The sequence below is a fragment of the Neoarius graeffei genome, chromosome 4 (genome assembly GCF_027579695.1).
Source record: "Neoarius graeffei isolate fNeoGra1 chromosome 4, fNeoGra1.pri, whole genome shotgun sequence".
Lineage (NCBI taxonomy): Eukaryota > Metazoa > Chordata > Actinopteri > Siluriformes > Ariidae > Neoarius > Neoarius graeffei.
The window spans coordinates 63041192-63113280 of record NC_083572.1 but is presented as its reverse complement, the minus strand read 5'-3'; the positions used below and the strand labels follow the sequence as shown (position 1 = coordinate 63113280).

General features: G+C 44.4%; 1 protein-coding gene across 1 annotated transcript; it reads left to right on the top strand.

Moving 5' to 3' along the window:
• The first annotated feature begins 22682 nt into the window (after nucleotides 1-22682).
• slc5a8l (solute carrier family 5 member 8, like) lies at nucleotides 22683-54918 on the top strand. Its single transcript, XM_060918446.1, has 15 exons — nucleotides 22683-23036; nucleotides 23460-23525; nucleotides 23758-23809; nucleotides 24216-24283; nucleotides 37962-38116; nucleotides 38298-38438; nucleotides 38559-38688; nucleotides 38812-38900; nucleotides 39704-39816; nucleotides 40636-40703; nucleotides 47498-47584; nucleotides 49171-49364; nucleotides 51137-51249; nucleotides 51347-51435; nucleotides 54832-54918. Exons 1-15 carry the CDS (start codon nucleotides 22683-22685, stop codon nucleotides 54916-54918), a joined length of 1806 nt encoding a protein of 601 aa, XP_060774429.1.
• Nucleotides 54919-72089: the final 17171 nt, after the last annotated feature.

Here is a 72089-nt window from a genome sequence, read left to right as displayed (position 1 = left end):
ATGTGGCCGTGTACCTTGACGACATCATTATTTATAGTAATGACTGGCCGCGGCACCTACAACACCCGAGGGTTGTCCTCAGGTCGCTGAGGCAGGCGTGTCTCACAGCCAACCAGAAGAAGTGTGCGATTGGGCGGGTGGAAGTACGGTATCTGGGCTTCCACTTGGGCAATGGGCAGGTGCATCCCCAAATTACCAAGACGGCAGCGATTGCGGCCTGCCCGAGGCCCAAGACCAAAAAGGGGGTGAGACAGTTCCTGGGGCTGGCTGGCTATTATCGTAGATTTATACCTAATTATTCGGATGTCACCAGCCCGCTGACTGATCTCACTAAAAAGGGGGCACCAGATCCGGTCCAGTGGACGGAGCAATGCCAGCAGGCTTTTTCTGAGGTAAAAGCTGCACTGTGTGGGGGGCCACTGTTACACTCCTCTGACTTTTCTCTCCCTTTTATATTGCAGACGGACGCGTCGGACAGAGGGCTGGTGGCTGTTTTGTACCAGGAGGTGGAGGGGGAGGATCGCCCAGTGCTGTACATAAGTTGTAAGCTGTCAGTGCATGAGGGGCGCTACAGCACCATAGAGAAGGAGTGCCTGGCCATCAAGTGGGCGGTTCTCGCCCTCCGTTACTACCTGCTGGGATGCTCTTTCACCCTCTGTTCAGACCACGTGCCCCTCCAGTGGCTCCACCGCATGAAGGATGCTGACGCGCGGATCACCCGTTGGTATCTGGCACTCCAACCCTTTAACTTCAAGGTGGTCCACAGGCCGGGGGCGCAGATGGTCGTGGCGGACTTCCTCTCCCGTCAAGGGGGGGGGGGGAGTCGGCTGCAGGCCGGACGGCTGCCCGGCCTGAGTCGGGCAGTGGGGGTATGTGGCAGTGGGGGCGTGGTCAAGCATCGGTCTGTGACTGGAGGGCGGAGTCAGGGAAGGTACGGTAAGTGGCAGAATCACTGCACCTGAGGTTGATTAATGTGTGTGTGTGTCTTCCCCAGTGACCGTGCCCTATTTAAGGAAGAGAGTGAGAGCAGAGCAGGTTCTCTCCCCAACCAGACAACTGGTGTGTGTGCGTGTGTGTGTGTATATGCATATAGTTAAGGCTGAAAAGCTAAAACAAATGGGTTTTGTGAACTCTGGCCTGCCTTCCTTCTGTGCTCCACCCAGGCCCGCCGACAGGAGGGGACAAATGGGTATGTTGTCCCGGGCCCAGGAATGGGGAGGGCCCAGAACTGGGCTCTCATGAAGTTGTGATTCATCTCATCTCATTATCTCTAGCCGCTTTATCCTTCTACAGGGTCGCAGGCAAGCTGGAGCCTATCCCAGCTGACTACGGGCGAAAGGCGGGGTACACCCTGGACAAGTTGCCAGGTCATCACAGGGCTGACACATAGACACAGACAACCATTCACACTCACATTCACACCTACGGTCAATTTAGAGTCACCAGTTAACCTAACCTGCATGTCTTTGGACTGTGGGGGAAACCGGAGCACCCGGAGGAAACCCACGCGGACACGGGGAGAACATGCAAACTCCACACAGAAAGGCCCTCGCCGGCCCCGGGGCTCGAACCCAGGACCTTCTTGCTGTGAGGCGACAGCGCTAACCACTACACCACCGTGCCGCCCGAAGTTGTGATTAAATTATTTTATTTTATTTCAAAATGTGTTGATTTGGGGGAGAAATGTGCTATATTTGCATTCAATAAATGATTTCTAGATCTTTTGCCTTTATTGTCTTTGAAAAAGGCATCAAGAACCCCCTACCACCCCTAATGCAAAAATGACTCTTTGATTAAGGGAAAAAACGACATCGTTCTATCTTAGCGCTTCGACAATCAGCGTGCGTGCCATTTGCCAACATGCACAAGTCAGGAGCACAGAAAAGAAAAGAAAAGAGAAAAAGAGAGGAAGAAACCAAGAGACTTAGGGGCTCACTGCATAAATATTTTAAAAAAAGATTTGAATGATGCAGCAGGTACTAGCAAAGGCAGTGGGGCAGCTGAGCCAGGTAAGACACAGCCAACTTTTTCCAGCCCCGTAAAGTAACCCCAACCAAGGCACGCGCGGCACGCAATTCATGTTACAAACGAGGGGAGAGCAAGTCACACTGAACACCATATCAAACCCACAGGGCATTGAATCATTTCATAACCACAACCGCTTAATAACATTGTGTTTCATATATCTGATTGAAGCTAAGAATATTCACATTAGCCCGCAATCATATCCTGCCATTTCTCGAGCGGTGTGTTCTTCTCTGCTTTTCACACTGGACAGTACACACGCACAGTATACTATGTTCGCCCCCAGCCCTGCCCGAAATCCCCCGTCCATCGCTGCTCCTTCAAGAGCACCCCAATCGCGTGATTATAGTAGACTATCCACGAGTTTAGGAATATTTTTTTAAATACCTTTTTGAATACCTGTCATTTAAGGGTTGGAGTGACTAGAGACTGGGATAAGAGAGGTGGGTGTGTGTGTGGGTTGGCCCAGGGGGAAGTGTTGTTAGGGGGGGCCTATTCAGAGCATTTTGTCCCGGGCCCAGCCAAAGCTGTCAGTGGTCCTGGCTCCACCCACCCATCCGAACTGCTACAGTAATCAACCAGGTAGATAGCTTCAAATACCTCGGCTGAATGGTAAGGACTGACGGAGATTCAACTCCTGAGAGTTGTGCTAGGTTAGCGATTGGGTCATTCCATGCCAAATCAACAAATATCTGACAAATTTATGCTCAACCATCTCAGATTTCAATGAAATTTGGAGGGCTCAGAGATACTTTTAAAAGAAGTTAATCCCCAAAATTTGAGCTTCCTATCTCCAACGGTTTCAGAGATACAAGCATTTGAATTTTTCGACTTTTTTGCATTTTGCTCAAAACATACATATTTCAAAGTGTAATATAATCTTTATTATGCAAGATAGAAACCTAAAATTTTGCACAGAGAGACTCAATGTATTGTACTACAAGCTTCAACTTAGAATTTCAATGGTCATTGTATATTAGATGGTGATTTTAACAAGGAAATTAAAAAGACAAATTTGCATTTTTTTGCATTTTTAACTCATTCTGGAAGCTTGCCTGTGGCAGTAATGCTTAAACTAAGAATGTTATTCAAATCTACACAGAAATATCTACCAATTTCAGTTTTACCAAGTCTCCACTATTCCTAGTTTGTTTGTAATAGGGTTTTGAAATTCGCCGATTTCTAAAACATGCCATTTTCAGTAGCATGGATTCCAATGTGGGATAGCAGTTAGGAACTTGTAAATTTTTTTCAGTAATTTCCTAGACCCATATTTTATATTTCCAAGTTTTTGTTCTGTGTCTCTCAAGTATTTCTGAGCTACAGGTGTTTAAAAAATCCATTTTTTTCCAAATTCGAATTTTTGATATTATTTCCATTTTATTGATGATTATGGACTGATAAATACAACTAAATGATTTGTATAGATAAGGAAACATTTTACTTGTGTTCATGTCACAGAAATATGGTTTTAAAAATATTATCATTTTGAAAAAAGCTAAATAATATATGAACATTTCACATTTTTCAGTAAATATATATATAACAACTAAAGAAGTCAGTCATTTTTCATATAAATCACTTAACTTACAATTTCTGTTGTATGTTAGTTTATGGCAGTCAGAATCTTTCTTTAGTCCAATTCCTATAGAACAGGGAGGAAGTTCAGCCATTTCTATATGTCTAAGAACAAACTCATTTATACTGATCTCAAATTGAAAGCAACTACAATTAAATTCCCTAGTCAACTATTCAAAATATCCAATCCTTGCAAAGAAACACATTCAGTTAATAACATTGGTAAATTTTCTCAGTGCTCTGTATTACAATGTATTTAATATAATCCAAGCAATATAATGTTATCTGAACAAGTATGCAGTTTACAGACTCTAAAACTATAAGATATGAGCCACCTGTTCTGGTATCAAAGGTCACCTATTGTGCTGTGTTGATAAGGCTGGCTGTTGACTGGTACACAATAGCTGGTCATTGATTGCTAATGTTACACAGTCTTAGATTAAAATCAATTTACAAATAATTAATACTGAGCATCAATTGAAATTTTATTCAAAATTGAGGAAGAAACATGTCTCCTAACCTACTTGAGCCTTATTGAAGCATTTATTAACCCTCAAATATCAGTTATATGAAAATATATCAAAAATTCGAATTTGGTGAAAATGGATTTTTTAAACCACTGTAGTTTAAAAATACTTGAGAGACACAGAACAAAAATTTGGAAATATAAAATATGGGTCTTGGGGATTACTGAAAAAAATTTACAAGTTCCTAACTGCTATCCCACATTGCATTTCTTGCTACTGAAAATGGCATGTTTTAGAAATCGGCGAATTTCAAAACCCTATTACAGACAAACTAGGAATAGTAGAGACTTGATAAAACTGAAGTTGGTAGATATTTCTGTGTAGATTTGAATAACATTCTTAGTTTAAACATTACTGCCACAGGCAAGCTTCCAGAATGAGTTAAAAATGCAAAAAATGCAAATTTGTCTTTTTAATTTCCTTGTTAAAATCACCATCTAATATACAATGACCATTGAAATTCTAAGTTGAACCTTGTAGTACAAGACATTGAGTCTCTCTGTGCAAAATTTTAGGTTTCTATCTTGCATAATAAAGATTATATTGCACTTTGAAATATGTATGTTTTGAGCAAAAAACAAAAAAATCGAAAAATTCAAATGCCTGTATCTCTGAAACAGGCATACAGGTGATAGGAAGCTCAAGTTTTGGGGATTAACATCTTTTAATAGTATCTCTGAGCCCTCCAAATTTCATTGAAATCTGAGATGGTCAAGCATAACCTCTTGTTGATTTGGCATGGAATGACCCAATTGCAAGAGATGCCACCAGCCAGCTAATTGGATTGTGGAAGGCAAAAGAGATCAGCCTGAAACTGAAGAAACAATTGGTGAAATCTCTGGTTTGGAGTATAGCCCTCTATGGTGCAGAAAGTTGGACATTAAAGCAGAGTGATATGAAGAAGAAAGAGTCATTTGAGCTGTGGGTATGGCATAGAATGCTGCAGGTCAGTTGGAAAGATAGAAAGACCAATGCATGGATTCGCCAAAGGGAAGGAGTTTCAGAGGGAGATGGTCTGCTTGCCCAATTGAAGAAGAGGAAGTTGTCTATGTATGGACATTGGAAATGACGTTCAGATAGTCTAGTTCAGGTGACAGTAGAAGGTGAAGTAGAAGGGAAGGCCCAGCCAGGACAAAGGAAAACAGGATGGATTGATAACATCAGGATGTGGACTGATGGTGGAATGGCCGTGGCCAGAGAAAAGGCATGCAAGAGAATGCCGACGGTTCTATGAGGACTATGGCAATGCAGCAGCAGCAGCATGGAATGCGGGTGATTGGCGGCAGTGTTGTAGTAGTGCCGATATGTAGGAAACCTCATTGATTTGATGGAGGACTTTGGACTTTGAAGAGACTAATGTACCTGGCACTGAGCTTCCTGCATATGCTGGGATTACATAAGTCTTTAGTGGATACTGAGATTCTGTCCCATGAAGCATGCATGGGTGTGTCTCCTCTGTGCTTGTCCGCCTATAGCTTATATCTATGGGCTATTTGCTTGAGTCATTGGCGAACTCTCTCCCATACCTGTTTGCTTCTCTTGAACCAGGCGTCTACTGCTAGGATGTGTGTGGGTGAGTCATCCCATGGGAACGATGGGGGTTGGTAACCCAGGAATGCCCTTAAAGGACGTGAGTTGCATGGCCGAGTGTTTGGGTGAGTTCTGTGCATACTCTGCCCATAGAAGAAACTGGAATCAGTCTTTGGTGTTCTCTAAGCAGAAGACCCAAACAGAAATGTAATATATGACATATATGGCCCAATATCAAGAATGATATTGCCATATACGGTATGTTACCTATAGGGTGATATATTATCACATACAGTAGTGCTTGAAAGTTTGTGAGCCCTTTAGAATTTTCTGTATTTCTGCATAAATATGACCTAAAACATCATCAGGTTTTCACACAAGTCCTAAAAGTACATAAAGAGAATCCAGTTAAACAAATGAGACAAAAATATTATACTTGGTCATTTATTTATTGAGGAAAATGATCCAATATTACATATCTGTGAGTGGCAAAAGTATGTGAACCTCTAGTATAAGCAGTTAATTTGAAGGTGAAATTAGAGTCAGGTGTTTTCAGTCAGTGGGATGACAATCAGGTGTGAGTGGGCACCCTGTTTTATTTAAAGAACAGGGCTCTATCAAAGTCTGATCTTCACAACACGTTTGTGGAAGTGTATCATGGCACGAACAAAGCTTTCTGAGGAACTCAGAAAAAGCGTTGTTGATGCTCATCAGACTGGAAAAGGTTACAAAACCATCTCTAAACAGTTTGGACTCCACCAATCCACAGTCAGACAGATTGTGTACAAATGGAGGAAATTCAAGACCATTGTTATCCTCCTCAGGAGTGGTCGACCAACAAAGATCACTCCAAGAGCAAGGCATGTACTAGTCGGCAAGGTTACAAAGGACCCCAGGGTAACTTCTAAGCAACTGAAGGCCTCTCTCACATTAGCTAATGTTAATATTCATGAGTCCACCATCAGGAGAACACTGAACAACAATGGTGTGCATGGCAGGGTTGCAAGGAGAAAGCCACTGCTCTCCAAAAAGAACATTGCTGCTCATCTGCAATTTGCGAAAGATCATGTGGACAAGCCAGAAGGCTATTGAAAAAATGTTTTGTGGACGGATGAGACCAAAATATAACTTTTTGGTTTAAATGAGAAGTGTTATGTTTGGAGAAAGGAAAACACTGCATTCCAGCATAAGAACCTTATCCCATCTGTGAAACATGGTGGTGGTAGTATCGTGGTTTGGGCCGGTTTTGCTGCATGTGGGCCAGGACGGCTTGCCGTCATTGATGGAACAATGAATTGTGAATTATACTAGCGAATTCTAAAGGAAAATGTCAGGACATCTGCCCATGAACTGAATCTCAAGAGAAGGTGGGTCATGCAGCAAGACAACGACCCTGAGCACACAAGTTGTTCTACCAAAGAATGGTTAAAGAAGAATAAAGTTAATGTTTTGGAATGGCCAAGTCAATGTCTTGACCTCAATCCAATGGAAATGTTGTGGAAGGACCTGAAGCGAGCAGTTCATGTGAGGAAACCCACCAACATCCAAGAGTTGAAGCTGTTCTGTATGGAGGAATGGATTAAAACACCACTTGCAGAAGTGTTAAGACTTAAATGGAGGATATATAGAGAAATAGCTTTGTTATTTTCATAAATAAAGATTTTTTTTTCAATTTGTCTTAGAACTTTTTGACTTATCCTCATACGTCACTATATGAAATTGTTCCAATTTCTAATAGGTTTTATATAAGTTTTATATGTATATATACATACAGTGGGGCAAAAAAGTAGTCAGCCACCAATTGTGCAAGTTCTCCCACTTAAAAAGATGAGAGAGGCCTGTAATTTTCATCATAGGTACACTTCAACTATGAGAGACAGAATGGGGGGAAAGAATCCAGGAAATCACATTGTAGGATTTTTAATGAATTAATTGGTAAATTCCTCTGTATAATAAGTATTTGGTCACCTACAAACAAGCAAGATTTCTGGCTCTCACAGACCTGTAACTTCTTCTTTAAGAGGCTCCTCTGTCCTCCACTCGTTACCTGTATTAATGGCACCTGTTTGAACTCGTTATCAGTATAAAAGACGCCTGTCCACAACCTCAAATAGTCACACTCCAAACTCCACTATGGCCAAGACCAAAGAGCTGTCAAAGGACACCAGAAACAAAATTGTAGACCTGCACCAGGCTGGGAAGACTGAATCTGCAATAGGTAAGCAGCTTGGTGTGAAGAAATCAACTGTGGGAGCAATTATTAGAAAATGGAAGACATACAAGACCACTGATAATCTCCCTTGATCTGGGGCTCCACGCAAGATCTCACCCCATGGGGTCAAAATGATCACAAGAACGGTGAGCAAAAATCCCAGAACCACATGGGGGGACCTAGTGAATGACCTGCAGAGAGCTGGGACCAAAGTAACAAAGGCTACCATCAGTAACACACTACGCCGCCAGGGACTCAAATCCTGCAGTGCCAGATGTGTCCCCCTGCTTAAGCCAGTACATGTCCAGGCCCGTCTGAAGTTTGCTAGAGGGCATTTGGATGATCCAGAAGAGGATTGGGAGAATGTCATATGGTCAGATGAAACCAAAATAGAACTTTTTGGTAAAAACTCAACTTGTCGTGTTTGGAGGAGAAAGAATGCTGAGTTGCATCCAAAGAACACCATACCTACTGTGAAGCATGGGGGTGGAAACATCATGCTTTGGGGCTGTTTTTCTGCAAAGGGACCAGGACAACTGATCCGTGTAAAGGAAAGAATGAATGGGGCCATGTATCATGAGATTTTGAATGAAAACCTCCTTCCATCAGCAAGGGCATTGAAGATGAAACATGGCTGGGTCTTTCAGCATGACAATAATCCCAAACACACTGCCCAGGCAACGAAGGAGTGGCTTCGTAAGAAGCATTTCAAGGTCCTGGAGTGGCCTAGCCAGTCTCCAGATCTCAACCCCATAGAAAATCTTTGGAGGGAGTTGAAAGTCCGTGTTGCACAGCGACAGCCCCAAAACATCACTGCTCTAGAGGAGATCTGCATGGAGGAATGGGCCAAAATACCAGCAACAGTGTGTGAAAACCTTGTGAAGACTTATAGAAAACTTTTGACCTCTGCCAATGCCAACAAAGGGTATTGTAGCGCGTATCGAGTGTGGGTGGAGCACAGAGGACGGCAGGACAACGTTTGGAGGCAGACAAGGCGATTTATTTTTACCACTTTTCAGTTTAAGTAATCTCATCCATTCACACACACACACACACACTCGTCTGGTCCCGGGTTGCGCTCCCTCTCCTCTCTCTCTGCCTCCTTAAATAGGGAGCGGTTACTTGGAAAACACACACAAACACCGGTTAATTACAGTCAGGTGAAGCGATTCTGCCACTCACCTTCCCTGGCTCCACCCTCCTGTCACAGACCGGCGCTTGACCACGCCCCCGCTACCACATACCCCCACCGCCCGACTCAGGCCGGGCGCCCGTCCGGCCCACAGCCGACTCCCCCCCTTGATGGGAGAGGAAGTCCGCCACGACCATCTGCGCCCCCGGCCTGTGGACCACCTTGAAGTTGAAGGGTTGGAGTGCCAGATACCAACGGGTGATTCGCGCGTTGGCATCCTTCATGCGGTGGAGCCACTGGAGAGGCGCGTGGTCCGAACAGAGGGTGAAAGAGCGCCCCAGCAGGTAGTAACGGAGGGCGAGGACCGCCCACTTGATCGCCAGGCACTCCTCAATTGTGCTGTAGCGCCCCTCACGCACTGACAGCTTCCTGCTGATGTATAAGACTGGGCGGTCCTCCCCCTCCACCTGCTGGGACAAAACCGCCCCCAGCCCTCTGTCCGACGCATCGGTCTGCAACAAAAAAGGGAGAGAGAAGTCAGGGGAGTGCAAAAGTGGCCCCCCACACAGTGCAGCCTTTACCTCAGAGAAAGCCCACTGGCACTGCTCCGTCCACTGGACCGGATCTGGCGCCCCTTTTTTAGTGAGGTCAGTCAGCGGGCTGGTGACGTCCGAATAATTAGGTATAAACCTATGATAGTAGCCAGCCAGCCCCAGGAACTGTCTCACCCCCTTTTTGGTCTTGGGCCTCGGGCAGGCCGCAATTGCTGCTGTCTTATTAATTTGGGGACGCACCTGCCCGTTGCCCAAGTGGAAGCCCAGATACTGTACTTCCACCCGCCCAATCGCACACTTCTTCGGGTTGGCAGTGAGTCCCGCCCGCCTCAGCGACCTAAGGACGGCCCTCAGGTGTTGTAGGTGCCGCGGCCAATCATTACTATAAATGATGATATCGTCTAGGTAAGCGGCCGCATAGGTGGCGTGGGGCTGGAGGACCCGGTCCATCAGCCGCTGAAACGTAGCAGGCACCCCAAACAGCCCAAACGGAAGTGTGACGAACTGGTGTAAGCCGAACGGTGTGGAAAAGGCCGTTTTTTCCCGGGATAATGGAGTCAAGGGGATCTGCCAATATCCCTTCGTCAAATCCAGTGTTGAGTAAAAGCGAGCCGTGCCTAGTCGATCAAGCAGCTCATCAATATGAGGCATTGGGTACGCGTCTGTAAGCGACCCTACGTGTGGGTGGAGCACAGAGGACGGCAGGACAGAGATCAGGTTTTATAAATTGGCTTTATTGCCACACTTTTCAGTCTAACAATAATGTTCACAGACACACACAACCGGCGTCTGGTTCAGGGTTGAGCTCCTTCTGCTCTCGCTCTCCCTCCTGATATAGTGCGCAGTCACTGGGAAGACACACAAACAGGTTAATTGCTCTCAGGTGACGTGATTCTGCCACTTACCTTCCCTGACTCCGCCCTCCTGTCACAGACCGGCGCTTGACCACGCCCCCGCTGCCACATACCCCCACCGCCCGACTCAGGCCGGGCGGCCGTCCGGCCTGCAGCCGACTCCCCCCCCCTTGACGGGAGAGGAAGTCCGCCACGACCATCTGCGCCCCCGGCCTGTGGACCACCTTGAAATTAAAGGGTTGGAGCGCCAGATACCAACGGGTGATCCGCGCGTTGGCATCTTTCATGCGGTGGAGCCACTGGAGGGGCGCGTGGTCCGAACAGAGGGTGAAAGGGCACCCCAGCAGGTAGTACCGGAGGGCGAGAACTGCCCACTTGATGGCCAGACACTCTTTCTCTATGGTGCTGTAGCGCCCCTCACGCACCGACAGCTTCCTGCTGATATACAGGACAGGGCGGTCCTCCCCCTCCACCTCCTGGGACAAAACCGCCCCCAGCCCTCTGTCCGACGCATCGGTCTGCAACATAAAAGGGAGAGAAAAGTCAGGGGAGTGTAGAAGTGGCCCCCCACACAGTGCAGCCTTTACCGCTGAGAAAGCCCGCTGGCACTGCTCCGTCCACTGGACCGGATCTGGTGCCCCCTTTTTAGTGAGATCAGTCAGCGGGCTGGTGACGTCCGAATAATTAGGTATAAACCTGCGATAATAGCCAGCCAGCCCCAGGAACTGTCTCACCCCCTTTTTGGTCTTGGGCCTCGGGCAGGCCGCAATTGCTGCCGTCTTATTAATTTGGGGACGCACCTGCCCGTTGCCCAAGTGGAAGCCCAGATACCGTACTTCCACCCGCCCAATCGCACACTTCTTTGGGTTGGCTGTGAGCCCCGCTCGCCTCAGCGACCTAAGGACGGCCCTCAGATGTTCGAGGTGCCGCTACCAGTCATTGCTATAGATGATTATGTCATCTAAATATGCTGCCGCATATGTGGCGTGAGGGCGGAGGACTCTGTCCATCAGCCGCTGAAACGTTGCGGGGGCCCCAAACAGCCCAAACGGAAGGGTGACGAATTGGTGTAAACCAAACGGTGTGGAAAAGGCCGTTTTTTCTCGGGATAGTGGAGTCAAGGGGATCTGCCAATATCCCTTCGTCAAATCCAGTGTTGAATAAAAGCGAGCAACTCATCAATACGAGGCATTGGGTACGCGTCGAATTTAGACACCGCGTTGACTTTTCTATAGTCCACGCAGAACCGGACCGACCCGTTGGCCTTGGGTACCAAGACCACCGGGCTGCTCCAGTCACTGTAGGACTCCTCGATGATGCCCATTTCGAGCATGGTCTGAAGTTCTTCCCGAACCACCTTTTTTTTGTGTTCGGGTAGCCTGTAAGGGCGGTTACGCACTACCACCCCCGGGGGCGTCTCTATGTGGTGCTCTATGAGGTTAGTGCGACCGGGCAGGGGCGAGAACACATCCGAAAACTCGGTTTGCAACTGGGCGACCTCCGTGAGTTGGGTCGGGGAGAGGTGGTCTCCACAGGGGACCGGAGAGGTACGTGATGCCAATGTCCCTTTTTGAACCTCCGGCCTCAGCTCCGCCTTCTCTGGAACTACCAACACCAACGCCACGGGGACCTCCTCGTTCCAGAGTTTAAGCAGGTTGAGGTGGTAAATCTGTAGCGCCCCACCCCTGTCCGTTCGCCTCACCTCATAGTCGACGTCCCCGACTCGCCGTGTGACCTCAAAGGGTCCTTGCCACTTGGCGATCAATTTGGAGCTCGACGTGGGCAACAGTACGAGTACCTTATCTCCCGGAGTGAACTCTCTAAGGCGCGTACCCTTGTTGTACAGGCGGGCTTGCCGTTCCTGGGCCTGCCGCAAATTCTCCTGAGTTAGGTGGGTGAGCGTGTGGAGTTTTGCGCGCAGGTCCATAACGTACTGAATTTCGTTCTTACTTTGTGAAGGTCCCTCCTCCCAATTTTCCCGCAGCACGTCCAGGATGCCGCGCGGCTTACGCCCATATAATAATTCAAACGGGGAGAACCCCGTGGAGGCTTGGGGGACCTCTCGCACTGAGAACAGCAAGGGTTCGAGCCACTTATCCCAGTTACGTGCGTCCTCACTTACGAATTTTTTAATAATATTTTTGAGGGTGCGGTTGAATCGTTCCACTAAACCGTCCGTTTGTGGGTGATACACGCTGGTGCGGATCGGCTTAATCCCCAATAACCCATACAGTTCGCGCAGTGTTCGTGACATAAACGTAGTGCCTTGATCAGTCAGAATCTCTTTCGGGATTCCAACTCGGGAGATGACGCGGAAGAGTGCCTCTGCAATACTGCGTGCTGAGATATTGCGCAGAGGCACTGCTTCCGGGTATCGCGTTGCATAGTCCACCAGAACTAATATAAAGCGGTACCCTCGTGCTGACCGATCTAATGGCCCGACGAGATCCATCCCAATTCTCTCAAACGGGGTCTCGATTAACGGTAGAGGGCGCAAAGGCGCTTTTTGAATGGCCGCTGGGTTTACTAACTGGCATTCGTGGCAAACCGTACACCACCTACGGACATCGCCGCGAATCCCCGGCCAATAGAATCGGGCCATTATTCGGGCTAGTGTTTTATCCTGCCCCAAGTGTCCGGCCATGGGATTAAAGTGAGCCGCCTGGAATACCAATTCCCGGCGGCTCTTCGGAATTAAAAGCTGCGTGACGCGCTCTTTAGTTTGAGTGTCCTGCGTCACTCGGTATAATCTATCCTTCATAATTGCGAAGTAGGGGAAGGACGGGGTGGCGTTCGGCTGGAGCGTTTGACCATCGATTACTCTCACTTGGTCAAACGCATGCCGCAGAGTCTCGTCTCGCGACTGCTCTAATGGGAAATCCACGAGGGATTCCCCAATAGAGAGAGGAGGAGCCGGCGGCTCCTCACTCTGACGCGGAGATGACGTAGACGGCTCTGTGACAGCTGCTCCCGCCAAAGCGACACCGGGACCTCCCCCTGTCAAATGGCAGGACCCACTCTCGACTAGGCGTGTCATTAAACCCCGAAATCCCGGCCAATCAGTCCCCAAAATTAGAGAGTGGGTAAGGCGAGGATTAACCGCCGCCTTTACTATAAATTTTTCCCCTCTGAAAATAATGTGGACCGACACCAAAGGGTAGCTGTGAACATCCCCGTGCACACATAACACCTTCACCCCTTGTGCTCCCCCCAATGCCTCGTTTTGAACCAGGCTTTGGTGAATTGAGGTCTGATTACAACCAGAATCCACCAACGCCTGATATGTAGCCCCTTGGATACTCACCGGTATGCGATACGCTCCGGCCCGATCGAGGGCGGCCTCTGGCGCGTCGGGGATCCGAACCACCGCGCCCACTTCCATTGCCGTGCACTGCTGTTGAAGGTGGCCCGGCTCCCCGCAGCGCCAGCAAACCGGCCCGGGCTTTCCCTCTGCACCGGTGATCTGGGGCTCACTCACCTGAGGTGGGGGAGAGACAGACACAGAAGGGAGAAACAGGAGGGCACCGCGGGTGCGGCGGGCCGGCTGGGGGGGTGCCGGCCCCCGCCTCCGTGGAGGGGGAATGGGGCGAGGACAGGACACAGGAGGAGGGGGAGAGAGAGAGAGAGAAGAGGAGAGAAGATGCCATCTGCTGTCCTGCCGCCGGGACAGCCGCCAGATGATCCTCCGCCAGCTCGACTGCCTGATCCAGCGACGCCGGGCGGTGGCACTGGACCCACTCCGCGGTTCCGGCTGGTAAGCGGGCGATGAACTGTTCCAGTACCACCTGGTCGACGATTCCCTCGGCGTCGCGATCGTTGGCCCTCAGCCACCGCCAGCAGGCGTCCCGGAGCTGCTGGCCGAACGCGAACGGCCGGCCGACTTCCTCCAGTCGCAGCGCGCGGAAGCGCTGGCGCTGTTGCTCCGGTGTGCGCCCCACGCGCTGGAGGACGGCCCGGCGGAGGTCCGCGTAGGCCAGCCGGCGGTCGGCGGGGAGCTGTAGCGCGGCCAGCTGTGCCTCTCCCGTGAGCAGGGGGAGGAGGCGCGCCGCGCGCTGCTCCATCGGCCACCCCGAGGCTTCGGCGACCTGTTCAAACAACGTGATGAACGCCTCGGGGTCGTCCTGCGGGCCCATCTTGGTGACAATGAGGGGAGACGGGCCCGCGGCCGGAGCGCTGGTGGACCCCGCCGACGCGAGGAGATGCCGGAACGCCTCGCGATCTTCCTGCTGGGCCAGCACCAGGGCTTCGAAGCGCTGCTCCTGCTCCTTTCGGAGCGTGACGAGTGCCTGGTGCTGGCTTTGCTGAGCCGTGGCGAGGGCGTGGACCAGATCGGCGAACGGGGAGGATTCCATGGGGCTGCTGGTTTGGTGCTCCACTGTCCCGGGTTTTCGGCACCACTGTAAGCGACCCTACGTGTGGGTGGAGCACAGAGGACGGCAGGACAGAGATCAGGTTTTATAAATTGGCTTTATTGCCACACTTTTCAGTCTAACAATAATGTTCACAGACACACACAACCAGCGTCTGGTTCAGGGTTGAGCTCCTTCTGCTCTCGCTCTCCCTCCTGATATAGGGCGCAGTCACTGGGAAGACACACAAACAGGTTAATTGCTCTCAGGTGACGTGATTCTGCCACTTACCTTCCCTGACTCTGCCCTCCTGTCACAGACCGGCGCTTGACCACGCCCCCGCTGCCACAGTGTCGAATTTAGACACCGCGTTGACTTTTCTATAGTCCACACAGAACCGGACCGAGCCGTCGGCCTTGGGAACCAAGACCACCGGGCTGCTCCAGTCACTGTGGGACTCCTCGACAATGCCCATTTCGAGCATGGCCTGAAGTTCTTCCCGAACCACCTTTTTTTTGTGTTCGGGTAGTCTATAAGGGCGGCTACGCTCTACCAACCTCGGGGGCGTCTCTATGTGGTGTTCTATGAGGTTAGTGCGACCGGGCAGGGGCGAGAACACATCCAAAAACTCGGCCTGCAACTGGGCGACCTCCGTGAGTTGGGTCGGGGAGAGGTGGTCTCCACAGGGGACCGGAGAGGTACGTGCATCCTCACTTAAGAATTTTTTGATAATATTCTTGAGGGTGCGATTGAACCATTCAACTAAACCGTCCGTCTGTGGGTGATAAACGCTGGTGCGGATCGGCTTAATACCCAGTAGCCCATACAGTTTGCTCAGTGTTCGTGACATAAACGAGGTGCCTTGGTCAGTCAGAATCTCTTTCGGGATTCCAACCCGGGAGATGACGTGGAAGAGGGCCTCCGCAATACTGCGTGCTGAGATATTGCGAAGAGGCACCGCTTCCGGGTATCGCGTTGCATAGTCCCCCAGAACCAATATAAAGCAGTACCATCGTGTTGACCGATCTAATGGCCCGATGAGATCCATCCCAATTCTTTCGAATGGGGTCTCGATTAATGGTAGGGGGCGCAAGGGCGCTTTTGGAATGGCCGCTGGATTTACTAACTGGCATTCGCGGCACGCCATACACCACTTACGGACGTCGCCGCGAATCCCCGGCCAATAGAATCGGGCCATTATCCGGGCGAGTGTCTTATCCTGCCCGAGGTGTCCAGCCATGGGATTAAAGTGAGCCGCCTGAAATACCAATTCCCGGCGGCTCTTTGGAATTAACAATTGGGTGACTCGCTCTTTCGTCTGAGTGTCCTGCGTCACTCGGTATAACCTATCCTTCAAAATGGAAAAATAGGGGAAGGACGGGGTGGCGCCCGGCTGGAGCGTCTGACCATCGATTACTCTCACTTGGTCAAACGCGTGTCGCAGAGTCTCGTCTCACGATTGTTCCAGTGGGAAATCCGCGAGGGATTCCCGAATAGAAAGAGGAGGGGCCGGTGGCTCCTCACTCTGTCGCGGAGATGACGTAGACGGCTCTACGACCGCAGCTCCAGCCAAAGCAACACCGGGACCTTCCCCTGTTAACCGGCAGGACCCACTCTTTACTAGGCGTGCCATTAAACCCCGAAATCTCGGCCAATCAGTCCCCAAGATCAAAGAGTGGGTAAGGCGAGGATTAACCGCCACCTTCACTATCGATTTTTCCCCTCTGAAATGTATGTGGACCGACACCAACGGGTAGCTGTGAATATCCCCGTGCACACACAACACCTTCACCCCTTGTGCTCCCCCCAATGTCTCGTCTTGCACCAGGCTTTGGCGGATCGAGGTCTTATTGCAACCTGAATCCACCAACGCCTGATATGTAGCCCCTTGTACACTTACCGGTATGCGATATGCTCCGGCCCGATCGAGGGCAGCCTCTGGCGCGTCGGGGATCCGCACCACCGCCCCCACTTCCATCGCTGCACACTGTTGCTGCAGGTGGCCCGGTTCCCCGCAGCGCCAGCAAACCGGCCCGGGCCTTCCCTCTGCAGCTGTGTTCTGGGGCTCACTCACCTGAGGGGGGGGGAGAGACAGACACAGAAGGGAGAAACGGGAGGGCACCACAGGTGCGGCGGGCCGGCTGGGGTGGAGCCGGCCTCCGCCTCCGCGGTGGGGGAATGGGGCGAGGACGGGACACGGGAGGAGGGGGGGAAGAAAGAGAGAGAGAAGAGGAGAAAGAAGATGATGTCGTCCGCTGTCCTGCTGCCGGAACAGCCGCCAGATGATCCTCTGCCAGTCCCATGGCCTGATCCAGCGACGCCAGGCGGTGGCACTGGACCCACTCCGTGGTTCCAGCTGGTAAGCGGGCGATGAACTGTTCCAGCACCACCTGGTCGATGATTCCCTCGGCGTCACGATCTTCGGCCCTCAGCCACCGCCAGCAGGCGTCCCGGAGCTGCTGGCCGAACGCGAACGGGCTGCCGACTTCCTCCATCCGCAGCGCGCGGAAGTGCTGGCGCTGCTGCTCCGGCGTGCGCCCCATGCGCTGGAGGACAGCCCGCCGAAGGTCGGCGTAGGCCAGCCTGCGGTCGGCGGGGAGCTGTAGTGCAGCCAGCTGCGCCTCTCCCATCAGGAGGGGGAGGAGGCGCGCTGCGCGCTGCTCCATCGGCCACCCCGAGGCTTCGGCGACCTGCTCGAACAATGTGATGAAAGCCTCGGGGTCGTCCTGCGGGCCCATCTTGGTCAAGGTGAGGGGAGACGGGCCCGCGGCCGGGGCACTGGTGGACCCCGCCGACGCGAGGAGACGCCGGAACGCCTCTCGATCTTCCTGCGGGGCCAGCACCAGGGCTTCAAAGCGGCGCTCCTGCTCCTTTCAGAGCATGACAAGTGCCTGGTGCTGGCTCTGCTGAGCCGTGGCGAGGGCATGGACCAAGTCCGCGAACGGGGAGGATTCCATGGGGCTGCTGTGTTGGTGCTCCACCTTAATCCCGGGTTTCGGCACCACTGTAGCGCGTATCGAGTATGGGTGGAGCACAGAGGACGGCAGGACAACGTTTGGAGGCAGACAAGGCGATTTATTTTTACCACTTTTCAGTTTAAGTAATCTCATCCATTCACACACACACACACTCGTCTGGTCCTGGGTTGCGTTCCCTCTCCTCTCTCTCTGCCTCCTTAAATAGGGAGCGGTTACTGGGAAAACACACACAAACACAGGTTAATTACAGTCAGGTGAAGCAATTCTGCCACTCACCTTCCCTGGCTCCACCCTCCTGTCACAGACCGGCGCTTGACCACTCCCCCGCTGCCACAGGTATATAACAAAGTATTGAGATGAACTTTTGTTATTGACCAAATACTTATTTTCCACCATAATTTGCAAATAAATTCTGTGATTTTCTGGATTTTTTTTCCTCATTTTGTCTCTCAGGGCGACACGGTGGTATAGTGGTTAGCGCTGTCGCCTCACAGCAAGAAGGTCCTGGGTTCGAGCCCCGGGGCCGGCGAGGGCCTTTCTGTGCGGAGTTTGTATGTTCTCCCCGTGTCCGCGTGGGTTTCCTCCGGGTGCTCCGGTTTCCCCCACAGTCCAAAGACATGCAGGTTAGGTTAACTGGTGACTCTAAATTGACCGTAGGTGTGAATGTGAGTGTGAATGGTTGTCTGTGTCTATGTGTCAGCCCTGTGATGACCTGGCGACTTGTCCAGGGTGTACCCCGCCTTTCGCCCATAGTCAGCTGGGATAGGCTCCAGCTTGCTTGCGACCCTGTAGAAGGATAAAGCGGCTAGAGATAATGAGATGAGATGAGAATGAGATTTTGTCTCTCATAGTTGAAGTGTACCTATGATGAAAATTACAGGCCTCTCTCATCTTTTTAAGTGGGAGAACTTGCACAATTGGTGACTGACTAAATACTTTTTTGCCCCACTGTATATGTTTTTACCTCTTAGGTACATATATTTCATATATGGAAATTCAACATATGTACATATACAACCCCGATTCCAAAAAAGTCGGGACAAAGTACAAATTGTAAATAAAAACGGAATGCAATAATTTACAAATCTCAAAAACTGATATTGTATTCACAATAGAACATAGACAACATATCAAATGTCGAAAGTGAGACATTTTGAAATTTCATGCCAAATATTGGCTCATTTGAAATTTCATGACAGCAACACATCTCAAAAGAGTTGGGACAGAGGCAATAAGAGGCTGGAAAAGTTAAAGGTACAAAAAAGGAACAACTGGAGGACCAAAATGCAACTCATTAGGTCAATTGGCAATAGGTCATTAACGTGACTGGGTATAAAAAGAGCATCTTAGAGTGGCAGCGGTTCTCAGAAGTAAAGATGGGAAGAGGATCACCAATCCCCCTTATTCTGTGTCAACAAATAGTGGAGCAATATCAGAAAGGAGTTCGACAGTGTAAAATTGCAAAGAGTTTGAACATATCATCATCTACAGTGCATAATATCATCAAAAGATTCAGAGAAGGGCGGCACGGTGGTGTAGTGGTTAGCGCTGTCGCCTCACAGCAAGAAGGTCCTGGGTTCGAGCCCCGGGGCCGGCGAGGGCCTTTCTGTGTGGAGTTTGCATGTTCTCCCCGTGTCCGCGTGGGTTTCCTCCGGGTGCTCCGGTTTCCCCCACAGTCCAAAGACATGCAGGTTAGGTTAACTGGTGACTCTAAATTGACCGTAGGTGTGAATGTGAGTGTGAATGGTTGTCTGTGTCTATGTGTCAGCCCTGTGATGACCTGGCGACTTGTCCAGGGTGTACCCCGCCTTTCGCCCGTAGTCAGCTGGGATAGGCTCCAGCTTGCCTGCGACCCTGTAGAAGGATAAAGCAGCTAGAGATAATGAGATGAATGATGATTCAGAGAATCTGGAAGAATCTGTGCGTAAGGGTCAAAGCCGGAAAACCATACTGGGTGCCCGTGATCTTCGGGCCCTTAGATGGCACTGCATCACATACAGGCATGCTTCTGTATTGGAAATCACAAAATGGGCTCAGGAATATTTCCAGAGAACATTATCTGTGAACACAATTCACCGTGCCATCCGCCGTTGCCAGCTAAAACTCTATAGTTCAAAGAAGAAGCCGTATCTAAACATGATCCAGAAGCGTAGATGTTTTCTCTGGGCCAAGGCTCATTTAAAATGGACTGTGGCAAAGTGGAAAACTGTTCTGTGGTCAGATGAATCAAAATTTGAAGTTCTTTATGGAAATCAGGGACGCCGTGTCATTCGGACTAAAGAGAAGAAGGACGACCTAAGTTGTTATCAGCGCTCAGTTCAGAAGCCTGCATCTCTGATGGTATGGGGTTGCATTAGTGCGTGTGGCATGGGCAGCTTACACATCTGGAAAGACACCATCAATGCTGAAAAGTATATCCAGGTTCTAGAGCAACATATGCTCCCATCCAGACGATGTCTCTTTCAGGGAAGACATTTTCTAACATAACAATGCCAAACCACATACTGCATCAATTACAGCATCATGGCTGCGTAGAAGGGTCCGGGTACTGAACTGACCAGCCTCCAGTCCAGATCTTTCACCCATAGAAAACATTTGGCGCATCATAAAACAGAAGATACGACAAAAAAGACCTAAGACAGTTGAGCAACTAGAATCCTACATTAGACAAGAATGGGTTAACATTCCTATCCCTAAACTTGAGCAACTTGTCTTCTCAGTCTCCAGACGTTTACAGACTGTTGTAAAGAGAAAAGGGGATGTCTCACAGTGGTAAACATGGCCTTGTCCCAACTTTTTTGAGATATGTTGTTGTCATGAAATTTAAAATCACCTAATTTTTCTCTTTCAATGATACATTTTCTCAGTTTAAACATTTGATATGTCATCTATGTTCTATTCTGGATAAAATATGGAATTTTAAAACTTCCACATCGTTGCATTCCATTTTTATTTACAATTTGTACTTTGTCCCAACTTTTTTGGAATCGGGGTTGTATTACATTTGCATATGGGCACCCTCAGGAAACACCCAATCTCCTGATTGGCGCATTCTGCTTGGCCACTTGACTGCGGATAGTGCCCAGAAGTCAGACTTACAGATACTCCAAGTTTGTCCATGAATCTAGCCCAATAACCTAGATGAGAACTGGGGTCCCTGATCACACAGTATGTCCTCGGGGATCTCGTAGTACCTGAAGACATGGTTGAATATGAGTTCCACTGTTTTGAGGGCTGTGGGTAGGCCAGGCAAGGGGATAGTTTCAGTGCTTTGGAAAACCGATCTATAACTACCATGATTACTGTGTTATCTTGTGATTTGGGTAGATCTGTGATGAAGTTGATAGCCAGGTGTGACCATGATCTCTGGGGTGGGGGTAGTGGCAGGAGTTTACTAGTGGGTGGAGCTTGGGGCACCTTGGTTTGTGCACAAACAGAACAGTAAGATATGAACTGGTTGATGTCAGATCTCATGTTCTCCCACCAATACTTTGTCCTGATAAGTTGATAAGTGCGTTGGCTATTTGGGTGTCCCATGGCAGGAGGCAAATATGCCCACATGATCAGATGACCTCTGTACTGTGATGGAACGAATGTGAGACCTGGAGGACAGGTTTCAGGCGGGTTGTGTGGTTGGTTCTGGGCCAGTTCCTTGTCAATGTCCTCGGAAAGAGCATTCACAAAGCACTTGGGGAGCAGGATGGATGTGGACTCTGGCTTGATTGTTGTAGAGGCATGAATTCAGGACAGAGTGTTGGCTTTAGTATTCTGGGAACCAGGATGGTATGCGATGGTGAATTGGAATCTGGTTAAAAAAACAAAACAGAACAAAAAAAAAAACCTGCCCAACATGCCTGTCGTGGGTTCAGACGCTTAGCTGCCTTGAGATATTCAAGACTCTTGTGGTCAGTGAAAATGACAAATGGATGTTCAGTCCCTCAAGTCAATGTTTCCATTCCTCCAAGGCCAACTTAATCCCCAACAGTTCTCTGTTCCCAATGTCATAGTTCTGTTCATTTGGTGTAAGTTTCCTTGAGAAGAACGCCACAGGGCGCAGCTTGAATTTCTCCCTGAAGTGCTGGGACAGGACTCTTCTGACTCCAGTTTCAGAAGCATATACTTCAACTGTAATATTGTATTGTATAATCTTGTATATAATGTATATTATACATATCTAATTCTGATCATTAGTGGTAATTAATGGCTGATGTTGACCTGCCTATTAATCCTTGTCTTAACATATGCATAAAACATAAAAAAAGGTGAAATTCAGCAGACTTTTTATGGTTTATGAGTCACAGAAAGAGCAGTCTGTACAGTTGGGTATCAAGCAAGTTCTCTCTCTCTCTCTCTCTCTCTCTCTCTCTCTCTCTCTCTCTCTCTCTTTCTCTCTCACTTACACACACACACATACACACACACACACAAAAAGTTATCTTTTGAACATTGTGCTGAGCTTGTTAAATACCATCCTCTGTGTTAGCCAAACCCATTTTATAAACCTGGCTATAAAAGCTTCATTTAATAATTGAACAGAGCAGTGTGTGACAAGGAAATCTGTTGCTTCAAGTGATCATTAACTTGCATTTATCTCTGTTTTATTTCTGAAGGACAGTATGTTACAGTACTTCTTATCAGTTTTTGCCAGTGGGGCAGCTCCCTGATCATTTCGTCAACATGAACATGAGGAGTCGCTTCAGATAAATTTGCCCACAAAGAGAATCTAGCCAAGCCAGAGAGGAAAACCACTTGCATTCACTGAACAAGTATTACTTTGCTGATCTTTATTGCATAGACTTTGTGGAAACTGAAGATGTCTGTTAAAATCTAACTTTACCGAAGACCAACAAAAGCGCCAGGATTGTGTATAGAAGGCTAAAAAGAGCTGTTTGATTTTTTTGACAGTTGCATGAACACGTGACTTTGTTGTGTCATTAGAAACCATGGCTGGCGGTGGAGGTCCAACAGCTACATTCTCAGTCTGGGACTATGTGGTGTTTGCCAGTATGGTCTTGGGAACTGCTGGCATTGGGCTCTTTCAATCCTTCCGAAGCCGTAAGGATAACAGCAGTGCTGAGTTCTTGCTGGGAGGCCGTCAGATGACAGCAGTGCCAGTCGCCATGTCCCTCACGGCCAGCTTCATGTCTGGGATCACAGTAATTGGCACTCCTGCAGAGGCCTACAGATATGGCACAGCTTTCTGGCTCTTTGCCTTTTCCTACACCATCATGTCCATCATCACTGCAGAGATATTTGTGCCTCTCTTCTATCGACTCAGCATCACAAGTATATATGAGGTAAGAGAACTAGCCAAATAGGGAAAATGTATGTAGAAGTGAACACACAGCTAAAGACAGGGAAGCCCAAAATCTTTTGGGGTAGTTAAGTCACAAGTAACATTAATTTTGTTTTCAGATCCCTTTTGGGTCAAAAAGAAATGTAGGGGAATAAAATTACCATAATAGTAAAATTCTACAATATTATGTTAAAATTGTGCTTTTCTAAATCAAGTTGTTTCATAGTCTCCTGTATTTTTTAAAATAGACTGTTAAATGCCCTAGGTTTTCATAGCATATATAAAAATAATATCTTACATTATTCCATTTTACCTTAGATTATTCTATTTATGACATAAATATACAAATTGTTGACAGTGTAGGAACCAAATTAAAAAAAAAAGGTTGTCTTTATAAATTATTTTAAAACCATTTTCTTTTCAGTACTTGGAGCTACGCTTCAATAAGGCTATTCGAGTGATTGGAACAGCTTTATACATAATCCAGACAGTGAGTTTAGTTTTCATTTATTTATGGCTAACACTTTCATGCATTTTAATAACCTAAATTGTGTTTGTATTGCAGTGGAAAAGCCATGTGCGCACATTGTTTTTCCATAATGTAATTACTTGATGCACTGCTATCCAAAGTAATGGATACCGTCATAAATGAAAAATGGTCTTAAATGAAAACCCAGCAGGTCAGTGGCTAATTACCTAATGTCTGTTTCTCTGTCTACAAGGTTTTGTACACAGGCATGGTGATCTATGCCCCAGCGCTTGCCCTCAATCAGAGTAAGTCTTGTTTCAAATGACAATGTCCAAGAATATTTTACATTTAATAAGATTTGTATAATTTTCAAATTGCGAAAAGGAATTTTATTAGTTTATATAACGACTACACTCTCACAGAGCTATCAGGAATGATACCTGTGCAAAAAAGATAAATATGTACTTGCTGATAAGAACAAAGGTGTTTATCTCCACAGACATACAACATCCAAATGTCAGAAATATACCAAGTATTTGATCATTACTCAAGTTTTGAATCACATAGTTACATATAAAAATTACTTGTTATGTAAAAATAAAAATATTAAGTCAATGTAAAAAATATTAAGGCTAAAGCATCCATTCTAAATAGGTCTTGAGGTTCTGATATAGAGTATGTTTTCTAAAGTGCTCTTTGCTTGTATTGTAGTTACTGGCCTGAACCTTTGGGGAGTGGTGGTGGCCACAGGTGTCGTCTGCATCATCTATTGCACTCTGGTCAGTTACAACATGCTACTCAGTGTCAGAACTCGATGCATCAATGCTGATAATTGTATCGAGCATCAGTCCTATGGCATTTATTCATCTCATCTCATTATCTCTAGCCGCTTTATCCTTCTACAGGGTCGCAGGCAAGCTGGAGCCTATCCCAGCTGACTACGGGCGAAAGGCGGGGTACACCCTGGACAAGTTGCCAGGTCATCACAGGGCTGACACATAGACACAGACAACCATTCACACTCACATTCACACCTACGGTCAATTTAGAGTCACCAGTTAACCTAACCTGCATGTCTTTGGACTGTGGGGGAAACCGGAGCACCCGGAGGAAACCCATGCGGACACGGGGAGAACATGCAAACTCCACATAGAAAGGCCCTTGCCGGCCCCGGGGCTCGAACCCAGGACCTTCTTGCTGTGAGGCAACAGCGCTAACCACTACACCACCGTGCCGCCCCCATTTATTCATTTACTCATTTATTCATATTTGTATAAAAAATGTTCAGATATCAACACCTGATACCATGTGATACTATGTCACGTAAGCCTGTGTCTGGATGTAGTTCACAATTAATTATGGCAATCAAAGCAAAACATACTTTTTAGCAAAACAAACTGCTCTGTGAAGAAATCAAAAAGGCATGTTTGATAGCACTTCAGTTTGACAAGCACAGAGCACACGCTTGAGTCATGCTCAATGCCCTTTCCCTTAACTCATGGTTCTGTCGGTGAAATAGGCTTAACAAATCAGTTTCATATAAAAAGAGATCAGTCTCATACAGTGGAGGAAATAATTATTTGATCCCTTGCTGATTTTGTAAGTTTGTCCAATGACAAAGAAATGAACATTCTGTAGGTACAACACACAGTCCCTTTAAGAACTACATTTTCCATCAGCCAACTTCCGCATTGACCTATGTCACGCCTGGGCGGGATCACCTACGTCACTTCCTCCCTGAGCCCATAAGTGACCCGGAAATCCACCATACTTCCTCTTTTGGCACCGTGGATTCAACATGGACACAAGGAGGACCACTCGCTCCGAGCCCCCAAAATAAAGACGTCTTTCTACCAAGAAGAGATATTCAACGCGGTTTTTCTTTTGTTTACCCTTGGCCACGGTAGAACTACTTAAATCGTGCTATCTCTCTCTCTCGGTTGAGCTACAGCCGGTTTTTGTTTGTCTATTATCAGTAACGTTACAAAACTGCCGCCCAAAGCAGTTAATTAAAGTTAGAAGCGACCGGATTTCCTTCTAACTAAAAGCGCTGTGCACATTGTTTGATCAGAGACTTAATTTCATCACGAACGACCACGCATCGGACGAAGAAATTCTCTGTGCTTCACGGAGGCCTCCACAACTGTGAAACTCCAAAAGTCTCGGAACATCTTCTCATAATCTTGCGTAGAGGCAAGATACTACTGGCAATTTTTGGGCATAAAACTAGTCTCAGGAATTAGTTTTATTAAGTAGTGTGAATTTAAACTCAGGAACGGTTTAATTGTTTACACTGTAGACACGCAGCATGTTGAATTGATGATTGTTCTATTTTGTTTTGATCTCTCAATTGTTTAATAGATAGGTTTTGCATGCTTCTCTATTCCTTTCTAACGCTTTGATTTCCTTATTACACATATTTTGACCTCATCAAGGTTTCAGTGGCTTTAGGAATGTTGTAAGCTAGTGAATTAGCAAATCGGCTAATTCTTTGTTCTACCTAGGAACACATGGTCACACTCACCTAGAGTTAATTATTTTTGTTTAGGCCACAGGCCTCACAACACACCTTAGCTAGCAAACCAGAGCTAATTCTTTTGTTCCCACCACGTGGTCACACTCATCCAGAGTTAATTGTTTTGTTAGGCCACAGGCCTCACAACACACCTTAGCTAGCAACACAAGGCTAATCTTTATCTCCACACATGGCCACACACACACACACACAAACACATCTTAGCTAGCAACCAAAGCTAACTCTTTTGTACTACTTAGAAACACATGGTCACCTCCCTCACACACAAACACACGCTCATCAAGTATATGACCATATCATATTTGAATGTATTTCAATTGCTAATATTTAATTTTTTATCTCTCACACACACACACACACACACACACACACATGTACGCACACACGCACGCACACACACGCTCATCAAGTATATGACCGGCATTTGAATGTATTCAACTGCTATTACTCATCTTTATCTTTGTTATAATAAATTCAATTATTATTGAAACTGTGTGTTTATTTGTTGTACCGATATTTTTGAAGCCATCCAATCTCAAAAGAATTCCAAGGTGCATATGAGTTATGTAATACGGTAAGTGATCATAACAATTTGGAATATACCATAATTTAGCTGTTTGGTAATTTATTATTAAGCACCAAAATTAATGGTATTAATTAATGAGACTGATTCAATGAGACTGATTTAATGAGATTAATTAATGAGACTGATTTAATATTTAATGAGACTGATTTAATGAGATTGATCACTCAATTACCAATTGCACCTACAATTCTATGATTTTAATGGTAGGTTTATTTTAACTGTGAGAGACAAAACATCAAAAAGAAAATCCAGAAAATAACTTCATATAAAAGATATAAACTGATTTGCATTTCTTTGTGTGAAATAAGTATTTGAACCCTCTAGAAAACAAGACTTAGTATTTGGTGGCAAAACCCTTGTTGGCAAGCACAGCAGTCAGACGTTTCTTGCAGTTGATGACCATGTTTGCGCACATGTCAGGAGGAATTTTGGTCCACTCCTCTTTGCAGATCATCTCTAGATCATTAAGGTTTTGAGGCTGTTGCTTCGCAACTTGGAGCTTCAGCTCCCTCCATAGGTTTTCTATGGGATTAAGGTCCGGAGACTGGCAAGGCCACTCCATGACCTTAATGTGCTTCTTCTTGAGCCACTCCTTTGTTGCCTTGGCTGTATGTTTTAGGTCATTGTCGTGCTGGAAGACCCATCCACGACCCATTTTCAGTGTCCTGGCAGAGGGAAGGAGGTTGTCACTCAGGATTTTACGGTACATGGCCGCGTCCATTCTTCCGTTGATGCGGTGAAGTAGTCCTGTGCCCTTAGCAGAGAAACATCCCCAAAGCATAATGTTTCCACCTCCATGCTTGACAGTGGGGATAGTGTTCTTTGGGTCATAGTCAGCATTTTTCTCCCTCCAAACACGGTGAGCTGAGTTAATGCCAAAGAGCTCGATTTTGATCTCATCTGACCACAGCACCTTCTCCCAGTCACTCTCAGAATCATTCAGGTGTAGGTGCATTTGGTAATTATTAAGTGATCTCATTAAATCAGTCTCATTAAATTTGAAGGTTAATAATTAAATTGAATCAATCCCATTGAATCATTTAATTTGACTTATTTGAATTGAATCATACCATGGAATCAGTCTCATTGAATTGTTTGAAGTGAATCATTCAGGTGAATCATTCAAGTGAATCATTCAGTGAATCATTTAATGAATCATTTAGTGAATCGTTTAGTGAATCGAATCAGTGAATCATACCATTAATCCTGGTGCTTAATAACAAATTACCAAACAGCTAGATTATGGTATATTCCAAATTATTATTGATCACTTACCATATTACATAACTTATATGCACCTTTTTGAATTCTTTGAGAGATTGGGGACTTCGGAAATATTGGAACACCAACAAGATGAATACACACAGCTTTGATAATAAATGAATTTATTATAACAAAGATAAAATTGGATAATCAATATATACAAATATGATATGGTGTGTGTGTGTGTGTGTGTGTGTGTGGCCTAGCTTGTTGCTAGCTAAAACAAAGGAATGTTATCTAAATAGAACAAAGGATTAGCTCTGTTGCTAATGTGTGCTTGTGTGTGTGTGTGTGGGAAGGACTTGACCATGTGTTTAGCCTCGTGTAGCTAACTACACGTGGTGGAGGCCTAGATTAGCCTTGTGTTGCTAGTGTGTGTTTGTGAAAGGCCTTATGGCCTAGCTAAAGTGTGTTTGTTAGGTCTGGTGAGGCCTACTGAGCATGTGTTGCTAAAGACAAAGGAATTAGCCGTAGCTAACTAGGGTGTGTTTGTGAGTGGCCACTTGGCCTGAACAAAAAGCTAGCCTGTGGATTTCTAGCTGAGGTGTGGTTTATCAGGCCTGATGGCCTGCTGAGCATGTGGTAGGCCTAGATTAGCTTTGTGTTGCTAAGCAGACAAAGGGAAGCTGTAGCTAACCCACTAGCTCATAACATTACCAAATTCATTGAAACCTTGATAAGGTCAAAATGTATGATAAGGAAATTAAAGTGTTAGTCAGAGAGGAGCACACACAGCCTATCTATTAAACAATTGAGAGAACATAGAACCAAAATAAATCAACACGCTGCGTGTTTAACAGTGTAACAGATAAACCTGGGTTTAAATTCACACTATTTCAGTAAAAGCTAAATTCCTAAGACTAGCTTAATTATGCCCAAATGCCAAAATCTTACTTACTTACTTACTTACAAAAGCTTAATTATGCCCAAATGCCAAAATCCCCACTCCAAAACCGTGCGAGTTTTGGGGGCTGAGCAGGGCTGAAGCGAGCTGAGTCGTGCTGTTCTTAGATAGTCGAAACGCGAGCCGTGTCGGGCTGAAGTGAGCTGAAGTGAGCTGAAGTGAGCTGAAAAAGGGTAGTGGAAAAGGGCCATAACTCAGGAGAATTTGCGGCAGGCCCAGGAACGGCAAGCCCGCCTGTACAACAAGGGTACGCACCTTAGAGAGTTCACACTGGGAGATAAGGTACTCGTACTGTTGCCCACATCGAGCTCCAAATTGATCGCCAAGTGGCAAGGACCCTTTGAGGTCACATGGCGAGTCGGGGACGTCGACTATGAGGTGAGGCGAACGGACAGGGGTGGGGCGCTACAGATTTACCACCTCAATCTGCTTAAACTCTGGAACGAGGAGGTCCCCATGGCGTTGGTGTCGGTGGCTCCGGAGAAGGCGGAGCTGGGGCCGGAGTTTCAAAAAGGGACATTGGCATCACGTACCTCTCCGGTCCCCTGTGGAGACCACCTCTCCCCGACCCAACTCACGGAGGTCGCCCAGTTGGAGACCGAGTTTTCGGATGTGTTCTCGCCCCTGCCCGGTCGCACTAACCTCATAGAGCACCACATAGAGATGCCCCCGGGGGTGGCAGTGCGTAGCCGCCCTTACAGGCTACCTGAACACAAAAAAAAGGTGGTTCGGGAAGAACTTCAGACCATGCTCGAAATGGGCATCGTCGAGGAGTCCCACAGTGACTGGAGCAGCCCGGTGGTCTTGGTACCCAAGGCCGACGGGTCGGTCCCGTTCTGTGTGGACTATAGAAAAGTCAACGTGGTGTCTAAATTCGATGCGTACCCAATGCCTCGTATTGATGAGTTGCTCGATCGACTCGGCACTGCTCGCTTTTATTCGACGCTGGATTTGACGAAGGGATATTGGCAGATCCCCTTGACTCCACTATCCCGAGAAAAAACGGCCTTTTCCACACCGTTTGGTTTACACCAATTCATCACCCTTCCGTTTGGGCTGTTTGGGGCGCCCGCTACGTTTCAGTGGCTGATGGACAGAGTCCTCCGCCCTCACGCCACTTATGCGGCCGCGTATTTAGATGACATCATCATCTATAGTAATGACTGGCAGCGGCACCTTGAACATCTGAGGGCCGTCCTTAGGTCGCTGAGGCGAGCGGAGCTCACAGCCAACCCAAAGAAGTGTGCGATTGGGCGGGTGGAAGTACAGTATCTGGGCTTCCACTTGGGCAACGGGCAGGTGCGTCCCCAAATTAATAAGACGGCAGCAATTGCGGCCTGCCTGAGGCCCAAGACCAAAAAGGGGGTGAGACAGTTCCTGGGGCTGGCTGGCTATTATCGTAGGTTTATACCTAATTATTCGGACGTCACCAGCCCGCTGACTGATCTCACTAAAAAGGGGGCACCAGATCCGGTCCAGTGGACGGAGCAGTGTCAGCAGGCTTTCTCAGAGGTAAAGGCTGCACTGTGTGGGGGGCCACTTTTACACTCCCCTGACTTTTCTCTCCCCTTTATGTTGCAGACCGATGTGTCAGACAGAGGGCTGGGGGCGGTTTTGTCCCAGGAGGTGGAGGGGGAGGACCGCCCTGTCCTGTATATCAGCAGGAAGCTGTCGGTGCGTGAGGGGCGCTACAGCACCATAGAGAAAGAGTGTTTGGCCATCAAGTGGGCGGTTCTCGCCCTCCGGTACTACCTGCTGGGGCGCCCTTTCACCCTCTGTTCGGACCACGCGCCCCTCCAGTGGCTCCACTGCATGAAAGATGCCAACGTGTGGATCACCCGTTGGTATCTGGTGCTCCAACCCTTTAATTTCAAGGTGGTCCACAGGCCGGGGGCGCAGATGGTCGTGGCAGACTTCCTCTCCCGTCAAGGGAGGGGAGGAGTCGGCTGCAGGCCAGACGGCCGCCCGGCCTGAGTCGGGCGGTGGGGGTATGTGGCAGCGGGGGCGTGGTCAAGCGCCGGTCTGTGACAGGAGGGCGGAGTCAGGGAAGGTAAGTGGCAGAATCACTACACCTGAGAGCAATTAACCTGTGTTTGTGTGTCTTCCCAGTGACCGCGCCCTATATCAGGAGGGAGAGCAAGAGCGGAAGGAGCTCAGCCCTGAACAAGACGCCAGTTGTGTGTGTCTGTTTGGATGAGTGAAGTTGTTAAACTGAAAATTCTAGCAATAAACGCTATTTTGAACCTGATCTCTGTCCTGCCGTCCTCTGTGCTCCACCCACCAATACTGAACCGCTACAGTGCGCTACTGCGGCTAAAGCTGTCAGGGACGCAGACCATCTTATCCAGCTTGGCGTGTAGTGTTATGTATGGGTTGCCTGGGCAGACCCAGTGGATGTCTTTAGTGGAGGTGCACATCTCTAAGTCTTGTGGATTCACAAAAATGAGGATAGCACTGCCAAGACTATATGCCAGGCGTATTTGCGATGAATACACACTAGTAATAAGAGCGGATTTTAGTTTTTTATCTACCATGTTAAACCGAAGGGTTATTACTTCATTGGGTTGGTAAGTCTGACCGGGAATGTGAGTGTACGCTTATGGATGAGTGATGCGTACAAGCTAGGTGGACAGGATGGGCCTAGCTATCGTCCACCCCCTTTTGGAGTGAGGACTGTTCAAAAGGTTTGCTTCGATTATTATGGACCCATCGATATGAGAGCGTTTGATTAGGCCTGGATGTCCTAATGTGATACGCGACGGAGAACGGTTTTCCCACGATCGAAAGGTCTCGACCAGGGTGGTCGAAACTTCTCTGAGATTCAGGCGTGGTAGGCTTTGTGTCCTTCTACTCTTGAATCAAGATTCTTTTGGGCACCTGTAAGGGTTGACTGTAGGTGGCGTCGTAGGTCGGCGACATGTTGATGTGCGGTGTATGCAATTGCGATGCTCATGGCCTCTGGTTTGTATAGGAGATGCAGGGGAAGAACCGTCTCTTGCCCAGTCATCATCCCAAAGGGTGTGACTTCAGTGGCGCAATGAGGGGTGGACCGAATGGCCCTTAGCACCAAGGGAAGTTTCACATCCCAAATTTTTACCATGGTTTGTGACATACTTTCACAGCATGCCCACAATGGTTTGAATGGCTCGTTCAGCCTGACCAGAGACTTGAGGGTGGTACGCGATATGGAATTTCGCCTCGACGCCTAACATGTTCCACAGCGCAGCCATTACACCAGCAGTGAAATGGGTGCCTGTGTCTGAGTTGATGGATAGAGGGAGGTTTTTCAAAGAATTGTGGCCACAAAGGGGAATCGCGATGTCGGGTGTTTCAACACCGGACTCGGTGTTCAAAGACATGAACTGAAGTTCATCGGAAATTTGATCTCGCGTGGCGCTTGGTTGATCGGTGTTCGCACTAATCTCATCGCAACAAGTTTGTGCATGTTTTGTGGGATCCAACGACGGTGGAGTTTTGTTTTGTGTGAAGCTGACTAAGTTTAGGTTGCAGGGCTTGGTTGGGATTGGGTCGCCTTGTGAGAGCCATGTCTGAGAAATGGTGGTGAAGACTTTAGCGCACGTGAGAGGCGCGTTTTGTGGGTTTGCCTTAGCCACCGGGGGGGCCCCTACATCCTGACCCTTGCCTGCTGTTTCAGAGGGATCTCTTTCCCCCTTTTACGAGATATACCCGTGGTTCCTGGCCTAGTCATGCCAGCGAATAGCTTGTCATTTTTCTTGGGCTCTTTTATCTTATCTGTTGAGGGATTTGACTGTTTTTGTAACAGTTCTTCAATCTCAGCCAACTGGGCTTTTAAAGAATCCAGCTCTGAGCGGATCTTACCAGGTTGGTCTGAGTCACTGTGTTGTTCATCTCTACCCTTATGTTTAGAGCTACGGTCGGTACGCTCCTGCCATTTCTGGCCAGAGCGGGGATGACGGTCTTGCTGCCAACCGCCTTGTTCCCTACGACCCTTTTCATGTGATGGGCAGTTGCCATAGTCACTGTGGACTTGCCTTCGGTCCCTCCTGGCCTTACCTTGCCGATTTCTCCACTCACCCTTGTGATGGCTCGGCAAGGGGTGGTTTGGACCGGGATTTCTCCAGGGGGGTTGCATACAGCGTTTGGATCAACGTGCCCGTTCTCTTGTTCTTGTCGTTTTTCTTTTGTTTTTTTCCCATAGAGAATGAATAGGGCTCATGAATCGAATCGTCCTACTCGGACACGCTCCATCGCAGATGCACCAAACCTCATGTGATACTTCAGGCCAACTCCCCCGACACATACATGCAATTGGTTCTGACCCGCACTTATATTTTTCCTTTCTTTTTGCTCATCCTTTTTCCTCCATAGGCTTGCATTGATTTTTGGCCTCATTGAAAATGAATGGTGTTTCAGGAGAAAAACTTTCACTCTCCATCAGTTTTTTTAACCAAGTGACCAAACTTCAAGAAACTTTACTTGATGCCTCAGGCCAAGTCCCCGCACAGATCCATCCCCTCATCTGAGACCTGCACTCGTCTTTTCCTTGGTTTTCACGCATCTCTTTTTACCTCCATAGGCTTCCATTGATTTTTGGCCCCATTCAAATGAATGGAGTTTTGCTCAGTAACACTTCACCACACATCCACCAAACTTCATATGGCACCTCAGGCCAAATCACCCATCACACACATAATATCGGTTCTGACCCGCTTTCATCTTTGTCTTGCTTTCATCCATCCATTTTTTCTCCATTTTGCCGCTAATCAATGGCAGCTTGACTGAGTCATTCCTCCCTTCCCCCATAGGTGATGATGCATTTGGCAAGGATCTGCTCATTTGAGACTTTGACAGCAAATCAACTTCAACTCAATGGCCACTTTATTAGGAATACTTACACGCACACATGATAGCAATTAGCATATAAGCATTCACGTGTTACCATGCTAGCTGTTAGCATGTTACCCATTATGATATCATGCCTGCTGTTAGCTCGCGAGTTGTTAGCATGTTCACCATTAGCATGTTATCATGAGAGCTGTTAACATGTTAGGATTAGCATGGTAGCATGTAGAGTTCACATGTTTGCTGTTAGCGAGTTCACCTGAGCATGTTAGCATGCTAACTGTTAGCATGTTAGCTGTTAGCATGTCACCCTCAGCATGTTAGCATGCTAAAAGTTAACATACTAGCCATTAGCATGCTAGCCTGTTAGCTGTTAGCATGATAGCTGTCAGTATATTAGCCTTAAAGTGTTAGAATTTTAACAAATAGCATGTTAATCATTAGCATGTTAGAATGCTAGCTGTTAGCATGTTATCTATTAGCATGTTAGAATTAACATGTTAACATGCTAGCTTTTAGCATGTTAGTATGCTGTTAGCATGTTAGTATGCTAACTGTTAGCATGCTAGTTGTTAGCATGTTGGCATTAGCATGTTGGCATACTAGCTTTTAGCATGCTAGCTGTTCTGCTACAGCTCAGCAAGCACACTTTGCATTTTCTCTGCAGAAATGCAGTCTAGTTGAGTATTGTAGCTCTAATGTAATATGTTTACTCTAGATCTATAACATCCATATAACAACCAAATGGGTGAAGGCAATTAGAATACTTGTTTGGCAGAGGTTGGCATTCAGTGGATATTGTAGCAATAAACAGGACACAGTTTATTCCAAAGATACCATTTATTGAAATAGCTGACATGAATTAGCAAACTAATACTGATCAGATATAGCAACAATAGCAGCCAAGGAATACTTCAGTATAAATGGTGATACAATGTATACAAATAAGAATCAGTAGTGTATATGATAATTAAGGCACTAATGGTGATCAGAAGTAATAAGCTATATGCCAGTGTTACAGTGTAGGGGCGAGTGGATGTTAAAATGTGATAGGGAAATCATGTGTGTGTGTGTGTGTGTGTGTGTGTGTGTAAGAGTGTGTGTGTGTCTAGGCATGTGCATGTGTGTGCACAGCTGCGCACTAACGAGATGAGGAGGAGCTAGGGAGAGAGGGCGTGCGCATGCACACGACAAGGAGGACGGGAGTGAGGCTGTGAATGGAATGCGAATGGAATGCGTGAGCCTTGTGCTAGGCCTCAAAGCCAAACTTCTACTCAACCTTAGCTACTCCTGAAATCCCAATGTTGATGGGTGTAGTGCGACGGAAGGAGTTAAAAAGAGAGAGAGAGAGAGAGAGAACGCATGCACGAGCAACTAAATACAGATGGTAAACAGTAAATCAAACAACACGTGGTCTAAGACCAACTTCCATGTGAATCAAAATGTGTACATTTAAACCATAAATAAATTCAAATAAACAACACTCTTCACATTAACTAGCCACAACTAAGACTAACAATTGCCCAGACGCCAGCTTTACTTGAGATTGCGCTTGCTTGAAAGTGCGCCGTCTGTTATCCGAAGACAGCGCTGAGCGCAGGTCCAGGGAGAAAACAGTTCTGTTCCTTTCACTTTTACAGCTCATCAGCTGAAGATCTTCAGTGTCCCATCGGTTGTCTGGTGATCTGGAAGGAATCTTGTTTATAGTTCGTCGACATTGAGAAAGGGAAAAGGGATCCGGTCGCCTTTTCTCTTTGAAATACTGTGTGGGCTGCAGTAACTAACCGGTTCAGTTATTGTTGCAACTATAATACGATGTATTTGTATAGATCAAATACATTGACCTTTGGCGAAAGGTCCGGTACCAATAGCTTGTTCTTTGTTCTCTGTTCTGTAGCACAGATGCATGATGTCTCTCTTTCACGCGTGGAAATCCCCCGCCAGAGAGACAGAATTTTGATTCCGCTGCGGGTTTAAAGCACAGTTGTGACGTCACTGTATTTGGTATCCGGTATCATCTCTGTATCCAATACCATTACAGGGAGTCAGAAGAATGGGCGGAGATAGAACATGGCATCGAGTGCAGGGATTGGTGTGTTCAGTGCTGTACAGTGAAAGGGAGGAGATGGTTCATAATGGTTACTATGGCTACTATGGCTACAGCATGGCAGTCCATCCTTACAATTCATTGTACAATTCAGCTATAAAAATACAATTTTTAACTGTAATTTTTATATTCAGGATGAAGGGTTTATTGCTGGCAGCCCAAATAGTCAGCAACCTACATAGACAGAGCAAATAAAATATTCCATGAAGCCCTTTCTTAAAGGAGATACACAGAATCTTTATTTTAAAATAAATTTCTGAGTGGATAGTATCTCCATCCTTGACTCTTGTATGCTGCATAAATGGGAATTAAAAAATATATATATTTTTGAGAGTTAAAATCGACTGCAAAGTTGGCATTTGAGCTGCCCCACTGAGCCAGCCAGCCCTGAGTGCATGACATCACAGCAGGAACCGGTTTTAAGGCTGAGGCCTTTGACAGCTATAGATCAAAGTCATATAAATAAAAATTTATGGTGAAAGTAAGAAATACTGTTACAGACTTGCTCAACTAAGACTGATTTGACTTCACTGATTGTGGGTTGACTCTCATTAAAACAGGATAGGTGTTATAACTTATGCAACATACATGTATAGTACATGCATGCATTTTCACTGATAAAACGTAAAAGGCTAATTAAATAATCAGATGAACTGAGACAATCACATTCTGAAGCAAATTAAATAATATTATACTGATAAATACACAATAGAAGTTACATGAATCTAAATTCAGATAAATAAATGAGAATCGCAGCTTACCCGTCTGTGTTCTTGCTTCTTGAAGGCCGATCTTGTGGCCAGTTGTTTTGAAACAATCTGATTTTCAGTTCGTTCAGTTCTCCGTTTATTCTTCCACGTAAGGGCGAGATATTGCTGCTGATGCAAGTATATCCAGCAGAGAAATTAGACGGCTGATCCACTCATTCTCCATTTTCTCCATACTGAGTACTCCGCTATTACTGCTCAGCTGAGGCAATTACTAAAACCTGGGATGGGATGGGATGTCACCGGTTTTAGCAGCAACTGCGGGGAGGGCACTGCCCAAACGATAATATGTCCCGTTCCATCCCGGGTTTTAGCAACAACCCTTGGCTCACACTCCGGGAGATCTAGTGCAACTGAACTTACTTTCCTTTAAAAACAAATGACAAGAAAAGTATTTATTTTATTCTCATTTTCTTTAATTGTTGGTACTGCACCCTCTTTCATCTCATCTCATTATCTCAAGCCGCTTTATCCTTCTACAGGGTCGCAGGCAAGCTGGAGCCTATCCCAGCTGACTACGGGCGAAAGGCGGGGTACACCCTGGACAAGTCGCCAGGTCATCACAGGGCTGACACAGACAACCATTCACACCTACAGTCAATTTAGAGTCACCAGTTAACCTAACCTGCATGTCTTTGGACTGTGGGGGAAACCGGCGCACCCAGGGGAAACCCACACGGACACGGGGAGAACATGCAAACTCTACACAGAAAGGCCCTCGCCGGCCCCGGGGCTCGAACCCAGGACCTTCTTGCTGTGAGGCGACAGCGCTAACCACTACACCACCGTGCTGCCCACCCTCTTTCAATATAGGCTAATAGCCAATGCTCCTCAACAGATCAGAGGTCTCATACGAGTCTTCAGTAAAATGTGCAGAGCAGAGGAGAGACCACTTCGTAGGCGCCCGATGTGCCCGTGAACTTCTCGCAAAATGTGTCCACATCTTTGCAGTTTGAACATTCTTGGGCCATGAATGTAATGTAAATCCACCTTCTGTCGTGTTGCTGCACCCACCAGCAGCACATTTATGTGGCATGGCGATAAATTAGCTCAAAATGGAGGATCGGAGTTGCAGTCACCTTTGTGTTTTAGTATAACGGAAATGGCGATGAGACCGATAGACTTCCTGCTGTGACGTCAAGGTCATTCACTCAGACCGCTACCTATATAAATCACTTTAATCATAAAAATTACTATATTAGATTTTTTGTTAACACTTAAAACTATTCCTGTGCCATTTTTGAGGTCTCAAGGCATTTATAAACAAAAGGTGAGGCCATGGTTCTGCGTATATGCTTTAAGCTCTTGTCTAATGCAAAGTACTCCATTCATATTCCTGCTAAATGCCTGTAATGTAATGTAATTTCAGTATGATCTCTGTGAAAGTGCAGTGTTTGGTGAGTGAATTGGGTGCTGTTTGTTATGTGTAACCTGGCTCAGTAACATGCAGCACTCTGCTCTTCCTAACAGGGAGGCCTGAAGGCAGTGATATGGACAGATGTGTTCCAGATGTTTGTTATGCTGTCTGGGTTTATAGCAGTCATCGCTCGTGGAGCTGTACTTCAGGGAGGCTTGGGAAAAATCTGGGACGATAACTACAATGGTGGACGCTTAGACACGTTTAGGTAACTCATTGGATTGAGAAGTGTTATAAATTAACTGAAGAAATGGTTTTCATGTCACACAATGAGGGCTGTTTCATTATATAAATGCTTGGGTGCAAATCTTACTCTGCTACTGACATCTCACAATTCAGCTGTTACTTTTGTGGATCTCCAAAAATTAACTATTTATTTGTCTCTCTAGTTTTGATCCAGATCCTCTGAAAAGGCACAGTTTTTGGACCATAGTTGTTGGGGGTAGCTTGATGTGGGTGTCAATATATGCCATTAATCAGTCACAGGTGCAGCGCTATATCTCCTGTAAAACTATAACCCATGCTAAAATGTAAGTATGCATTCATCCAATTTTACTTCACAAATACCAGTAGTAAAAACAATAAAAGAGTGTAATTCTCAGATCTCGTATCAGCTCTTTCATTTGTTCTGTTCCTGTTGCTATATTTAGGTCTCTGTATGTAAATATGGTGGGGTTGTGGATTACTGTGAGTCTGGCAATGCTTTCTGGCCTCACCATGTACTCTATCTATAAAGACTGTGATCCTTTTACTAACACAGATGTTAGTTCTTCAGATCAGGTGAAGCTCGTTAAACTATAGTGATGGAATTATTGATTCCCAATAAAGTGACCCTGTTAATATATATTTGTGTGTGTGTGTGTGTGTGTGTGTGTGTGTGTGTGTGTGTGTGTGTGTGTGTAGCTCCTTCCATATTTAGTGATGGACATTCTAGCAGAGTTTCCAGGCCTTCCTGGCTTTTTTGTAGCAGCTGCATACAGTGGAACTTTAAGGTAAGGGGGAAACATCTCCATTCAGGCTCCATTCAAACAATAAGACATTTGATATGTGCTAGGGTGCATCAGTTGCCCTCACTTTCATAAAATCTGATGCATTTTTGTTTGGGTGTTCCTTTTCACCAATAAAGACATCCTGTAAAATTTTTTGACCATATTCAAAAGTCTAATGGTGGCACCATGAGGTTCATTTTTTGCCAAAAAACGCTTATTTTGTTTTCGCATAAGGTTTGAATCATAATGTTGGACTCCATTTATTGATTTCTTGTGACCCAGAGATCATGTTAAGAACCTTTGCAAGGGATTGAGAAGCATTAATGTGATTCATAATACATTTGTATTGTTTAAAAGTAGTTGAACAATGATTCAATGAACAGCTAAAACTCAAACTGTGCTTGATAATATATTTAGAATATGTACTAAAAATGTGTATCCAAGATATTTGGTATACTCTATAAGGTGCCATAATGTTTCATGAAAAGTGATTGAAATTTTGTCATAAAATAGCAGCTTTTTCCATAACTTTGAGCTCCTGGTGCCACCATTAAACTTTTGACGTTAAACATTAAACGTTTCAAGAATCTTCAAGCAAGTCCAGTTGCCCATTTCTACCACCCACAGTTTTGAATTTTGTCAAAATATTTCACCCAGTGTGTTTTCTTACCAAAAGGAACATAAAAACAAAAATGCATCATGATCAGAGGAACTTTCATTTTTAGGGGGCAACTGATGCACCCTAATATGTGCATAAAAAGCTCAAATTGTTCTCACTAGCTAAATAGTTTGTTTTTATATTTCAGTACGGTATCATCCAGTGTTAACGCTCTAGTGGCCGTCACAGTTGAAGACTTTCTAAAACCTTTGTGGCCCAATCTAACTGAAAAGCAATTGCTGTGGATTAACATGAGCATGAGTAAGTTTTAAAAGTATCACAATTTTAATGGGTATTTGCACCAAATATGGAATCAACAACTGTTTGTTTTTAAACAGAATTGTGCAATAAATGATGCAAAATGTAATGCAAAGTATTAGGTTATTCCTACTGCCATAGAAAATGTGATTACTATCTGAAAAAAAGAAAAACACTCTTTGATTAAAGAAAAATAAGTAGGGCTACTGTTAACAAAGTAAAAAAAAATCTCTTGACAAAGTGTACAAAGATAACTGCATCAGAAAGGAAGAGTACATACCGTAGTAAAGAGGACATCATAACTTTTTATGATGTTAACAGTAAATAATTAGTAGTTAGCAGACAGGCTTTTTTAAATTAACTCTCACCTTAACATAACAGAGAACACAGAAATGCTAAACAAACATTAGTTAGTTATTAATTAGGGCCAGGTTCTTGCCCAAACTAATAATCACATCATCAGTTTTTCTCTGGCAAATCAGACACAAGGTACGCCACCACTCTTGCTGGAGTAGTTGGGAGTTAGGCACCTTGCTCAAGGGCACTTGAGCCAGTTCTGCTGGTTCAGGGAATCAAACCAGTGACCATTTGGTCCCAAAGCTGTTTCTCTAACCATTTGGCTATGGCTTCCCCCATGACCTAAAAAAAAGACCTCAGAATATTTGTACCCAAACCCATTTCTATTAAACCAACTTCTTGTTTTTCAGTTTTATGTGTAACACTTGTGAATGAGGGCAGTCTAGGTGGATTTTCTTTGAGGTCATATGAATGAAGCCCTAAACAAGGTATGAATCCCTTACCTTTTTTCCTTTAAATTTTTAGGTGTTTTCTTTGGGGCTTTGTGCATCGCTATGGCGGGACTTTCCTCTTTGTTGGGAAGTATATTGCAGGTAAAACATACTGTAAACTATTTTGCATTTTAACACATTATCAAGTATGCGTAATACAAGGTTTTTATTTTTACTATAGCTATAGTCTCAGTCCACAGGTTTTCAACTCCAACCCTAGATCCCCACTGACCTGCATTTTTTCTGTTCCTGACACACCTGATAAGACTTGTGTTGAGAAGCCTGAAACTCTGCAGAACAGTGGGCTAGAGGACTGGAGCTAAGAACTCAAGCCATAGTCCCTGTTTTGAGTAAACAGTACCCCTTGCTGTATGATATTTGTCATGAAATGTCAAGTCAATTCAAGTCAAGTTTGTATACCACTTTTAACAATAGACATTGTCCCAAAGCAGCTTTACAGAATCTGAATGACCCAAGACATGAGCCAATTTTATCCCTAATCTATCCCCAATGAGCAAGCATTAAATTTCTTATCTTAGCAGTATTTCTGAGATGAAAGAAAGCTATCCGGGTGATGTTATCAATGTGAGTTTCGAATGAAAGACTGGGGTCAAGAATCACTCCGAGGTCTTTTATTGCTGCATGTGAAGAAACAGAAAGGCCATCCAGAGTTACTCTTGCCTCTTTTCCACCAAATCAGTTTCAGGGCTGGTTCGGGGCCAGTGCTTAGTTTGGAACCGGGTTTTCTGTTTCCACTGACAAAGAACTGGCTCAGGGGCCAGAAAAACCGGTTCCAGGCTAGCACCAGCTCTTTGCTGGGCCAGAGGAAAGAACCGCTTACATCGGCAGGGGTGCGGAGTTGTTAAGACCAACAACAATAGCAAGACAGCCAAAGCCGACATAACACCGGCTAACATTAGCTCATAACAAAGGCTAACATAACCATCTCACATTCAGTGTAAGTAAGAGTCAAAACGTTATTAGGTCATTACCTGTCTCCTAGAACGTAATCACCATCCACTCAAATCAACACAAACATATTGGATCTGATCCCAGTGAAGCACCGTAAAGCCAGAAGCAGCAGCTGTACAAATGCGAAGTCATCCATTATTGTTGTTGTTATTGTTGCTGCTTCTTCTCTGTGTTGTTGTTGCTTCGATGTTTGCGCCAAGGTTTATGCAAACGCAGCGACGTAACTGACGTATTCAGTGACGTAATGACGTGGCTCCCCTTAGCACCCCGAGCTATGGAAAAGCAAACTGGTTCTCAGCTGGCTCGCAAGTTGAATGAGTTGTGAACCAGCACCAGCACTGGCCCCGAACCAGCCCTGGAACTGATTTGGTGGAAAAGGGGTATGTGTAATCAGAAAACTTACTTCTAGCTGCATGGGGTCCTAGTACAAGTACTTCGGTCTTGTCAGAGTTAAGCAGAAGGAAGTTAATAAGCATCCAGTGTCTAATGTCCTTTACGCATTCCTCAGTTCTATTAAGCTGGTGTCTCTCATCAGGTTTTACAGAAACATACAACTGTGTGTCATCAGCATAATAGTGGAAACTAATACAATGTTTATGAATAATATCACCCAGAGGTAACATACTGTATATAAAGAAAAAGCAGTGGACCCAAGACAGAACCTTGTGGAACACCAAACTTTACCTCAGTATGTCTAGAAAAATCACCATTTACATCAACATACTGATAGCGATCAGTTAAATAAGACCTGAGCCAGGAGAGGGCCGTTTCCTTAACTCCCACAACATTTTCTAGTCTATCCAAAAGGATGGAATGATCAATGGCATTAAATGCTGCACTAAGGTCAAGCAACACAAGCAGCAAGACACAGCCCTGATTAGACGCCAACAGCAGAGGCTCCAACTCTCCTGATTTAGGGAACATTTAGAAAATCCTCCCGACCTCCTGCTGACAACATAAAAATCTCCCACCCGCCCTTACTACACAATTAGTTAAAAAATATATATAACTTGATACGTTTATGTTGACGAAAATTAATAGTTGACTTTCCGCTTTTCGTATGTCTGACATTGTATGGGTGGACTCAAGTGTGTACCCCGCAGTATATGCCAATTCCACAGTCGGTACACCAATTGGCGTAACGGGGGGATTGGAGTGAATGCCGGAGGCATGCGCGCGCAGGTCAAGCGCGCATATGAATCGAGCGAAATTCAGTACGCCGCGGGGTACACACTTAAGCCACCCAATGTCTTAGCAGTTACCAATAAAGCATGCAGATGGCGCTATTAATGATATGCGTGAGAGAACGAGAAAACCCGTGACACTCAACCATTTTGTTTGTTTTTTTGCATCTGCATTTCTCCCCTGCTCGTCTTTAACTTTATGTTCTCTTGAATGAGATAATGAAACAAAGTTCCGTTGGTGGAAATGGCGAAAGCCAAACTACGAAGAAAAAATATCAGAAAATCACCAAGATAAAGTTCGGATCGCCCGTCACGATGGTTGCCAGGGACAAATAGCGGACTATTTTAGACGGCAGCAAGACGACCCTATATCTGACAAGGTTAGATCACCAGACCAGACGTTAGATTCTAACGAACTTGTCTGACTTTTTTTGTCTGACTTTTACTAACTTAGAAGTAGAATTTTATTAGAAGAACATTATCATCACAGGGTCTACCACTGGCAATTTATAATAGTCATTATTGACATTAACATTGACTTTAGGCATATTAAAGTTTGGTCTATAGTCACTGGATTTATCTAGATCTGTTACTATTAATAAGATTTAATTGACACGAAATGTGGTGAATCATTCATACACACACACACACACTGTGTGTGTGTATATATATATATATATATATATATATATATATATATATATATATAACCCCGATTCCAAAAAAGTTGGGACAAAGTACAAATTGCAAATAAAAACGGAATGCAATGATGTGGAAGTTTAAAAATTCCATATTTTATTCAGGATAGAACATAGATGACATATCAAATGTTTAAAGTGAGAAAATGTGTCATTTAAAGAGAAAAATTAGGTGATTTTAAATTTCATGACAACACATCTCAAAAAAGTTGGGACAAGGCCATGTTTACCACTGTGAGACATCCCCTTTTCTCTTTACAACAGTCTGTAAACGTCTGGGGACTGAGGAGACAAGTTGCTCAAGTTTAGGGATAGGAATGTTAACCCATTCTTGTCTAATGTAGGATTCTAGTTGCTCAACTGTCTTAGGTCTTCTTTGTCGTATCTTCCGTTTTATGATGTGCCAAATGTTTTCTGTGGGTGAAAGGTCTGGACTGCAGGCTGGCCAGTTCAGTACCCGGACCCTTCTTCTACGCAGCCATGATGCTGTAATTGATGCAGTATGTGGTTTGGCATTGTCATGTTGGAAAATGCAAGGTCTTCCCTGAAAGAGACGTCGTCTGGATGGGAGCATATGTTGCTCTGGAACCTGGATATACCTTTCAGCATTGATGGTGTCTTTCCAGATGTGTAAGCTGCCCATGCCACACGCACTAATGCAACCCCATACCATCAGAGATGCAGGCTTCTGAACTGAGCGCTGATAACAACTCGGGTCGTCCTTCTCCTCTTTAGTCCGAATGACACGGCGTCCCTGATTTCCATAAAGAACTTCAAATTTTGATTCGTCTGACCACAGAACAGTTTTCCACTTTGCCACAGTCCATTTTAAATGAGCCTTGGCCCAGAGAAGACGTCTGCGCTTCTGGATCATGTTTAGATACAGCTTCTTCTTTGAACTATAGAGTTTTAGCTGGCAACGGCGGATGACACGGTGAATTTTGTTCACAGATAATGTTCTCTGGAAATATTCCTGAGCCCATTTTGTGATTTCCAATACAGCAGCATGCCTGTATGTGATGCAGTGCCGTCTAAGGGCCTGAAGATCATGGGCACCCAGTATGGTTTTCCGGCCTTGACCCTTACGCACAGAGATTCTTCCAGATTCTCTGAATCTTTTGATGATATTATGCACTGTAGATGATGATATGTTCAAACTCTTTGCAATTTTACACTGTCAAACTCCTTTCTGATATTGCTCCACTATTTGTCGGCGCAGAATCAGGGGGATTGGTGATCCTCTTCCCATCTTTACTTCTGAGAGCCGCTGCCACTCCAAGATGCTGCCACTCCAAGATGCTCTTTTTATACCCAGTCATGTTAATGACCTATTGCCAATTGACCTAATGAGTTGCAATTTGGTCCTCCAGCTGTTCCTTTTTTGTACCTTTAATTTTTCCAGCCTCTTATTGGCCCTGTCCCAACTTTTTTGAGATGTGTTGCTGTCATGAAATTTCAAATGAGCCAATATTTGGCATGCAATTTCAAAATGTCTCACTTTCGAAATTTGATATGTTGTCTATGTTCTATTGTGAATATATTATCAGTTTTTGAGATTTGTAAATTATTGTATTCCGTTTTTATTTACAATTTGTACTTTGTCCCAACTTTTTTGTAATCGGTGTTGTATTCAGTATACACATGTGATGTACAGGAGGGGTTTATGTGTAGTATTCATGAATGTATGGGCACTTTTCATTAAGCAAGTTCCTAAAAACATCAATTACTACTGTATTAATTTTATTTATCCTGTAGAGATACATACCACAGACAAATTCAGCTATTAATTATGCTGCAGGAAAAAAAAAATACAATTAGGGTTGAGAAGGCTCAAATTTCTGTTGCTGTCATGAAATTTTAAATGAGCCAATATTTGGCATGAAATTTCAAAATGTCTCACTTTCGACATTTGATATGTTGTCTATGTTCTATTGTGAATGCAATATCAGTTTTTGAGATTTGTAAATTATTGCATTCCGTTTTTATTTACAATTTGTACTTTGTCCCAACTTTTTTGGAATTGGGGTTGTATATATATATATATATATATATATATATATATATATATATATATATATATATATACACACACACACACAGTGCTCAGCGTAAATGAGTACACCCCCTTTGAAAAGTAACATTTTAAACAATATCTCAATGAACACAAACAATTTCCAAAATGTTGAAAAGACAAAGTTTAATATAACATCTGTTTAACTTACCGTATAACTTGAAAGTAAGGTTAATAATATAAACTTAGGATTACACATTTTTCAGTTTTACTCAAATTAGGGTGGTGCAAAAATGAGTACACCTCACAACAAAAACTACTACATCTAGTACTTTGTATGGCCTCCATGATTTTTAATGACAGCACCAAGTCTTCTAGGCATGGAATGAACAAGTTGGTGACATTTTGCAACATCAGTCTTTTTCCATTCTTCAACAATGACCTCTTTTAGTGACTGGATGCTGGATGGAAAGTGATGCTCAGCTTGTCTCTTCAGAATTCTCCATAGGTGTTCGATTGGGTTCAGATCAGGAGACATATTTGGCCACTGAATCACTTTCACCCTGTTCTTCTTCAGAAATCCAACAGTGGCCTTAGGTATGTGTTTAGTCATGTTGGAAAAGTGCACGACGACCAAGGGCACGGAGTGATGGTAGCATCTTCTCTTTCAGTATAGAGCAATACATCTGTGAATTCATGATGCCATCACTGAAATGCAGCTCCCCAACACCAGCAGCACTCATGCAGCCCCACATAAGGACACTGCCATCACCATGTTTCACTGTAGGCACCATGCATTTTTCTTTGTATTCCTCACCTTTGCGACGCCATACAGTTTTGAAGCCATCAGTTCCAAAAACATTTATCTTGGTCTTATCACTCCAGAGTATAGAGTCCCAGTAGTCTTCATCTTTGTCAGCATGGGCCCTGGCAAACTCTAGGCAGGCTTTTTTGTGCCTGGGTTTTAGGAGAGGCTTCTTTCGTGGATGGCATCCATGCATGCCATTCCTCTGCAGCGTACGCCGTATTGTGTCACGGGAAATAGTCACCCCAGTTTGGCTTTCTATTTCTTTAGATAACTGCAGTGAACTTGCATGCCAATTTTCTTCAACCCCTCTCATCAGAAGACGCTCCTGTCGAGGTGTTAACTTCCATGGACGACCTGGATGTCTCTGTGAGATGGTTGCAGTTCCATCTTTCTTAAATTTTTGTACCACTTTTGCTACAGTATTCTGACTGATAAGTAAAGCTTTGCTGATCTTCTTGTAGCCTTCACCTTTGTGGTGTAAAGAAATTATTTTATTTGGGGAATTCTGAAGAGACAAGTTGAGCATCACTCTCCATCCAGCATCCAGTCACTAAAAGAGGTCATTGTTGGAGAACAGAAAAAGATTAATGTTGCAAAATGTTGCCAACTTGTTCATTCCATGCCTAGAAGACTTGGTGCTGTCATTAAAAATCATGGAGGCCATACAAAGTACTAGATGTAGTAGTTTTTGTTGTGGGGTGTACTCATTTTTGCACCACCCTAATTTGAGTAAAACTGAAAAATGTGTAATCTAAGTTTATATTATTAACCCAACTTTCACGTTATAAGTTAAGTTAAACAGATGTTATATTAAACTTTGTCTTTTCAACATTTTGGAAATTGTTTGTGTTCACTGAGATATTGTTTAAAATGTTACTTTTCAAAGGGGGTGTACTCATTTACACTGAGCATACTGTATATATATATATATATATATATATATATATATATATATATATAAAAACTCGCCTTCGTGCCTACGGCGCTCAAACTTGTCTCCCTCTGAGCTACTCGCAGAAAGGGAGAATCTCCCTCTTTGCAATTTCCCAAGTTGGAGCCTCTGCAACAGTAGATCATTTACTACTTTAACCAGAGCTGTGTCTGTGCTATGATGAGGTCTAAATCCTGACTGATACATTTCATGTATGTTATTCCTATGTAAATATGAACCTATGCAATTACTATGTAAAATGCTGTTTGATTTGGCTGAATTCCTCTCACAGGCCGCCTTGTCTGTATTTGGTATGATCAGTGGACCTCTGTTGGGCCTTTTCATCCTGGGCATGTTCTTCCGTTGTGCTAACGCCACTGTAAGTCACATTGTGTACTACTCTGTAGTATGACTTACACAACATATTTATGATATATTTATATTTTTTATTTCAGTTATATATTTTATTAAGTTTGGCGGGGGATATAGAAACGGGTTCCGTCCATCTGTCTGGTCACGTTTTCGTTTCTGGACCATATCTTTAAAACTACTGAAGATATCTTTATGAAATTTTGTATACATATTAAGCAACATGTGAACTGGTGCCTTTTCCTATTTTGGATTTTTGAAAAAAAAGTATTTTTCAAATTTTTACATAAAAAATAAATTTTAACTTAGTTTCTAAGAGCAATGTTTATTTCTGAAGCATATATCCAGAACTATTCATGATACGGATTTGAAACTTGGTATACGTGTTAACAAGGTGATGTAGATGTGCCTTTTCATACTAAGAAATTTGAGAAATTTTTATTTTTCATGTTTCCATGGAAACAGTTTCAGACTTATGCCGCTTTTCCACTACAAACGCGGCTGAGTCGGGCTGAGCCGTGCCATGCTGAGTTGGGCTGAGTTGAGCTGAGCAGGGCTGTTGGAGTTGCATTTCGACTACAACCGCACTGAACCGTGCTGGCTAGAAGTGGGTGGACACATTGGGTGGAGTTAGCGAAAGTGGGTGGACCTCACGTGATGTCGTTAAGCAGCGCAAACAGTGACATCAGTGAGCTTTTAAGCGGTAGTCTCACGACCCGAATAGTAAACAATAAACATGGAGTCGTTAGTGTTGCTGGTCTTGGTGCTGTGGCTTGTTGTCACTGACAACGCCAACAGATACTGGCAAGAGCGTATAGATGAGGCGAGGCGCATAAGGCTTCAGAAATTTTCGTAATTCGTAATTCTTCTTCTTCCGGGTTTACGGTGTTTACAGATCCCAGCGTGCTCGCGGGGCGTGTGTGGGCATGTGAGGACACTCCTCCTCACCAATCAGTGCACAGGGGAGTGTCTGCTCACGCCCCCAGCCTCACTCGGCTCGCTTTGGCTCGCTTCAGCCCCACTCCAAAACGGTGCGAGTTTTAGGGGCTAAGCAGGGCTGAAGCGAGCTGAGTCGTGCTGTTCTTTGGTAGTCGAAACGCGAGCCGTGTCGGGCTGAAGTGAGCTGAAAAAGGGTAGTGGAAAAAGGCCATTAGTCTCCCAGGTTAGTCTTAGGGGTAGGTTTTGTTTCCGGAGCAGAACCTGAAATCTATGAGTGGTATGGTCTTGAAAGTTGGTATATGTGTTGATTAAGTAATGTATATGTGCCTTTTGATACAAAGAAATGTGAGAAATTTAAATTTTTAACTCACCTGGACCAAAGGTCCGGTGGCTTTATGCCATGGGCTGCTGAGATCAGTGTAAAGAGGTACGGTTGGTTTCCTGCAGCAGAACTTGAAAAATGTGACAAATTATATCTTAAAACTTGGTATATAGGTGGTATATAGGGTGGGGGATATAGATGACTGTCTTCTTGTTTCAAACTGTTATCTCATGTTAGCTTTGTTGTTTTTTTTTTTAATCATAAATCATGTTCATGAATTTTTAATCCTTTTGAACTGGAAGAGTGTAATGTTTATTATATCTCTCTGTATTCAGGGTAGCCTGACTGGGTTAATAATTGGCCTGATTATAACCCTGTGGGTGGGCATTGGCGCTCAGTTGTACCCTCCTTTACCAAGTAAGACCAAACCACTTGCTCTCAGTGTGGCACAATGTGATGCTGGAGACAAAAATATAACCAGTACAGTGGCATCATGGTTAACTACGACACAACCGACCACAGAGTCAAGGCAAGAAATCTTTTTCTCCAGGTTTTATGTTGTCCAGAAAGCACCACTGGGAAAATCATGACCTACTTTCTGCCTGATACAGATTAATTTTTATATTTTTATGTAATAAATTTGGAACAGCAGCATCCTTATATTACAACCCCTAATCAGGAAAAGTTGGAACAGTATGGAAAATGTAAATTCAAAAAAAAGCAAAAAAAAAAAAAAGGCAGTGATATCTAAATTTACTTTGGCCTGTATTTCATGGCAGACAATATGAACCCAAGATATTTCATGTTTTGTCTGGTCAACTTCATTTCAGTTGTTTGTATACATCCATTCCTGCATTTCAGGCCTGCAACACATTCCATAAAAAGTTGGGACAAGGGCAATTTAGGGCGAGTAATGAGGTAAAACAATTAAATAATTCTGTGATTTGAAACAGATGATGTCAGCAGGTGATTATAATCATGATTTTGGTACATAATCAGTATCCAGGAAAGGCCTAGTCTTTGAGGAGCAAAGATGGGCTGAGGATTTTAAGTTTGCCAACAAATGTATGAGAATATTATTGTAATGTTGAACAACAATTTTCTTCAATGAAAGATACAAAGGGATTTGAATATTTCATGCTCTACGGTGCATAATATCAGTCAATGTTTCAATCTGGAGGAATTTCAGTGTGTAAAGGGCAAGGGCTGTGATCTCTGACCCTTCAGACAGCACTGCATCAAGAACTGTCATTCATCCATAGCTGATATAGCTACATGGACTCAGGATTACTTTAGCAAACCTTTGTCAAGCACTACAATACAGAGTTCCATCCACAAATGCCAGTTAAATCTTTCCTGTGCAAAAAGGAAGCCTTATGTTAACTGTGTCCATAAACGCTGTTGACTTCTGAGGGCTTGGAGACATCTGGGATGAACCATCACACAGTGGAAATGTGTATTGTTGTCAAATGAAACCGTATTCTAGGTCTTTTTTGGAAGAAATGAACACTGTGTGCTCTGGACCAAAACCAAAAAGGACCATCCAGTCTGTTACCAGCAACAAGTCCAAAAGCCAGGGTCTGTCATGGTATGGGCTTGTGTCAGTGCCCTTGGTAAAAGTAACTTACACTTCTGTGATGGCAGCATTAATTCAGAAAAGTACATTGGGATTTTAGAGCAACATATGCTTCCTTTAAGACAACACCTTTTCCAGGGATATTTCAACAAGACAATGCAAAACCATATTTTGCACATATCACAAAGGCATGACTGCGGAAGAAGAGGGTGCCTGTCCCCTCTGTTACCAATAGTGAATGTGTGGCGAATTTTGAAACGAAAAATATGACAACAATTCCAACATGTTGAACACCTTAAGACCTGTTTACAGGAAGAATGGGACAAAATAACACCTGAAATGCTTCATCACTTGGTGTCTTCAGTCCCTAAGCATCTTTTTAAGTGTTGTGAGAAGGAACAGCAACATTACAGAATGGTAAATGCTTTACTGGCCCAACTTTTTATGAAATGTGTTGCAAGAATCAAAATTGAAATTGGTTTATTTTGAAAATAAATAAATAAATAAATAAATAAAAAGAAAATTCAACATCAAATAATGTGCTGCTCTGGTGTTTTGAAAGCAATGCAGATCAAAGATTATTTCCAAATCATTGTTTTTATTTCAGTTCCAATTTCAACATACTGTCCTGACTTTTTCTGATCTGGGGTTGTACATCTTTTGCAGTAACATTCACTGTATGGTGTAAAGTTCATCACAAAATGTACCTCTAATTTGTCTTTAAGCTTTGCGAGACCAGCTCTTGCAGATTCCTGGTACTCTTTGTCCTACCTGTACTTCTGCCCCCTGGCCATATTGGTGACGATAAGCACTGGGCTAATTGTCAGTGCCATCTCAGGTGAGTGGCTCCTGCTACTAACATTAATAGTGAGATGGAATCTGAACAGTCAGTGATGAGGCAGATTGTAAATGCTGTAGGTTTTGTCTTATTTTAGGTGGTTGTAAACAAGAGAAGATAAACTCAGAGATGTTTATTAGGAAGACAGACCTCATCTGCTTTGACTGCGGTAGAACACGCACTGAGGTAAAACTTCTAACTTTGTTTGTCTAATGCAGTGTCTGAAATAGAAACTACAGGGTTAGTCAAAATTATGTTAACACTTAAATGGTAGAAACCATTTATTCACAAAACATACATCATATGTGTAAGATGATTTACAGGATGGTCTCAACCTGTTCGAGCAAGAGTACCATTTAAGGCCCAGACAGACATTTCACAGTCACGGCACACCACACATTCAGGAGAAAAATAATCCATTAGTGTTAACATAATTTTGACTAACCCTGTATATTATAAATTACAATTACAGTATATGAATCACAATATATTATAGTATAATTACAGTCAAGCTGTACAATGCCACTGTGTAACTGTGGTACACTGTCTTTACCATGTATATTGTATCCTTAACTCAGGTGCAATATACAGTTAGGTCCATATATATTTGGACACTGACACAATTTTTTTTTTTACCTGTTTACTGAAACATATTCAAGTTATAGTTATATAATGGACATAAAGTCCAGACTTTCAGCTTTCATTTGAGGGTATCCACATTAAAATTGGATGAAGGGTTTAGGAGTTTCAGCTCCTTAACATGTGCCACCCGTTTTTAAAGGGACCAAAAGTAATTGGACAATTGACTCAAAGGCTATTTCATGGGCAGGTGTGGGCAATTCCTTCGTTATGTCATTCTCAATTAAGCAGATAAAAGGCCTGGAGTTGATTTGAGGTGTGGTGCTTGCATTTGGAAGATTTTGCTGTGAAGAAAACATGCGGTCAAAGGAGCTCTTCATGCAGGTGAAACAAGCCATCCTTAAGCTGCAAAACAGAAAAAAAACCATCCAAGAAATTGCTACAATATTAGGAGTGGCAAAATCTACAGTTTGGTACATCCTGAGAAAGAAAGAAAGCACTGGTGAACTCATCAATGCAAAAAGACCTGGATGCCCACAGAAGACAACAGTGGTGGATGATTGCAGAATAATTTCCATGGTGAACAGAAACCCCTTCACAACAGCCAACCAAGTGAACAACACTCTCCAGGAGGTAGGCGTATCAATATCCAAATCTACCATAAAGAGAAGACTGCATGAAAGTAAATACAGAGGGTTCACTGCACAGTGCAAGCCATTCATAAGTCTCAAGAATAAAAAGGCTAGATTGGACTTTGCTAAAAAACATCTAAAAAAGCCAGCACAGTTCTGGAAGAACATTCTTTGGACAGATGAAACCAAGATCAACCTCTACCAGAATGATGGAAAGAAAAAAGTATGGTGAAGGCGTGGTACAGCTCATGATCCAAAGCATACCACATCATCTGTAAAACACAGCAGAGGCAGTGTGATGGCTTGGGCATGCATGGCTGCCAGTGGCACTGGGTCACTAGTGTTTATTGATGATGTGACACAGGACAGAAGCAGCCGGATGAATTCTGAGGCATTCAGAGACATACTGTGTGCTCAAATCCAGCCAAATGCAACCAAACTGATTGGTCGGCGTTTCATAATACAGATGGACAATGACCCAAAACATAAAGCCAAAGCAACCCGGGAGTTTATTAAAGCAAAGAAGTGGCCATTCAAGAATATTCCAAGTCAGTCACCTGATCTCAACCCAATTGAGCATGCATTTCACTTGTTAAAGACTAAACTTCAGACAGAAAGGCCCACAAACAAACAGCAACTGAAAACCGCTGCAGTAAAGGCCTGGCAGAGCATTAAAAAGGAGGAAACACAGAGTCTGGTGATGTCCATGAGTTCAAGACTTCAGGCAGTCATTGCCAAGAAAGGGTTTTCAACCAAGTATTAGAAATGAACATTTTATTTACAATTATTTAATTTGTCCAATTATTTTTGAGCCCCTGAAATGAAGGGATTGTGTTTAAAAAATGATTTAGTTTCTCACATTTTTATGCAATCATTTTGTTCAACCCACTGAAGTAAAGCTGAAACTCTGAACTTCAACTGCATCTGAATTGTTTTGTTCAAAATTCATTGTGGTAATGTACAGAACCAAAATTAGAAAAATGTTGTCTCTGTCCAAATATTTATGGACCTAACTGTATGTATATAGGAATCATTGTATATAGTATCACTTCATTTTGCTTTTACTTGAAGTTATTGAACTTATTTAAATTTATTTTATTTTATTATTCTTTTTTTCAGACGATTTTATCTTCTATTTTTAGACATGTTTACTTCTTCTCTGATTCAGGAGCTTGGTAGCAAATTTGAATTTCCCTCCGGGGATTAATAAAGTAATTCTGATATCGCATCATATTCATATGTTTATTTCAGGTTAAACTATTGGAATGTATTTATAGCTAAAGCTTGTCAGGGATTTCTTCAGCATAGTTTGTAAATGGAATCAGTGTGCTTGTACAATAAGGGCAGATCCAAAACATTTTGATTGGGGTAGCAAAGGTGGAACCCAGATCTAGCTTGGGTGGCCAGAGCAAAGAAAGACTTAAAGGAATAATCCGGAGTGATATGCTTTGTAGGTCTATTTTCGCATTATTGGGAGTGCATACGTTGAGTTGCCACCACAATCACGTCAATCAGATGTGTTTTGAGACAGTTCGTTTTTTGCGATTTCAACCGCCATCTTCAGGGGAAAGTCCGTAAAAGTCGAGTGCCAAGTGCATTTCCAGCAGGATGGGCTCTGCACTCAGCACTCGACTTTTACGGATGTTCCCCTGAATATGGCGTCTGGAGAAGAACAACTTCAGGTAAGGTACTGGCTTTGTATTTACTCTTCTACACACTCTGTCAGTGCACTTCCAGAGCTAGGGACACTTCATTTTGTTTGTAGGAACCCTCTACTCACTTCCACAGAACTGTCATGTTGTTTTGAGCTTTGCAATGGTCTTTAAACTAGCGTTTTGTATCAGCAAAAAGACATGCCCCTTGCACTGCCGTGTTAGCGCTTTCCGGTTGAAATTGCAAAAAATGAACTGTCTCAAAACACATCCAATTGACGTGATTGTGGTGGCAACTCAACGTATGCACTCCCAATAATGCGAAAATAGACCTAGAAAGCATATCACTCCGGATTATTCCTTTAATGCCAAGTGATCAAAACATGCAAACTGCATGTTTAAAAATTGGCTGTCATTTTTACTCTTCATGTTACACAGGGTAACATCATAAAACAGTTTTTACCATGAAGTATACAACAAAGAGATTTTATGCGAAACTAAATAGTAAATTGTTTGTGCATTAAAATTGCCATTTAAAAGCCACCTCATGCCAACTTCCAGCCTGCTTTAAGATCTCTTTTATTATTATTATTATTATTATTATTATTATTATTATTATTATTATATGCACCTTTAATGTATATCTTTTGGGTATTTGAATATATATTTGGCCTTACAAAGGAGACTTATACAGTAATTTTGTTTGAATTTCTTAACAGAACCTTTCATCAGACTGTCCAAGCCACAATCCTCAGTTCAACAACAACCTGAAACTGAAGGACAGTGAAAAGTTCACCAAGCTGTAAAAATTATAGTACTGGCTACAGGTTGGTTGGCTGGCTACAGGTTGGAAGATTTTGCCTTGAGACACCGACCCACTGTAACTGGGAAAGTGGTTATTTTTAAAGATAATTACAACTGTAAACACCTTTCTTTGTAATGGAATGAATATCCTTTGGCAACTTTTCATAGCTTCCTATTTATAATTATTGTTTTTATCTTGAATTAATTATTATTTGTACTGCATTATTCAAAGACTGATTGAAGGCAGAATGGTGGGGCAATGGTTAGAATTGCCTCTTACGTATGAGTGTGAGTGAGTGGTGTTTTCCTGCCTCATGCTCAGTAATCCTGTGATAGTAATAGATGGGACCCTCTATTGAGGATCCTCAACACAAAACACAAGTATAGTACAAACACACAATGGTTAAACACACTACAGCTGACTACATCTGCTTCCAATACAACTTAACCATACAGGAAAGAGTATGTATTATATCATACATCCATGTAAGAGGGCTACACCCTCTTACATGGGAGGTCAGATCTAGCCCAAGAATCTGACAGATGCACATTTGCAGAAATCCATCCATCCATCCATTATATATACTTTATACCATATATACACTTCATAAATATCTATATCAATATATAATTACAAAAATAAATATCTACTACATACCTATCCCTGTAAATATGAAGATATCTATCCCCATAAATAAATATATACCATATACTAAGTTAGTTCTAATATAACAATCAACCCTATTCTATTTATCCCTCATCATCCTCCATTAACATACTTCCTCTTCAATATACTTGTTTAAAAATATTTTTTGTACCTTTTTTTAAACAGATTTATATTTGCACTTTGTTTCATTTCTGTCTCCAGTCTGTTCCATAAAGTCACCCCACAGCTCGATACGCACATGCTTTTCATATTTGTTCGAACCTTTGGTTTTTTAAAATTTAGGTCTCCCCTTAGATTATATCCCCCCTCTCTCTCACTAAACATTCCTTGTATATTTTTCGGCAATAGATTATTTCTTGCTTTGTACATTATTTGTGCTGTTGTGAATTTGACCAGATCCATAAATTTCAACATGTGTGATTTTATGAATAGTGAGTTTGTGTGATCTCTGTATCCTGTTTTGTTTATTGTCCTTATTGCTCTTTTCTGTATTGTACATATCGGCTGCAGAGTGGTTTTGTAGGTGTTTCCCCAGACTTCGACACAATAAGTCAGATATGGCAAAAATAATGAGTAATATAGAGTATGCAAAGATTTACAATCAAGAATATATTTTGTTTTCCACAGAATTGCCGAGCACTTTGCCAGTTTTGCTCGTACATATCCTACATGAGGTTTCCAGCAGACTTTAGGATCCAAAATCACACCAAGAAATTTAATTTCCTGTACCATTTCTATCTTAGTATTGTCTATTATCAATTCTACATTACAATCTATTTTGTGTCTCCCAAACAACATAATCTTTGTTTTGCTTAGATTTAATGATAATTTATTTTTGTCAAACCATAGTTTTAGTTTATTTATTTCAGTTGCGATTATCTCTAAAGTCTGCTGCAAATTCTCACCGGAACAAAAAATATTGGTGTCATCTACAAACAAAACAAATTTCAGTACTTGCGAAATTGTACATATGTCATTGATATATATTATGAATAATTTCGGACCTAATATTGACCCCTGTGGTACCCCGCATGTAATGTTCATGAATTCAGATTTATGGTCGCCTATCTGCACAAACTGTTGCCTGTTTCTTAGATAGCTCGACAGCCAACTCCACCCAACTTCCCTAACACCACACTTTTCTAGTTTACTTAATAATATACTATGATCAATAGTATCGAATGCTTTTTTTAGGTCCACAAATACTCCAATTGCTATTTTTTTATTGTCTATACATTTTGTGATTTCCTCTATTAGTTCCATTAGCAGTGCTGGGAATAACGGCGTTAGAGTATAACGGCGTTACTAACGGAGCCACATTTTGGGTAACGGAATAATTACTTAGTTACTTAATCCATATTTGTATCGCCGTTACCGTTACTTGGGAAGTAACGTGATGCGTTACAATTTGATATGGGCGCCTTGACAACATGAGCATTGGCAACACGGTACCGCAATATATAATAATAATTATGTACCAATATGGCTTTTACATTCTCCCACTCACCCTTTGAATGCAAGAGAACAAATCGTGATTTGCTAAGATGTTCTAGGTGGGTGGAGTCGATTGTGTTTTCCCGCTACGCACACACACGCGCACACAGAGATGGGGAAGAGACAATGGCAGCACCAAGCCGCAAAGTCGCATTTTCGAACTGGAAACACCGGCATAATTTCACGCTGGTTGAAGTCAAAGGCAATAATGTTTATGTCCAATGCAAACTGTGCCCTGGAAACAAAGTTCTGTCCACAGGGATATCAAGCAACTCCAACCTGCTGAAGCACCTCACAGCATCGCATCATCATGGGACACCCCTGAGTACTGCTATTGCTAACCCACCCCCTAGCCCTGGTGCAGCTAGTTTGAGCTCTAGCGAAGAGGGAGACGGAAGCGCTGCTCTTAAGCAAGCCAAACTTGACTTCGCAGGACAGACGCTAGTGTCTAAGGCTGAGCTCAACAGAATAATAGCCAGGTATGTTGTCGAAAACATGTTGCCCTTATCCACGGTGGAGTCGGAGTCGTTCAGGGCTCTTGTTGCCAAAATTCCTTCTCGTGGAAGAGAAAAGAGTACACCCCTCTGCCGAAAAACTTTTGCTGCATACATAGACAACGAGTATGGAAAAATGAACGTGGAACTGAAAAAGTCTTTCGAGGAATTGCAGTACATATCCACTACAGCAGATATTTGGACTGCCCACAATAAAAGTTATATAGGTGTAACGGCACACTGGATAGATCCCAACAGTATGGAAAGAAATAAAACAGCCCTTGCCTGCAGACTATAGGCGGTTTTAAACGGGGGCCAGAGGGGGCCAGTGCCCCTGTAAAATTGCTCCTGGCCCCTGTTGTGGCCCCTGTGCTGAACAGATAATAAGATGTATTAATTTCGACGTGCGCTGGCTCGAAGATCGGAACTGACATGACGGAGTGTTCTACACGGACTCCTTAAAGCGCTACACGCACACTGTTACCTGCAGCAGAAAGACCAGCAGCAGCGCGAATTGTAAACTTCGGACGTGAGTGATAACAGCTGTCACGTCCGAAGTTTTTTGACTGAAAAGCCATCAGATACAGTAGCGTTGACACGTTTCACTGAGCCATATAAAGAAGTATTTTTTGAGCTCTTTAGACTATGCAAAATAGCTGTGGCACTCCCAGTGAGATCTGCCTCTTGTGAGCGGAGTTTCTCCACTTTGAAACTGGTGAAGACCTACGGTACCTCCGATCCACCATTAGTGAGGAGCGTCTAAGCAATCTTGGTGTGCTCAGCATTGAATCCAGAAGGTCCAAGGCTTTGAACCTTGATGCATTTGTAGACCGTTTCTCAAGGAGTCACAATCGCAGAATCTTCTTGTTGTAGTGTTTCAGCCTGCTGTGAATGCTATAGGGTGATTCTGAGACCACTGTATGTGAATTTATTTTTTCTTTCTATTTTTCCCCCCTGCTGTACATAAAGAAAGAGTGAGATGATGACAGTGTGATTTAGATAAAGATAGTGATTGTACATTCAAGTCTCATGCTGTGAAAAAGAAAATTCATTCATGCTGTGAATTTAAAAAGTGTCATTGGACAGATAAAAGGTTCATTGTATGCAAACATAGAAATCTTATTTTACAAAAAAGAGAAACATGGTTTTAAGATTTATTGAGCACAATTTACTTTATGTTTAGGCGATTGAGACAGAATGTTTATCTCATTGTATTTATGCTCAATGTATTTTGTTTTGGTTTTAAATAAACTAAACAAAACATTTTGAACGCTTAAATATTGCCATGTTTTTTCCTTATATGTGCCCCCCTGAAAAAACACTGGCCCCACCTCGGCCCCCCTAGTAATTTTGGTCTAGAACCGCCACTGCTGCAGACGATTTAAGGGGCGGCATACTTACGATACAATTGCAGTCGAGCTTGATGACATACACTCAATGTATGGCATTACAGACAAAATCACGGCAACAGTCACAGATAATGGGTCTAATTTTGTCAAAGCATTTAAAATGTATCAGCCAGTTGAGAGTGATTCTGAGGATGGTGAAGATGAGGTCCCATTTACTGATGTGAATGATGTTCTGCATTCAAACGAGAGTCAAGATGGTGATGGTGTGGTGATCGCTCTACCCCCCCATCATAGATGTGCATCCCACACCCTCAATCTAATATCATGCACAGATGTTGAGAAGTGGCTCTTGTCAAAGCCTGACACAAAAGCGGCATACAGAAGTGCTGTCGCAAAATGCACCACTCTTTGGAATAAGGCCAGTCGCTCAACTTTGGCTGCTGAAGCACTTGATGAGGTGATCTCAAAAAAGCTGCTTGTACCCTGCTCAACACGGTGGAACTCTTTTTACGATGCCCTGGCTCACATCTCAGAAATATCCATGGCAGATCTCAGTACCATCTCCCTAAAATTAGGACTGGCTGCTATTACAGAACGGGAGCATCAGTTCATAAAGGAGTACTGTACTGTGATGCAGCCCCTTACCATTGCCTTAGACATACTTCAAGGAGAAGGAAATTGCTTCCATGGTACTCTATTACCAACGTTGGAGATGCTGATGGTGAAAACACAAGCCCTTAAAGATGGCCTGCAAAAGTTGAAGGATCTTCCTGATGCTATAGTGACAGTAAGAGTCTTATAATAATAGCATAATAATAATAATAATAATAATAATAATAATAATAATAATAATAATTTGTATGTATGCAAAGCTTGAATGTGTCTATGTATAATTTCAGTCAATCAAAACAAGATTTGCTGATGTGCTGGGCAGTGAAGAGGCTGTCATTGCTGCCGTGGCACTTCCAAAATTCAAACTTCGCTGGCTGCGGTCACAGGAATTAAAGGAAAAGGCCAAAGCAAGTTTGCTGGCAGAGTGTTGAAAAATTGCCCTTGAAGAACCACAGCCAGAACTACAACCAGGTACTACAAGCACATCTACACAGCACATCGATTTGGCTAAAGAGGACTCCTTCTTTTCCTTTGAGGAAGACGAGGAGGATACATTCTCTTCAACAGAAAGGCAGGTGGAAGATTATTTAAGATCTCCATCGCAACAATTCAACACTTTGAATGGATTTCCTCTCATCAAGAAAATATCACTACGTTACAATGCTGCTCCGCCATCTAGTGCACCTGTTGAGAGACTTTTCAGTCTGGGAAAGCTTGTCTTCTCCCCAAAGCGAAACGGACTGTCTGACAAAAGATTTGAAAAGCTTCTCCTTCTACGCTACAACTTGTGGTTCAGCCGCTAGATAAGTGGGCTATGTTGTAGTGATGCGTACATTGTTATTACTGTTAGTACATTGAATGATTACAATAAGCTCCGTTCAGCTCCGTTTGTTAAAAATAGCAATTTATTAATTTAATTTATTATTTTTCCCTTTGTTGATTTCTGTGCCTTAATATGAAGGGTGTATAGGCCTACTTCAAATGATTGTAAGTCATGTTGTTGATGATAACTCAGAAAATGTATAAGTCTAATAAGAATTTAAGCTACAGTCAGATATTTTATTGTTTTTTTTTTCCCCAATAATACTAATAGAATAAGAATTTACAGACATCATCAGGGCCTATTATTTTGTTACCAATTGTTTACCTGTACTTAAATGCAAAATCAAAGAATATTTACATTTTCAACCAATTCAAGTAGGCTAACTTCCAAAAATATTGCATTTTCAGTATTTCAATTTTATTTTCTGTTGTGGGTTGCAATCTAGTATTCATTTTGAATAAATAAATGTTTGGCAAGTCGGCATCAGTGCTTTAGTTTGTGGAGATGTGAAATGGATAAACATAATGTACTAAACCCATCACTACCCTCAAGCAGTTCAAGCAGCGTTACTGCTATTATAACCTTGTAAGGGTCTACACACTTTGAGTAGCCGTCAGAGTCAGTGAGTAATTAAGTCCTCTTTAGTACTCAGGAAGATCTTTGATAGTGTTTTTAAGGAAGCATCCTAAACAAAAATCACAGGCAAAATAACATAACAGATAAACAGGGTATTCATCCTTGATCTGTTATGTTATTTTGCCTGTGATTTTTGTTTAGGATGCTTCCTTAAAAACACTATCAAAGATCTTCCTGACCTATTGTAAATGGTGAAAGCTAAGCTAACTGTAATAAACCAGGTTATCATAATGCTGTAAACTGTGAGGACTTAATTGCTCACTGACTCTGTACTCTGTACTCCAAAAAAGTAATTGCGTTAGTAACTGCGTTACTTCACTAGAAAAGAACAGTTATCCTCGTTTATCTGTAAGCAAAAAAAAAAAAAAGTAACGCAATAAATACTTTTCCTGGTAACTAGTTACTTTTCTAGTGAAGTAACGCAGTTACTAACGCAATTACTTTTTTGGAGAAGTAACTAGTACTTGTAACTAATTACTTTTTCAAAGTAATGTGCCCAGCACTGTCCATTAGTGCCATCGATGTTGATCTGTCCGTTCTGAATCCATATTGACTGTCTGTAAGGAGGTTATGTTTTTCAATGAATTTGTCCAGTCTATCTGAAAAAAGTTTTTCGAGTATTTTGGAGAATTGGGGGAGTAAAGAAACAGGCCTGTAGTTTGTGAAATGGTGTCTATCTCCAGTTTTAAACAATGGTATCACTTTTGCAATTTTCATTTTGTCTGGAAATGTACCTGATTGAAAAGATAAATTGCAGATGTGGGTGAGTGGTTTCACAATTCCCTCAATAACTGTCTTTACTGTTAACATGTCTATATCATTCCAGTCTGCAGAAGTTTTATTTTTACATTTTCTTACAATTTGGATAATTTCTTCCTCATCAGTTGCAGTTAGAAAAATTGGACTTGGATTTCTGTCCCCCATATCTTCTATGTCCCCACATTGTGTTGTCTCGGGTTCCTTTATTTTTGCCGCTAAATCTGGTCCCACATTTACAAAGAATTGATTAAAACCATTCACCACATCCTCCATATTATTTATGGTCTTGTCATTTTCAGTGTAGTACTCCGGGTAATTTGTAGTTTTGGATCCATTTCTCACAATACCATTTAGTACAGTCCATATACCTTTAATATTGTTTTTATTTTTCTCCACTAATTTATTATAATAGTCTTTCTTACATATCCTCATAATATTAGTTAATTTATTTTTATATTTTTTATATTTTTCCTCTGCCTCTATAGTTCGATGCTTTAAGAATTGTCTGTATAATATATTTTTCTTTTTGCAGGCATTTTGTAGCCCCTTGGTGACCCACGGACTATTTGTATATTTATGTATATTACTGTATTTCTTTATAGGACAATTTTTATTATATAGTTCATTGAATATTATTAAAAATTCCTCATATGCTTTATCAACATCTTTTTCTTTATAAACTACATTCCAGTCCTGTATTATTAAGTCATTTTTTAGTGCAATCATGGTTTCTTCAGTTTTCACTCTTATATATTTATAATTTTTAGTATCCTTTTTCTTGCTATAATTACAGTAATATACATTAAAAATAGGTAGGTGGTCACTGATGTCTGTTAATAGTAGTCCACTCTCTATATTATTTTCCAGGATATTAGTAAATATATTTGTAGCGAAGATCGCATGTGGCTGGAGCACAGAGGACGGCAGGACAGAGATCAGGTTTAGCTATCGGCTTTATTGCCACACTTTTCAGGTTTACAATAATGCTCAAAATAGCGAGAGAGACACACACACACACAGCGTCTCGTCCGGGGATGATCTCCTCTGCTCTCGCTCTCCCTCCTTAAATAGGGCGGTTTACTGGGGAGAACACACAAAACACAGGTTAATGACACTCAGGTGAAGCGATTCTGCCACTTACCTTCCCCAACTCCGCCCTCCTGTCGCAGACCGGTGCTTGACCACGCCCCCGCTGCCACATACCCCCACCGCCCGACTCAGGCCGGGCGCCCGTCCGGCCCGCAGCCGACTCCCCCCCCCCCTTGACGGGAGAGGAAGTCCGCCACGACCATCTGCGCCCCCAGCCTGTGGACCACCTTGAAGTTGAAAGGTTGGAGCGCCAGATACCAACGGGTGATCCGCGCGTTGGCATCCTTCATGCGGTGGAGCCACTGGAGGGGCGCGTGGTCCGAACAGAGGGTGAAAGAGCGCCCCAGCAGGTAGTAACGGAGGGCGAGGACCGCCCACTTGATGGCCAGGCACTCCTTCTCGATAGTGCTGTAGCGCCCCTCACGCACTGACAGCTTCCGGCTGATGTACAACACTGGGCGGTCCTCTCCCCCCACCTGCTGGGACAAAACGGCCCCCAGCCCTCTGTCCGACGCATCCGTCTGCAACAAAAAGGGGAGAGAGAAGTCAGGGGAGTGCAAAAGTGGCCCCCCACACAGTGCAGCCTTTACCTCAGAGAAAGCCCGCTGGCACTGCTCCGTCCACTGGACCGGATCTGGCGCCCCCTTTTTAGTGAGGTCAGTCAGCGGGCTGGTGACGTCCGAATAATTAGGTATAAACCTACGATAATAGCCAGCCAGCCCCAGGAACTGTCTCACCCCCTTTTTGGTCTTGGGTCTCGGGCAGGCCGCAATCGCTGCTGTCTTATTAATTTGGGGACGCACCTGCCCGTTACCCAAGTGGAAGCCCAGATACCGTACTTCCACCCGCCCAATCGCACATTTCTTCGGGTTGGCAGTGAGCCCCGCCCGCCTCAGCGACCTAAGGACGGCCCTCAGGTGTTGCAGGTGCCGCTGCCAGTCATTACTATAAATGATGATGTTGTCTAAGTAAGCGGCCGCATAGGTGGCGTGGGGCCGGAGGATCCGGTCCATCAGCCGCTGAAACGTAGCGGGCGCCCCAAACAGCCCAAACGGAAGTGTGACGAACTGGTGTAAGCCGAACGGTGTGGAAAAGGCCGTTTTTTCCCGGGATAATGGAGTCAAGGGGATCTGCCAATATCCCTTTGTCAAATCCAGTGTCGAGTAAAAGCGAGCCGTGCCTAGTCGATCGAGCAGCTCATCAATACGAGGCATTGGGTACGCGTCGAATTTAAACACCGCATTGACTTTTCTATAGTCCACACAGAACCGGACCGAGCCGTCGGCCTTGGGAACCAAGACCACCGGGCTGCTCCAGTCACTGTGGGACTCCTCGACGATGCCCATTTCAAGCATGGCGTGAAGTTCTTCCCGAACCACCTTTTTTTTGTGTTCGGGTAATCTATAAGGACGGCTACGCACTACCACCCCCGGGGGCGTCTCTATGTGGTGTTCTATGAGGTTGGTGCGTCCGGGCCGGGGCGAGAACACATCCGAAAACTCGGCCTGCAACTGGGCGACCTCCGTGAGTTGGGTCGGGGAGAGGTGGTCTCCACAGGGGACCGGAGAGGTGCGAGATGCCAATGACCCTTTTTGGATCTCCGGCCCCAGCTCCACCTTCTCCGGAACTACCGACACCAATGCCACGGGGACCTCCTCATTCCAGAGCTTCAGCAGATTGAGGTGGTAGATCTGTAGCGCCCCCTCCCTGTCCGTTCGCCTAACCTCATAGTCGACGTCCCCGACTCGCCGTGTGACCTCGAAGGGCCCTTGCCACTTGGCGATTAATTTGGAGCTCGACGTGGGCAACAGGACGAGTACCTTATCTCCCGGAGTGAACTCCCTAAGGCGCGTGCCCTTGTTGTACAGGCGGGTTTGCCGTTCCTGGGCCTGCCGCAAATTCTCCTGAGTTAAGTGGGTGAGCGTGTGGAGTTTTGCGCGCAGATCCATAACTTATTGAATTTCATTTTTGCTCTGCGAAGGTCCCTCCTCCCAATTTTCCCGCAGTACATCTAAGATGCCGCGCGGCTTACGCCCATACAGTAATTCAAATGGGGAGAACCCCGTGGAGGCTTGGGGGACCTCTCGCACTGCAAACAACAAGGGTTCAAGCCACTTATCCCAGTTACGTGCGTCCTCACTTACGAATTTTTTGATAATATTCTTGAGGGTGCGGTTGAACCGTTCGACTAAACCGTCCGTTTGTGGGTGATACACGCTGGTGCGGATCGGCTTAATACCCAGTAGCCCATATAGTTCGGCCAGTGTTCATGACATAAACGAGGTGCCTTGATCAGTCAGAATCTCTTTCGGGATTCCGACCCGGGAGATGACGTGGAAGAGGGCCTCTGCAATACTACGTGCGGAGATATTGCGAAGAGGCACCGCTTCCGGGTATCGCGTTGCATAGTCCACCAGAACCAATATAAAGCGGTACCCTCGTGTTGACCGATCTAATGGCCCGACGAGATCCATCCCAATTCGTTCAAACGGGGTCTCGATTAATGGTAGGGGGTGCAAGGGCGCTTTTGGAATGGCCGCTGGATTTACTAACTGGCATTCGCGGCACGCCGTACACCACTTACGGACGTCGCCGCGAATCCCCGGCCAATAGAATCGGGCCATTATCCGGGCGAGTGTTTTATCCTGCCCGAGGTGTCCCGCCATGGGATTAAAGTGAGCCGCCTGGAATACCAATTCCCGGCGGCTCTTGGGAATTAACAACTGGGTGACATGCTCCTTCGTCTGAGTGTCCTGCGTCACTCGGTATAACCTATCCTTTAAAATGGAAAAATAGGGGAAGGTCGGGGTGGCGTTCGGCTGGAGCGTTTGACCATCGATTACTCTCACTTGGTCAAACGCGTGTCGCAGAGTTTCGTCTCGCAATTGTTCCAGTGGGAAATCCGCGAGGGATTCCCCAATAGAAAGAGGAGGGGCCGGGGGCTCCTCACTCTGTCGCGGAGATGACGTAGACGGCTCTGCGACCGCAGCTCCAGCCAAAACGACACCGGGACCCCCCCCGGCTAACCGTCAGGACCCACTCTTTACTAGGTGTGCCATCAACCCCCGGAATCCCGGCCAATCAGTCCCCAAGATTAAAGAGTGGGTAAGGCGAGGATTAACCGCCGCCTTTACTATAGATTTGTCCCCTCTGAAATGTATGTGGACCGACACCAACGGGTAGCAGTGAACATCCCCGTGCACACACACAACACCTTCACCCCTTGTGCTCCCCCCAATGCCCCGTCTTGCACCAGGCTTTGGCGGATCGAGGTCTGGTTGCAACCCGAATCCACCAACGCCTGATAGGTCGCCCCTTGTACACTTACCGGTATGCGATATGCTCCAGCCTGATCGAGGGCAGCCTCTGGCGCGTCGGGGATCCGCACCACCGCCCCCACCTCCATCGCGGCACACTGTTGCTGCAGGTGGCCCGGTTCCCCGCAGCGCCAGCAAACCGGCCCGGGCCTCCCCTCTGCAGCTGTGGATTGAGGGTCACTCACCTGAGGGGGGGGAGAGACAGACACAGAAGGGAGAAACGGGAGGGCACCACGGGTGCGGCGGGCCGGCTGGGGTGGGGCCGGCCCCCGCCTCCGTGGTGGGGGAATGGGGCGAGGACGGGACATGGGAGGAGGGGGAAGAGAGAGAGAGAGAGAGAGAAGAGGAGAGAGAAGATGACATCCGTTGTCCTGCCGCCGGGACAGCCGCCAGATGATCCTCCGCCAGTCCTACGGCCTGATCCAGCGACGCCGGGCGGTGGCACTGGACCCACTCCGCGGTTCCGGCGGGTAGGCGGGCGATGAACTGCTCCAGCGCCACCTGGTCGATGATCCCCTCGGCGTCGCGATCTTCGGCCCTCAGCCACCGCCAGCAGGCGTCCCGGAGCTGCTGGCCGAACGCGAACGGGCTGCCGACTTCCTCCATTCGCAGCGCGCGGAAGCGCTGGCGCTGCTGCTCCGGCGTGCGCCCCATGCGCTGGAGGACAGCCCGGCGAAGGTCGGCGTAGGCCAGCCGGTGGTCGGCGGGGAGCTGTAGTGCGGCTAACTGCGCCTCTCCCGTCAGGAGGGGGAGGAGGCGTGCCGCGCGCTGTTCCATCGGCCACCCCGAGGCTTCGGCGACCTGTTCGAACAACGCGATGAACGCCTCGGGGTCGTCCTGCGGGCCCATCTTAGTCAAGGTGATGGGAGATGGGCCCGCGGCCGGGGCGCTGGTGGACCCCGCCGACGCGAGGAGGCGCCGGAACGCCTCACGGTCTTCCTGTTGAGCCTGCACCAGGGCTTCGAAGCGGCGCTCCTGCTCCTTCCGGAGCGTGACGAGCGCCTGGTGCTGGCTCTGCTGAGCCGTGGCGAGGGCGTGGACCAAGTCTGCGAACGGGGAGGATTCCCTGGGGCTGCAGGACAGGTGCTCCACGATCCCGGGTTTCGGCACCACTGTAGCGAAGATCGCGTGTGGGTGGAGCACAGAGGACGGCAGGACAGAGATCAGGTTTAGCTATCGGCTTTATTGCCACACTTTTCAGGTTTACAATAATGCTCAAAATAGCGAGAGAGACACACAGCGTCTCGTCCGGGGATGATCTCCTCTGCTCTCGCTCTCCCTCCTTAAATAGGGCGGTTTACTGGGGAGAACACACGAAACACAGGTTAATGACACTCAGGTGAAGCGATTCTGCCACTTACCTTCCCCAACTCCGCCCTCCTGTCGCAGACCGGTGCTTGACCACGCCCCCGCTGCCACAATATTATCTATTAAAGTGGTGCTGTGAGAAGTGATCCTGCTTGGTCTGGTAATAGTTAGATACAGTCCCATACTGAACATTGAGTTAATGAACTCTTCTGTCATTTTGTGTTTCTTGTGATTAAAGAGGTCAATGTTAAAATCACCACAGATGTACATGACCTTCTGTGTTGATTTTATAAACATACTTTCCATCCAATCTATAAAAACTTCTATGCTTGATCCAGGAGATCTGTATATACAGCTCACCGTTATATTTTTCATTTTTTCACAACATATTTCTATTGTAATACACTCCATCCAATCATCAACAGCTACCGTCATTTTATTATTAATTTTATATTCCAAACTATTATCAACATATATTGCCACTCCCCCTCCTCTTTTGTTCTTTCTATTGATATAATTTAATTCATACCCGTTCAGCTCAAAATCTACTCCCATCTCATCGTTGATCCAAGTTTCTGATATGGCTATTATATTGAATGGAGTATTGAACTGACTGAGATATTCCTTCATTTTATGGAAATTGGCATACAGACTTCTGGTATTGAAATGAATAATTGATATCTTATTTCCGTCTCTGATCTTTGCATTGTATTGATATTCAGTGTAATACCGGCAGCTGATATTGATGTTGCTGAAAAGATTATTTTCCGGATCAATATTATTTTCCATATCTTGTATTTTGTGCTCAGTATAAAGGAAAGTGTCCAGTTCTTGTGTCCAGTGTCCAATCCTTGTGTCATGATTGTAAATTGCTTTGATTGGCTCCCTCAGAATTTGTCCAGTTCCCCAATATCTCGGATGACCAAGATCTTGGCCTCTTCTGGAGATCCCTTCAGCTTGATGAAAATCTTGCAGTTTTGTGTCCAAGTGTTTTTGATTTTCCCCTGTTTCCTTAGGAGTCTTGCCTTTTTTGCAATGTCTGCATTTTTTTTTTGGTTAAGTGCTCATTTAAAAAAACATCTGAGCCTTTCAGTTTCTTCCCTTGTTTTAACAGTTGCATCTTATGCTTTCTGTTGGCAAATCTCATTATTACCACCGGTTTGCCTGTGTTGCTTCTCCGTGGGAGAGGGTGACATGCTTCAATGTTAGTGCTTTTTACCTCAATCCCCTTGGAGTGCAGGAATGCTAACACCTGTTTCTCCACAGAGTTAGCATCCTCCTCGTTCAGTTCCTCTCCATCTCTTCTCGCCACTGCTCCAGCATATGAGCGGGGTTGAATTTGCAGTCCGGTCACAATGTTGTCATTTATCCGGGTGTACTGCTCCAGCTCCTCCACTCGGTTCTCGAGAATGGCGATCCTCTTTTCCTTCTCCGTGTTCTGCAGCCTCAGAGCTTTGACCTCTTCTACCAGGTCCAGGATGGTCTTCTGCTGCATCCTGACAGCAGAGATTTCTTCACCCAGAAAGTCGAGGGATTTTTTTAATATCGTCTATCTCCTTGACCGTAGGAGCTTTCTTTGGGGGCATTGCGTTGGTTGTTGTTACGCGGCCCGTTCCCGCGCTACCTCTCGGCCTGCTCCCGCACAGCCTCTCGGCCCGCTCTCGCGCAGCCTCGCTCCCGCGCAACCTCTCGGTCCGCTCTCGCGCAGCCTCGCTCCCGTGCAGCCTCTCGGTCCGCTTTCGCGCAGCCTCGCTCCCGCGCAGCCTCTCGGCCCGCTCTCGCGCAGCCTCTCGGTCCACTCTTGCGCAACCTCTCGGTCCGCTCTCGCGCAAAAATTCAGATGTATTTTGGTGATATCTTGAGTAGCATTATTACCGCAATTATATCCCACACACAAAGTAGGCACTGTATTTCTACAAAGGCAAAGAAATCAAAAGAAAATCGTTGCAGCAGCTCATACATGAAGCACTGGCTCCTGTTTGTTGTTTATCATCCAACATGGCGAACTTCCAGGTTGGGATGTTAAGCGTGATGTCAAGTTTGCACACGAAGAATACAAAGCATTGTGAAAATACAGATAATTAGGTCAGGTAAGCATCACCGCTTACCACAGGTGGTCAGATCCTGAACCATTGGTCTGTTGGTTGAGTGTGGCTATAGCCCATGTAGCCGGCTAACGGTAAAGTAACCAAACACCCCATGACCGATGCCACTGATGCACATATATTTCTGACCGATCCACATGCATTGGTTGCATCGGTCTGGATCTGTCCCTAGAAAAGAGCTCACTACATGAATACTTTGTGGTTTTATTATATGGAGTCATTTCCATTCACAGCTTAGGTAAGTACAAACTTTACTGCTTAATGGTGACATAAAAGCAAGAACAACAATCATATACACTTATTTAGTATAGCGTCAAACATTACACCCATACTGCCAACCTTATAAGTTTTTAATCAATCATGGTTTAAACAGGTGGTGTTCTAAAAGGCAACAGGAAACCTAAAAGTGGAGAAGGAAAAGACCATGTAGAACCTTTAATCAGAAAGCAATCAAAGGAGGTGGAACAAAATTTCATTCTTGTGTCATGGTAGGTTTAATAACTGGCAGGCACACATGGAGCAATTACTGTGGAGGAATATAGTTGTCAGGGGTATAAGTCATTTAGATATTCTATATTTTAATTAACTGTATTATACATTATTTTTTTTAGCTCAATTGTCAAAAAGGAAAAAATTGATGTTTTCAAGTGGTCAGGAAAATGTTTTTTTTTCTCAGTATGCACTTTACAACTGAATTTTTTTTAAAATGCAGTGAAATACCCAGATGCAGTAAAGACTTACTGTATGTCCTCACTCTGAGTGAAATAACATGGAGTGATCTGAAACATGTCATTTATACAAAAGACCCATAACATAAAAATTAACGAAAACAATTTCATATAAAAATGGTCTAAAATTATGTCAACCCATAAAGCTGAACTGATCAGCATTTAGAGTTCACATACACTTCTGTCAATTCCCTAGACTGTATAAACCATTTTTCAATAAATACACGGCCCTGTAAAATGTTGTATAGGTTTGATTAATATCAGATCATAATTTAGTTGCTATTCATACAGAAGTGTGGATAATTCCCAAAGGGGTTAATTTATTTTCCACAGCACAACTTTTCAGCAATCTGGTCAATCAAACCAAGGTAATACAAACAAAGTCAGTGTTATTTATATTAAGGAAATGCAAACTTAATGGAGCTACATTCTGAAGTGGTAGATTAGTGAGCTACACTATGTGGCAAAATTATGTGAATGTCTGACCATTATGTCCATATATGAGCCTTCCCCAAACTGCTGCCACAAAGTTTAAAGCACACAATGTCTAAAATGTTGGAAATGTACAAAATGTCTTTCTTTGCTGTCACTTTAAGATGTCCCTTCACTGGAACTCAGGGGCCCAAACCTGTTCTAAAATGTCAGCTGAAAGGAAAAGAGGAAGAGTTCACTACAGAGGTTGCAGACAAGGAGACCGCTGCTTCACTGCAAGTGAACAGAGACACTAAAACAACAGAAGATAAGGGATGACGTCCCTTATCCAGACATGATCGTACATTTTTGTTCAAATATGTCAAGTATTTCTATATTATTTTCTTCTTCTTCAGTATTTCCACTGCTATGCCTAAAAATATCATTGAGAGGACACAAGCCAGGGTGGTTCAGCTCATTAAAACATGCTAGTAATGTTAATGTTTTTTTTTATTATTTGTATCACAGTCAAAGCTAATCTAAAATAGAGTACTTTACAGGTATTTCAAGAGCCTGGACTAATTAAGCACTATTTTTGTATTCATCCTTTGGGATGAACTGGAATACCAACCGTGCCCCAGGCCTCCTCACCCGACATCAGTGCCTGACCTTACTAATGCTCTTGGGGTTGAATAAGCAAATCCTCACAGCCTTGTTTGGAAACCTAGTGGAAAGCTTTCTCAGTAAAGTGGAGGTTATTATAACAGTATTGGAGGATTAAATATGGAATCTGATGTTCAAAAAGCACATAATGGATGTGGTGGTCAGGTGTCCACAAATATTTAACAATGCAGTATAGATTTCTAGTTAAAATGTCCATGCAGAACTAACTAACATAACTTTACAGCTTTAATAACTATACAATTTAACTAGCTTTAACTATGCAATTATTGTGTTACATTTTTAAAGGGTACAAAGAACATCTAGATAGCCATGGATCTGTGCAATAAATTGCTTTTGATGTGTTCTCTTTTGATTGCATTTTCTTGGTTCAACACATTTTTACCAGTCCAGCAAAAATTCATAATGCAATGGAAACAACACAACACTACCGTACACAACAGAAAAACAACATTTCTAAATTATGTAATAATTTATCTATTAAAGCCAACATAAAAACTCCAAATAACAGCTCAACAATTCCAAACAGGCATAACAGTAGAAACAATTCACAGTTTCTGACAACACACGGTGCAACTCAACACCATCAAGTCCAATAACAGAGATTACAGCACAGTAGATAAATGTGTCTGCCACCAAAACAAACTTTGTAATACAGTCTGCTTCTGCTCCCACAAGAGCAGCAGTCTCAAGAACACTC

Bases quoted from the DNA above. Each gene is read 5' to 3' on its own strand.
- slc5a8l (XM_060918446.1), top strand. From the start codon at position 22,683: ATGGCTGGCGGTGGAGGTCCAACAGCTACATTCTCAGTCTGGGACTAT. The intron at 39,817-40,635 runs GTAAGTTTTAAA...TTAAATTTTTAG, and splicing joins GTGGATTAACATGAGCATGA to GTGTTTTCTTTGGGGCTTTG. The intron at 51,250-51,346 runs GTGAGTGGCTCC...GTCTTATTTTAG, and splicing joins AATTGTCAGTGCCATCTCAG to GTGGTTGTAAACAAGAGAAG.